Here is a 72,089-nt window from a genome sequence, read left to right on the forward strand (position 1 = left end):
CGAGGTAAACGGTTAATGGATTCGTGTTCAGGGTGGTTGGGTGCATCAGGGGTGTTATTTTGGTAGCCATCGGAGTCGGGGTGGCCGGGTTTATGGTGGGGGACTCCTAAGGCGGCTAGGGTTTGAGAAGGGGGTTCTGGGGACGAAGATGAACAGTGGGCGAAGGGGGGGTTTGGTTTGGGGCATGGGGTGACGGATTGGGACTTATATACGGGATGGGTGGTTTAATCCTGGCCGCTGGATCAATCAAAATCAATGGCCAGGATTAGGGGAGCTTAACAACACGGTGTCGTTTGGTTAAGTAGGGTGGTCGGTTCGAATCCAGGCAACGGGTCGGGTTCAGGGAATGGGTAAGGGAGATGAGATCCTGGCCGTTGGATTAATGGGTAAGGGAGATGTGATCCTGGCCGTTGGATTGATTTAATCTAACGGCTCCGATTAAAAGGAACAAAATGACGCTGTTTGAGGCGTCAGGAAGCTTGACCAAATTGGACCGGGTATGGGGTTGATTTGGGCCTGGGTTTGGGTCCATCTAGGGTGGCCCACCCCGATTTCCCTTATTTTTCCCCATTTTCCTTCTTTCTTTTAATTATCAAAATCCTAAATAATATTACATACATATTATTTAACACCTATAATAATTAACACACAATATTAAAAAATAAAATCACACAATGACAAGAAATACACATGCATATTTTTTTGTGATTTTCTTTTAACCAAATTATGGTTAATTAATTCGTAAATGCACCACTAATTCCTAAATGCATGCAACATGTAATTTTGTATTTTTTAACTATAGCAAGGCAAGCATTTACGGATAGACAATTATAAAAATGTCACACAAATTCCCAAAATTGTACCCGAAGGTAACTTGTTTTATTTCTTTTTTTTTATTTCTTTTGGAGTAGTTTCCATGAAGCAAAAATCACGTGCTCACAGCTGCCCCTCTTTGACCGAAAACGTAAAGAGCTTTCGTGCAAAGATGAAGTGACCGGATACGAGCGATTTTTGCCCTGTAGGAGCACTCCGTGTGAAGCATATTTTTGAGAAGAAGATTTAACCGAACCTTTGCTTCAAAGGTTTCCTACATATCCCTGGCTAAAGGGGAATCAGGTTAATGTAGTTCGGGAAGTGTTGGTAGCTGGGACTACCATAGGATTGCGATTTGCTGTTATTGCTGCTGCACGCTGTTACTACTGCTTACCGATCTCCTTATTACATCGTGCTTTAAAAGGAAAATCAAGAAGCTAGGCTAGATAACGGATTACAAGATCCCATATATCCTCCATTTGTTCTTGACGCCTTGCTTCCTTGTCGACTTGCGTCTATTCCAGTTCTTCTTTTCTTTCGAGAACTGACGGGGATGATACTGGCCTTTTGCTTCTCTGAATGCCAATTCTCACTGTCTGGCTCTGTCCGCTGGGGATATGGCTTCCTTCATTAAGCTTTTTTGCTATGCTGGGAATAATTTGATGTTCAAAAGCCGCTCCTCTCGATATTTGTCTTATTTTCCTTTCGGCTCATGCTCTTAAATTTGCGCTGGGATCTCTTGTTGCAACCTTCTGTTTTCTGGTGAGTTGCTGGTTTCAAGACCTGAAAATGCAAAGACTGAAAAATATTCCTCTTGTTATACAGGTGGGGTGCCAATCTATCTAAAGCATGAAAATATTCCTCTCATTATACTGGTGGGCGCCTATTCATCTAAGACATAAAAGTATTCCTCTCATTATACAGGTGGGCGCCTATTTAACTAAGACATGAAAATATTCCTCTCATTATACAGGTGGGCGCCTATTTAACTAAGACATAAAAGTATTTCTCTCATTATACAGGTGGGCGCCTATTTAACTAAGACATGAAAATATTTCTCTCATTATACAGGTGGGCGCCTATTTAACTAAGACATGAAAATATTCCTCTCATTATACAGGTGGGCGCCTATTTAACTAAGACACGAAAATATTCCTCTCATTATATAGGTGGGAGCCTATTTAACTAAAACATGAAAATATTCCTCTCATTATACAGGTGGGCGCCTATTTAACTAAGACATGAAAATATTCCTCTCATTATACAGGTGGGCGCCTAAGACATAAAAGTATTCCTCTCATTATACAGGTGGGCGCCTATTTAACTAAGACATGAAAATATTCCTCTCATTATACAGGTGGGCGCCTATTTAACTAAGACATGAAAATATTCGTCTCATTATACAGGTGAGCGCCTATTTAACTAAGACATAAAAGTATTCCTCTCATTATACAAGTGGGCGCCTATTTAACTAAGACACGAAAATATTCCTCTCATTATACAGGTGGGCGCCTATTTAACTAAGACATGAAAATATTCCTCTCATTATACAAGTGGGCGCCTATTACATGAAATTATTCCTCTCATTATACAGGTGGGCGCCTATTTAACTTAAGACATAAAAATATTCCTCTCATTATACAGGTGGGCGCCTATTTAACAAAGACATGAAAATATTCCTCTAATTATACAGGTGGGCGCCTATTTAACTAAGACATGAAAATATTCCTCTCATTATACAGGTGGGCGCCTATTTAACTAAGACATAAAAGTATTCCTCTCATTATACAGGTGGGCGCCTATTTAACTAAGACATGAAAATATTTCTCTCATTATACAGGTGGGCGCCTATTTAAGTAACACATGAAAATATTCCTCTCATTATACAGGTGGGTGCCTAAGACATAAAAGTATTCCTCTCATTATACAGGTGGGCGCCTATTTAACTAAGACATGAAAATATTCCTCTCATTATACAGGTGGGCGCCTATTTAACTAAGACACGAATATATTCCTCTCATTATACAGGTGGGCGCCTATTTAACTAAGACATAAAAATATTTCTCTTATTATACAGGTGGGCGCCTATTTAACTAAGACATGAAAATATTCCTCTCATTATACAAGTGGGCACCTAAGACATAAAAGTATTCCTCTCATTATACAACTGGGCACCTAAGACATAAAAGTATTCCTCTCATTATACAGGTGGGCGCCTATTTAACTAAGACATGAAAATATTTGAATTTGTTTTCTCGTTCATCCGAGAAAATTTTTGACAACGACAGAAAATTTTCTGCCCCGGTTTTGGTGACCTTCCTTGTGGCGTGTCTTTCTGCCATTATCAACCTTTATTTTCCTGTAGAAATCAAAGAAAATTTTGTTAGTTTTAACATGGTGAGTGATCGTGGCACTCCCGCTGGGGGATGATTCTTCCTTTCCTTTTCCCTTGCTCTGTGCTCCCAAAACTGGTTGGGGATGAAGTTGCTTGCTGGGGATGGTATGTCTATGGGGGATGGTATGTCTGCTGGGGATGGTTTTCCATTTATCCCTTCCCCGCTCTTTTGTTTCAAAACATGTTGTGGGAGTCCTCTTCAACTCCAAAACTACTTCCTTAAAAGTTTATTTTCTCCCAGCACTGCAGGGCATAAAATGTTATCACCTGGGGATAATGTTATTGAGGATAGGACTGTTGAGGTTATCTTGCTGCGGATCAATTCTCTCTTCCTCCTTCCTCCTTTCTGCAGTCTCTGACCACCTTGGACCTTGGTCCGTGATCTATCGAAGTTCTGCTGGGGATCTTCTTGGAACTTGGTTCATAAGTCCCTCAACCGTCGTTTTTTGCTTTTCTTCATGTCCCCCTTAACTTTCTAGGCCAGTTTGTCATTTGGTTTTGCAACAAACGCCTTTTGTCTTATTGCCTTGACTTTGGCATGTCCCATTCGCATTTTGCTTTGTACCATTTTGGCCCCTGGTAGTAAACTTCGAAGAATCCTTCTCAAAACAAATTTCTGGAAAAAGTCTTTAGACAAAGAAATGAAAAAAGATAGAAAAGAAGAAAAATCTTTTTGAACAAATGCTAGGGGAGAAGAAAAGGAAAGAACTTATCTTGACGGTATGACTGGTCCCAACGATCATGTCATGCATTACGGATTAATCGACCCAGTCTATTTGTATCTATCAATCTTCCTGATGGTCTCTCTTGCTGGGGATAAATAGGTGCCCACCTCTTCGCAAACGTGGATCCTTTTTGCCAATCTATTTTGTCGCCTTATAGTGCCCTTCGAGGGGTTTTCACTAATAAGACTCTTTCCTTTCTCTCAGCTCCCGTCGCCTTATGGTGCCTGTGAAGGTTTTCACCGATAAGACTCTCTCGTTTTATTTCTCTCATCTTTCGTCGCCTTATGGTGCCTGTGAAGATTTTCACCGATAAGACTCTCTCGTTTTATTTCTCTCATCTTTCGTTGCCTTATGGTGTCTGTGAAGGTTTTCACCGATAAGACTCTCTCATTTTTCAGCGGTGGATTGGAGTGCTACCGATATGACTCTCTCCTCCGGAGATTCTTTTCGGCTATCAATTCATTTCCAATTTATGACCCTCTTCTTTGCTGGGGATCAGCGTATTATTCTCGGATTCCATTTGCCTGACTTGGCACCTCTCGGATATTGATCGGGAGGCCTTTTTGGACATCGATGTTGGTTTTATGTAGGGTTAAAAGAAAGGATGTCAAACATTTAACATAACTTTGATGGGTGAAATGTTACAACTCTTGGAATCAAACCTTTTTGAAACTTTAAAAACATAACTCCTGCCCCAGTTTTCTTGCTTGGGGAATTTTTATATTTACACTATGTTGAGCTATGCACACTATGCACACTATGGTGCACTATGACCGAGCAATGAGGTGCCTACGTATCCTCTTTGAGGAATCAGGTCAAACGTAGTTCCTATATTCCCTTGTTTTTCTTATGACCTTTATCTTGTTTTCATTTTTCTTTTCTTCTTTCTTTTTTTCATATATTTTTCATTAGTGACTCCAAAAGAGGGGTGTGAAAGAATAAACAAGGCTCAAAAGGGGAAGCGAAGGTTAAAAGTGTTTGGATAGAAGAAATAATTGTCTCCGTCATTTCATTATCCAATAAGTACCAAGTACAAACAAACGAACCAATAACTATCATAATCAAGAAATTACGCATAATATCTTTTGACTGCATCGGAATTGATAGTCATGTCGACGCATCTTCCTTCGATATTTGTTAGACATAAAGCGTCGTTGGATAACACTCTGGTCACAACATAAGGCCCTTGCCAATTTGGGGCGAACTTGCCTTTTGCTTCGATTTGATGTGGGAGGATCCGTTTCAATACTTGTTGCCCTACTTCAAATTTTTTGGGGCGCACCTTCTTATTGTATGCCCTCGTCATTCTTTTCTGATATAACTGGCCATGACACACTGTTGCTAATCTTTTTTCATCTATTAAGTTCAGCTGCTCCAGTCGAGCTTTGACCCATTTATCGTCGTCAATCCCGGCTTCAGCGACAATTCGGAGGGACGGAATTTCGACCTCTGCAGGTATTACTGCTTCAGATCCGTATACCAACAAATAAGGAGTTGTACCTATGGAAGTCCGAACTGTAGTGTGATAACCCAACAAGGCAAAGGGTAATTTCTCATGCCATTGTCTAGATCCTTCTACCATCTTCCTCAGTATCTTCTTGATGTTCTTATTGGCTGCTTCAACCGCTCCATTCGCCTTGGGACGATACGGGGTGGAATTGCGATGTGTAATCTTAAACTGTTGGCATACCTCTCTCATCAAATCACTGTTAAGATTTGCACCATTATCTGTGATGATCACTTTTGGGACCCCAAATCTGCAGATGATATGGGAGTGAACAAAATCCACCACTGCCTTCTTGGTTACCGACTTGAAAGTTTTAGCTTCCACCCACTTGGTGAAGTAGTCGATGGTCACCAAAATGAACCTATGGCCGTTGGTCGCTGCCGGCTTAATAGGACCAATGACATCCATGCCCCATGCGACAAATGGCCATGGTACTGACATTGTATGCAATTCTGTCGGCGGAGAACGAATCAGATCTCCGTGTATCTGACATTGATGGCACTTCCTCACAAAATTGATACAATCATGCTCCATAGTGAGCCAATAGTACCCTGCCCGAAGAATCTTCTTTGCCAATACATATCCGCTCATATGTGGCCCACAGACTCCAGCATGCACCTCTACCATAACTGTCGTGGCTTGACCGGCGTCTATACATCTTAGCAATCCCAAGTCTGGGGTTCTTCTGTACAACACTCCTCCACTGAGGAAGAAACCATTTTCCAAACACCGAATGGCTCTTTTTTGGTCTCCGGTGGCCTGCTCCGGATATATCCCCATCTTGAGGTACTCCTTTATGTCATAAAACCATGGCTCGCCATCCACTTCCTCTTCTACCATGCTGCAATAAGCATGCTGATCACGAACCTAAATGTGCAATGGGTCAACATACATTCTGTCGGGGTGGTGTAACATTGATGCTAAGGTGACCAATGCATCGGCAACCTCATTATGAACTCTCGGGATGTGTCTGAATTCCACTGATCGAAATTGCTTGCTCAGATCGTGCAAACATTGTCGATATGGTATGAGTTTCAAATCCCGTGTTTCCCACTCACCCTAAATCTGATGCACCAGGAGGTCTGAGTCTCCCAAGACCAAAATATCCTGGACATCCATGTCTGCAGCTAGTCGCAAACCCAAAATGCATGCTTCATACTCGGCCAAATTGTTGGTACAATAGAAACATAGTTGAGGTGTAACAAGATAGTGACGCCCTGTTTCCGAAATGAGTACCGCTCCTATTCCAACCCCCTTCGCGTTTGCAGCTCCATCAAAGAAAAGCTTCCAGCTTGGTTCCTTGGGTAATTCCAGCTCACCTGTATGTATTACTTCCTCGTCTGGAAAATACGTCCTCAAAGGCTCGTATTCTTCATCAACGGGACTCTCAGCCAAGTGGTCGGCCAGCGCTTGGGCTTTCATGGCCGTCCTCGTCACATAGACGATATCAAACTCTGTGAGCAAAATTTGCCATTTTGCTAACCTCCCTGTAGGCATAGGTTTCTGGAAAATGTACTTTAATGGATCCAAACGGGATATGAGATAAGTAGTATATGAGGATAAATAGTGCTTCAACTTCTGAGCCACCCAAGTTAGGGCGCAACATGTCTTCTCGAGTTGAGTGTATTTGACCTCATATACTGTAAACTTCTTGCTAAGATAATAAATGGCCTGCTCCCTCCTTCCTGTAATGTCGTGTTGCCCCAACACGCAGCCAAACAAATTCTCCAGGACCGTCAGATAAAGAATTAATGGTCTCCCCGGCTCAGGTGGAACCAACACAGGTGGATTTGATAGATACCCTTTGATTTGGTTGAAGGCTTCTTGACACTCCGCCGTCCAGTCTACCGCATCATCTTTCTTCAGCAGCCGAAATATGGGTTCACAAGTCGCCGTGAGTTGAGCGATGAACCTGCTGATATAATTTAGTCTTCCCAATATAATCATTACCTCCGTTTTGTTCTTTGGCAGTGGCAAATCTTGGATGGATTTGATCTTGGATGGGTCCAACTCAATACCCCGTCGACTGACGATGAATCCTAACAGCTTTCCTGATGGAACCCCGAAGGCGCATTTTGCCGGGTTGAGCTTCATATTATACCTTCGCAGTCTTTGAAAGAACCTCCTTAGATCTGCTACATGATCTTCCTGACGCCAAGACTTTATGATCACATCATCTACGTACACTTCAATTTCTTTGTGTATCATGTCATGAAACACAGTAGTCATTGCTCTCACGTACGTTGCCCCAGCATTCTTCAATCCGAATGGCATTACCCGGTAGCAGTAAGTTCCCCATGGTGTAATGAAAGCCGTCTTTTCCGCATCTTCTTTGTCCATTAAGATCTGATGATATCCTGCATAGCAGTCCACAAAGGATCCGATCTCGCGCCCAGCGCAATTATCGATCAGGATATGGATGTTGGACAATGGAAAATTATCATTAGGACTTGCCTTGTTGAGATTGCGGTAGTCGACACATACCCTGATTTTCCCATCCTTCTTCAGCACTGGTACCACATTGGCCAACCAATCGGGATATCGAGTAACCCGAATAACTTTTGCCTGCAGCTGCTTGGTCACTTCTTCTTTGATCTTCACACTCATATCCGTCTTAAACTTCCTCAGTTTTTGCTTGACCGGAGGGTATGCCGGGTCAGTTGGCAATTTGTGAACCACTAGATCGGTGCTTAATCCCGACATATCATCATATGACCACGCAAAAACATCTTTGAACTCAATGAGGGTTTTGATTAATTCCTCCCTGACGTTTGGCTCAATGTGGATGCTGATTTTGGTTTCTCTAACATTATCTGCATCCCCTAGATTCACAGCCTCGGTGTCATTCAAATTAGGCTTGGTTTCTCTTCAAATTGGCACAGTTCTCGGTTTATTTCTTCGAAGGCTTCATCCTCGTCATATTCAGACTCATCGTCGTAACCGATTTCTTGTACAATTAAGTCGGAGTAAGATTGATTTATTAGACTAGGTCGAAGATCCATTGTGCATGCCATGTCATTAGAACCAGTAAAAAGAGAACTGTTCAGAAAGAGAAAAGAACAAAACAAAATTAAAATGCGACAAGAAAAGAGAATTTCATTAAAAATGCGGGATAACAGGGTTCACACTTTACAAAATAAACTGAGATTTGGATTACACCCTGAAATAATCCGAAAAACAAGAAAGAAAAATCAAAGCCTACTACCAGGACTCCCACCGGGTAGGAAGAGGAGTAACCGTCCAATTATTGGTTTTGGCCTCAGGCCCCACAAACTGTATGCCTGCTCTGCTAGAACCCTATCCAACTTCTATCACATTGACATCAGTAAACAGCCTTTCGAAGCTCTGATTCAAATCCCCGTCCATCCCAATCAATGGTCTGAGAATTTTCGGGACCGGTGACCCCTTGGCACTTGCTCTAATAAAGGATTTGGAGAGACGCGGAATTGGTTTGGGAAGAACCCAAACCCTCTTCTTCATTTTTCGTGCTCGTTTTACATCTGCCGCAGTCGGTTTGAACCCCAATCCAAAGGTTTCTAAATTCTTGGGCAAGGAGACAGGTTGAACAATCCCTTGAAGCTCAGCCCCCAGGCCTTTTCCTGGCACAAATCTATTACCCAGCATCTCTGAAACCATCATGATGGTTGCGGAAGCTACCCTGGGGTGTGGAATGCTTTCACCCTCGGGAATCTTGTTTGCTGACACTGCATCGAAAATCTGGTAAACCCAGGGACCTTTGTCATCACTAGTTTCTATGAAGGGCACAATGGCGCCTCCCATGGTGCACGCAGTGTCCTTCCCATGCAGCACGACATCTTGTCTGTCCCATTCGAACTTGACCATTTGATGCAAGGTGGATGGCACCGCTTTGGCCGCGTGGATCCACGGTCATCCCAACAAAAGGTTATAAGATACCTCGGCATCCAATACCCGGAATTCCATGGTAAACTGGACCGGGCCGATGGTCAACTCGAGTATAATATCCCCCACGGTGTCAGTTCCACTTCCATCAAATCCTCGGACACAAATTCTGTTCTTGCAGATTCTACCACGGTCAATCTTCAACTGGTTCAGGGTGGATAACGGACAAATATTGGCACTTGAGCCGTTATCCACCAACGGCCGGGTAACTGCCGAATCTTCTCATTTGACAGTCAAGTAGAGAGCTTTATTATGTTTTGTGCCCTCCACTGGCAGATCATCATCAGAGAACGTTACCCTGTTTACCTCAAAATTTTTGTTGCCAATTGTTTCAAAGTGGTTTACTGAAATTTCATTGGGCACATGAGCTTCATTCAGTATCTTCATCAAGGCCCGACGATGTTCATCCGAATGGATCAATAGTGATAACAACGAGATCTGGGCCAGTGTTTTCTTCAATTGTTCGACCACGGAGTAATCCTACACTTTCATTTTTTTCAAGAATTCCTCAGCCTCTTCTTCTGACACGGGTTTCTTTGTTGCGGTTGGGTTGGGTCTTCTCAACTCCACTAGAGCAAAACATCGTCCTGATCGAGTTAGTCTCTGTGCCTCACAACTATCGTCCTCCACTTGCTTTCCCTTGTACATTACCACTGCCTTTTCATACTTCCAAGGCACGACCTTGCTATCAATCACTGGCAATTGGACTACCGGCTTTATGGTGACCAGTTCCCTGCAGACCCCTTTTAACACAACTACGGGTGTGGATGATATCCCCGATACTACCAATTGGGTTGGCTCTGGTTTCTTTGTTGTGGGGGACGGATTCTTCCCTAATATCACCAATGGCTTGACATCTTCCTCCTTCAACTGTACCCCTGGTTTCCCACCGGTCGATTCTTCTTTCGGAGCGGCCTGGATCATTATCACAGTCTGTGAGGGCTTCCTCGGCTCTCCTCCTTTATACACCAACTCGATCATGTGAGCTTCACGGTGCACTGGCAATGGGTTGTGGTTGATGTTGGGTGCATCCGGCGTCTGGACCTTGATCTTGTTGGCATCAATAAGATCTTGTATTGCATGCCTCAACCTCCAACATTTTTTGGTATCATGTCCTAATATTCCTGAGCAGTACTCGCAACTTATCGATCGGTCCAAATTTTGGGGTAGGGGTTTTGGATCTCTAGGCTCGATAGGACTCACCAAACTTAGCTGCCTCAATTTGTGGAACACGGCGGTATAGGTCTCTCCCAACTCAGTAAAAGCTCTATGCCTCTGTAGCCTGTCATTTCTAGCAGCTTGACTTCCTCGAAAGCCCGCTCCTGGAGGGTTCTTGTATGCTCTTGGTGGAGGATAGGCATTTTGTGGTGGAGGGTATGTGTTCTGTGGAGGTGGATATGCATTTTGGGGAGCCGGCGCGCGCCATTGCGGGCGAACCGGAGGCGGAGTGTATGTTTGGGCTTGGTGCACGGAGAAGTGTGGTTCTTGAGGTGGATAGTAGTGTTGTGGCAGGCTGTATGGATAATTTGGCCTGTGGGGTCTGGGTTAGTTGTAGTATGGTTTGACGAACCTGGACCAACTTCCTGCCTCAACCGTGGTGACTTCTTCTTTCTTCTTCCTTCCCAGTGCACCTCCTGTGCCGCTCTGAATAGCCTGGGTCGTTGCCTTGAGTGCTGAGTAATTCAGGATTTTATCTGACCTCAGCCCCTCCTCTATCATAACCCCTATCTTTACTACTTCATTGAAGGATTTTCCAACCGTCGTCAACTAGTGACCAAAGTAAGTTGGATCCAGCGTTTGCAGGAAGTAGTCCACCATTTCTCCCTCTCTCATAGGAGGATCAACCCTGGCTGCCTGCTCTCTCCAGCGGAAACCAAACTCATGAAAGCTTTCCCCAGGCTTTTTTCCGGTCCTCAATAATGTGAGACGGTCAGGGACTATCTCGAGATTGTATTGAAAGTGACCTGCGAAAGCCTGCGCTAGATCATCCCAAGTGTACCATCTGCTGGGATCTTGCCTGGTATACCATTCCAATGCCGATCCACTCAAGCTTTGACCAAAATAAGCTATCAGTAGCTCATCTTTGCCGCCAGTGCCTCTCATTTTGCTGCAAAACCCCGTAAATGTGCCATAGGATCATCGTGCCCTTCATATAAGTCAAACTTGGGCATTTTGAAACCTGCCGGGAGTTGGACGTCCGGGAAAGGGCATAGATCCTTGTAGGCCACGCTGACCTGGTTGCCCAATCCATGCAGGCTCCTGAAGGATTGCTCCAGGCTTTTGCACTTCCTCATTACCTCATCCTGCTCTGGCACCTTAACCGGCTTTTCAATCTCTGCCGGGACCTCCAAGTGTGGATTATAGGTATGGGGTTCCGGTGCATTAAATGTGGGTTAAGGGGGATAGTACTGCGCATCGTGAGCCTGAAACAACGGCTCACTAGTCGATCTTTGCAGTGTGGCTGGTGTGGGTCCCATAAAAGTGGGAACATTTGGTGTTGGGAGATGCTGATGGGGTGGTGGAGCTTGGGAATCATAGGGGCTTCTCTCCTGATAATAGCAGTGATTCGGGAGGCTTGTTGAAGGGCCAGAGTGAGGGTATTCCGGCATATGCCCTAGTGTAAGAGCAGCGGGTGGTTCAGGGCTCTTTTGTACTTTAGCCAAGGCTAACTGCATCGCATTCATCTCCAATCCCATTCTCTCTATCTTCTCCATTGCCTCTTTCAGCAACTGGCTTACTGGCCTTTCTTCTTCGGCACTATTTTCTGAAGTAGTCATGATTATCGGTACAGGTCCCTTGGATCTGGTTTGATAAGGATGTGCTGCCAGAACGTTTTAACAACTAACTGTCTGGTATTTGGGAAAAACAACAAACTTGTTAGCGTTAGAGTTTAACAAATTCGGTAATAGCACGTTGGGGATGCAATTTTCCTAAGCAGTTAACCATTTCTAACATGTTTTTGCTTCAAACGCACCGGCTTGCTTTGTTTGTGCCTTTAAAGTGTTTTGCGAAACCCCCGTTTTTCTCTCCATTATTCTTTTTTTTTCTTCTTTTGCTCTCTCTTTCCTTTTATTTCTTTCTTCTTTTTCTTTCTTTTTCCTTTCTTTCCTTCTTCTTTTCTTTTCTTTCTTTTTAATGGCGGTCGAATCTTACGTGGATTGCCTACGTATCACGTCCCCGCGTGAATCAGACCGGGCGTAGTTCTGCTAAAGTAAAGACGCAAAATTCTTTTGGAATCATTCAATTCATCACCAAAATTTGCTATTACAAACTACTTATCTTAAACAAAGAACAACAATAGTAAAGATTCCAAAATTCTTAACCTGACTCGATAAAAGAAACAAAAAACAACACATGGGAAGATAACGGACCTATAAAGTCAACAAACAAGACTCGAACTAGGGATACATTAAGGATTTCAACTTAGGTGCTCGCGAGGCATCGTTCGGCCTTTCCGCGGGCTTTGGTGTGAGACCTCTTTGTAAGCTTTTCAACTCATTCATGATCCGGTGAATGTAGCCCATGACGGAGGCGAGTAAGGTATCACGAGGCATCTGCTCACATGCCAAGCATCTCCTGTAAATGTAGTGCCCAATCTCGTCAATCCTATCTCGGATGTTGTCCCTTTCCCTGAATAATTGCTCTATTCACCGGTTTTTCAGTCCCAGTGCTTGAGCATTGTCGGCGAGTCGATCCTGGAACCTTTCCATTTGTTTTTCCATTCTGGTCATCACATCATAACAGTGCCTTCTGTCAGCTTGGGCATCTCGGGCTTGTTTGAAGATCCTCTCCTGAAGGGTGGAGTTCGTTTTCCTTAATATCCTGATGCTCATTTCAGAATCCCTTATGACTTGTTGCAGATGCTTCCTCCGGGCCATTGTACCTTTTGCCCATCTGACCCTCATTCTTGCTATGCAAGCTTCAGATCTCTCCAAGTCCTCTCGGCTTTTGCTGACCTGACTCCTCAGCTCTGTTATCAACCTCTCATTGGACCGATTTTTCTGTTGGTCACCGGCATTCTTTCTGTCTTGGCGGATTCGGGCTCTCAGGGCCTTGTTTTCTTGAGTCAACTTGCTTTTCTCCCCTGTATCAGCATCAATTTGCAAGCTGCTTTGATATTTAAGCCCCTCAATTTGCTGTTTTAGTTTGCCAATCTCGACCCGATATTCTTTCTCTTTGGCTAGCCAACCCCATTGTGCTTGCGACGATTCTGCAAAGTCTTGGACGTGAGCTTTCTTAGTTGGTCTTTGGTCCTCAAGCTCTCTTCTATACCATGTGAGGTATTTTGGCGACACTTCGCCCTTGGCCCGATCTTGTACACAAGTATCTACTTTCAGGGTTTGACATTCATTCCAAATTCTCCGAACGACTGCTTTAGGGAACTGCCCACCGGGCCCGATTTCGACCACCTGGCTACTGAGATCCTCTTCCTTTGGGACTATTTGACATCGCTCCAATTGCCTCAATACTCTGTACGGCGCATAGGGCTGGATACTTTGGAGACCCATCAACAACAAATGAGATTCGACGGCTGACATGTGTATGATCTCATCTATGGGTAGCCACCCAAATGCCCATTCTATCTGGTTTGCTGAGACGAAACGCAGTAGAGTGACCCATTCAGTGACCCCTTCTGGCAGGCTGAACCCATCGATCCTGGTGGAAAACTCTTCTATACAAGTCTTTTGTGATGACCCATATTTCAGAAACTGAGGGCGATGACATAGGTGCTCTATCATCCACATTTGCAGTAGTATATTGCATCCCTCAAAGAAACCTCCTCCGGTTTTGCAAACGGTGAGAGCGCGAAAGATGTCTGCTATTATCATCGGTGCCAGAGTGTTGTTGTCTTGTTTGAGCAAAGTGCTGACGAGCCCAGCGATTTGTATGTTAATTTTCCCATCCTTTCTAGGGAATACCAGAAAACCCAGAAAGGCTACCATAAAAGCAATACACCTATGTCTTTCCCATTTCAGCCGGCTTTCCCCGCTACAGATCTTACTCTCGGGATTGTTGAACCCTCCAAGATGACCGTACCTGTCGTACAGGAATGCCAAACTACAAAACCCTTCTGACAACTCTGGGTTGTGTACAGTTCTGCGGATCTTCACGGTGTCTAGGAATCTGTGTACGGTCACGGTCCTTGGTGCAATAATATACTATCCTCTCATAGGGATTTTAGGACGTCCGATGTACCCTGCTAGTTCCTCTAGCGTTGGTGTGAGCTCAAAGTCTGAGAAATAAAATACATTGTGTGCTGGGTCCCAAAATGAAATTAAAGCCCTTATAATGTCCCCTCGCGGATCGACGTCCAGTAATCCAACCAAGTCTCCTAAGTATGTCTTGACTGTATCCCGCTCTGATTCTTCCAAGTCGTTCCACCACATGCGTAAGCCCAACGGGACTCTGTTTATAATGGCCCCAGATGAACTCTTACTCGTGCTCATTCTGAACATTTATTAAGGTGATTTAGACAAAAGCAAAAATCTTTATTTTGACTCCAAAACTATTTTTCCTGTTTTCCTTAATTTCGGGAAAGGAAAGACTGATTTTCCAAATACGGCCTTTCAGCTCTTCAGGGATGAAGATTTTAAGGCTGTGGGGTTTTAACCGGCCAAAAGGTAAGAAAATGGCCAAAGGCAGCCGTCTGTGCAAAGACAGCCTTCCGGCGTCCCTTTTGGGAACATTCGGCTATTTTCGCAAAAAAATGGCATCACCTAACTCTTTTATGAAAGTAGCAATATTTTGTCATCATTTTTTTTCTTTTTTTTTTCAAAAAAAAAATAGGAAGTTGGACCCGATAGGGGTTGCCTACATATCTCACATCCGGTGAGAATCAAACCGACGTAGTTCGGGTAAGGAAAATTAATTAAATCACGAATCCAATTTTCTTTCTTTAAAAAAAATCAAAATTCTAGCAGAGTTCTCACTTTATTTGGACATTGGTTTTTCTTAAATGAGCAGCTCTCACTTTTTTTCAAAATTCCCGTTTTCACCCACCGGTCAACATGCAAATTCGAAGCAAATTAAATGCGCCAACAAACAAGATGCAGCAGGATGGTCTTTTTGTTCCAGGTTGCTTTTCCTAGACGGGCCCAACCCCTGTGTTGAGCCCCCTAAGTCAAATGCAACGTGATGCAAATAAACGTTTCCTACTAGGGATCCGGCATGAAGTCATGTTTTACTAAGTTTCAAAACTGGGTTTTGTTCTAGACCTGGCTTACCCGAGCGGACAACTCGAGTCGAGGAGGGGGCTACGTACCGGGGACCCGCGGGATCGTCCGGCTTTGTAACTTATCCGAGCCTCTTTCTACTTGGGCATGACACTAACAGAATAGGGAGTCTCAAACCAGTGAGCAGCATCCCCGAAGGTAAGAAGAGAAGGGTTCGGCACAGTTTATATATACAGTCAAATAATATCAAAGCGGTAACACATATCATCGGCATATGAAACACATATCTCATGATAATATCAGATGATAAACAAAGCCAAAAACAACATTTATTCTAAGCTCTAATTTCTAACCCTGAACCGGTGGTTCTGGTAGTTGTCCCCAGCAGAGTCGCCAGAGCTGTCACACCTCCTTTTTCCGCCCCCGCAGGGGTGAAGGAGTTTTTCCAATTAAAGGACAATCGAAACGGAATTTATTCATTTATTCAGAGTCGCTACTTGGGAGATTTAGGGTGTCCCAAGTCACCAATTTAATCCCGGATCGAGGAAAAGAATGACTTTGTATTACAGTCCGCGAACCAGAAATCTGGATAAGAAATTCTGTTAACTCGGGAGAAGGTGTTAGGCATTCCCGAGTTCCGTGGTTCTAGCACGGTCGCTCAACTGTCATGTTCGGCTTGATTATCTGATTTTATATAAATATGAACTTATGTGCAGATTTTAACTCTTTACCGCTTTCACTATTATTTATTATTATTTTATAGGGAATTGCAACGTTGTGAAATTGTATCTCGAACCGCGTCACAGTCAATGTACCTGTGGTCGTCGACACCCTTTGACTCCGTTGAGATTTGGATTTGGGTCACATAAATGTGCACCCGAGTTTAAGAAAATTAAATTATTAAAGGCGTGCCTAAAACGACTAGCGTATCATTTACTTTGGGTAGGGCCGTGAAATCTTGCTAAACGGTCCATCCCGAAGTCTAAGCAATTTTAAGCAAATATTTACTGAGGGCCCCGCGATTTTGTATTTTTATTCGGCGAGGCTCATCTCATTCTTATTTTTTAAAGGAATTTGCAACGTCATGGACATGCATCTCAAACCACGTCACAATCAATGTACCCGTGATTAGAGTCACATTTCGATTCCGCTGAGATTTGGATTTGGGTCACATAAATATGCACCCGAATTTAAGAAAGTAAGATTAATTAAGACGCGTCCTAAAGAACTAGTGTGTTGTTATTTTGGGTAAGGCCGTGGAGTTCGCTAAGCGGCCTATCCCGAGTTCTATGTACTTAACACATACATTTGTGAGGGCCCCGCAGTCTGTGCGTTTTATCTGGCGAGGCTCGTCTCATTTTTATTTAAAAGGTCGTCCTATAGTGGCTATGTTTTCTATTGAGTTTGTCTCTAATAATGAAAGAAGAAGAACGGTTCAACTTTATTTACATGCTTACAAGTTAGTTATAGTCGGGTTCCTAATATGATTTGCAAAATCTGAACATGAACGCGTATATGGGCAGTCGTTTAGATATTACGGGCCCAGGCCCAATGTGCATAACGTTAAACTCGGCCTGGGCCACCCTTATTCCAATTGGGCCTATTCAACTTATTTGATATATGTTTGACATTTATAAAAGGGAGGGGCTGAAATGTAATGTACTGCTTGCCTTAATCAAGCCATATTCCTACCAATCTTAAAACATGCCATTTGTTTAAAGAAGGAACTATTGGGTACCTAACATGCTTCTTGACAAAACAATAATGAACTAATCGAACATGGCTACTACAACATTAATCCCTTTTAATTATAAGCAACACATAGAGTTTTCCAACTAAATGATATGTATAAAAGTTCAGTTACATCACAGCTAACTACATAGTTCTATTAGGGAAAGTAAATTGTCATGCAGACAACCTATTTTCAATACATTTCTAAAGCAAATTCGAAATAACTTCAACCCTTCCAATTTTTCTTTGTATTCATGCTTCAAATTTCAGCTTACATTGACAGTGTATCAGTCGTGTACCTGGTATAGGAAAGCAAACGAAGAAGGGGAATGATCAGTGGAAAGCAGTAGTACACACACAGCAACAGCAGCAACAGAAAAGCAGCAACACAAAGACAGCAATCAGCAGCAACAACCCAGCAGTCAGATTTTGGTTATTAACAGCAGGCCTAGTAAAGCAAAATCCAATAATGCCTAGTAGAGAAACCAACAACAGATTTAAACTAAACAGAAATCCAGTGAACTTTCAGAAAACCCAAAATACCCAGCTGAAACAGTGTTGTACCAGCAGGGAAACCAGGAAAATCTAAGTTGAAAAATCAGCAGTGTCCCCAACAAATACAGGCTAAGCAGAGAAGGAAAATAGATGCAGAAAAGCAGTAACTTCTGATTGTTATGTTCAGAAATTCAGCACTCTCTTAACTCTCTATTAAACTGAAATTAGGCTGACCTCTTCAAGGTTTGAAAGTCCAGCCTTGTTTTTTGCTTTTCTTTTATCTCTCAAACACTAAAAAAAACTGTCCAACCCCCTTAAGACTATCCAGCCTCTAAACTTAACTCTCTAGCCAAAAACTCTAGCCAAAAAAAAAAACTCTAGCCCCTTAAACTCTAAAAATCAGCCTATTTATAAGCCAAAAATGGCAAGCCCCCAGGCTGCCTTGATCCCCTCAGCCTTTTTCTGCCCATACCCCTTTAATACCCATGCCTAAGTGTCTTTTATTGACCCTCACTATATTGTTCCCCATGCTTGTCCTATTTGTTTTAACCAAGAGTCATGGGTGTATTTTAATATTCACTTAATTCTCATGCTTGTTGTTTTGTTCCCCATTGTCATTAAAATAAGTTTAATAAATGACCCCTAGGTAGACCCCAGCTTTAACAGCCTGTTAACATGTTACTAAACTCCCAAAATTACGCCTTAACCCTTGCATATTACTGTATTACTCTAACCCTTAATAGTCAGTATATAGGCCCCTCTGAATTTAGCTAATAATCACTGACTACTAGCTAATCAGCTTAACCTAACACTGATTTCAGGTTGATTTGTTAAATTTCTACAGTTATATTCAGTTCCTAAACTAAGTTCAACTCAAAATCAGATCACAAACAGGGGTGCTAATCAAATGGCAGGAGTTGGTCATATTGGGGGCCAATCCTGACCAACTCAGAGCCAAACAATGCAAAAGACAACAGCCCACAGGCTAAGCTCGAAGCAGTGATGAATAATGAACAGGCTTCTATGAAAAATCATGAGGTTAATGCCTGAATGAGTGGTCTAATTCACAGATAAAACTGAATATATTCCAAAGGTTCATTATATGCTAGCATACAGATTTAGATGAGCTACTGTCCTGGAAAACATACATGGAGGGTATTAATGAGCTACTGTCATGTTTTCCTCTAATTTCAAACAAATTAATTGACGACGCTTATTTAAACGACTGTACAAGCTATAATATACAGCAGGCAATCAAATAAAACACCAAAACAAGCTAAACACTATCTCAGGGTTCACAGAATTGACAGAAAAATCAGAAACAAACCAAACCAAACATGAAAAACAGATAGAATCTATAGGAGAACAAAAGAAAAAGGGAAAAATTACCTCAGGGATTTGAAATCAAAACTGACCCAAGCTCGAACTCGGACTCGACCATTTTTGGGGTCGAATGGACTTTAATCAAAATGTTCTCAACTGAGAACACCTCGGTTAAAGTCTATTAGACCCCGATTCTTTTGTTGATTTGGACAGACCCCCATAGATCTGAGTTCTAGGGTTCTTGGGGCTCGAATTAGGGCTCGAGCCTTTCTGGTTAGATTCGAACAGAACCAAGGTCATTCAAGGGGTGAGGAAGGTCAGGAGGTGTTGTGGTATGAGTTTGGGGTCGGTGGGTGTAGATATGGTTTTGCTCGAATCTTCGATTGAAGATTCGAGAAGCTGCAGGATGATTCGAGGTAAATGGTTAATGGATTCGTGTTCAAGGTGGTTGGGTGCATCAGAGGTGTTATTTTGGTAGCCATCGGAGTCGGGATGGCCGGGTTTATGGTGGGGGAATCCTAAGGCGGCTAGGGTTTAAGAGGGGGGGTTCTGGGGACGAAGATGAATAGTGGGCGAAGGGGGGATTTGGTTTGGGGTGTGGGGTGACGGATTGGGACTTATATATGGGATGGGTGGTTTAATCCTGGCCGCTGGATCAATCAATATCGATGGCCAGGATTAGGGGAGCTTAACAACACGGTGTCGTTTGGTTAAGTAGGGGGGTCGGTTCGAATCCAGGCAACGGGTCGGGTTCAGGGAATGGGTAGGGGAGATGAGATCATAGCCGTTGGATTGATTTAATCCAACGGCTCCGATTAAAAGGAACAAAACGACGCCGTTTGAGGCGTCAGGAAGCTTGACCAAATTGGACCGGGTATGGGGTTGATTTGGGCCTGGGTTTGGGTCCATCTAGGGTGGCCCAACCCCGATTTCCCTTATTTTTACCCATTTTCCTTCTTTCTTTTAATTATCAAAATTAAACAAAATCCTAAATAAAATTACATACATATTATTTAACACCTATAATAATTAACATACAATATTAAAAAATAAAATCACACAATGACAAGAAATACACGTGCATATTTTTTTGTGATTTTCTTTTAACCAAATTATGGTTAATTAATTCGTAAATGCACCACTAATTCCTAAATGTATGCAACATGTATTTTTGTATTTTTTAACTATAGCAAAGCGAGCATTTACGGATAGACAATTATGAAAATGTCACACAAATTCCCAAAATTGTACTCGAAGGTAACTTGTTTTATTTCTTTTTTTTCGATTTCTTTTGGAGTAGTTTCCGTGAAGCAAAAATCACGTGCTCAAAATCTGTCCTTTCAACCTTAAGACCTCTTTTTTCAACTCAGATTCTGACTCAAAAATCTCCTTAGACAGATCAATAACACCTATGTTCAAGTCTTTGCTAGACATGGCTACCTTGCTCTTTGACCTTGTGTTGTATGGATGAGTTACCTTAAGAACCACAAACCAACCACCATTCTCCTCAAATGAAGATAACAAAAGGGAACAAAATGAGGTCATCACATTAGCGTTAGGGCATTTAACAGCTAAAAATATCACATTGCATGCAATGCCCCTAGCAATAATTAACGGTTCAAGAATGACTTCGAGGGTCACAAGGTCACTTGGCATCATCCCAATTTATTCATTTTCAATCTTCTCTTTTCTTTCTTTTCTAGCACTTCTTGGATTGCTCATTTTCCTTCCTCTTTTTCTTCTAATTATCACTCTTTTCTTTCCTCTCATTTCCCACATCCCATAATTTCACCTCTCTTTTTTCGTTTTTTTCTTCTTTTCTATTATTTTAATTTTTAAAAATGATTTGATCGAATCCTATGTAGGTTGTCTACGTATCATGTTCCACAAGAATCAGACCAAGCGTAGTTCTAGAAAAGTAATAGATCAAATAAACTAAAAAAATAAAAACCTTTTTGGATTATTCATTACAACTTTTTTTATTATCAAATATAAAATAGAAAATATGATAACGAGAGACTCAACTCAACTATACTACGACAAACTCCGACACCAACTAAAAGAATCATTACTACTGGACATGACTAGAAAATACAAGATAACATAAAAAAGAACAGACTCAAAACATAAAAAAATCTCCTTAAGCAACTCCTGAATGCAACGGTCCTGACCAGATGGTCCTGGGGTGTCTGTCATGCTCAAACTCCGGTAAATAGATCCACACCTGTATAAGAAAACTAAAATCAAATAGAGTTAAGGATTTAGAACACTATGTGAGATAATAACACTCCCTATTGGACACATGCAAGACATGATTGTGCAAAATACCTTACATGTCCAAAAGGCGGCTAGAAGTGCAAACTCAACAAAGGTGACCTCTAAAACATGGAAAAATTACTTTGCAGAAATGACTAATTTTGTAGAAATGGACTATGTGGCCAGAAAATAGCTAAGCATTGCAAATTCAACAGAATGGGTCTTAAACAGAGAGGACGCCTTATTGTGGACATAGGACTCTAAGACATGGGTTAATTGAACCACTTTTGCGAAAATAGCCCTATTTTGCAAAACGGCCTATATGGCCAAAAGCAGTAGACATGCAAATTCGATAAGGATGGACCTTAAAGTAAGGAGACAAATAATTGTGGATTCAAGACTCTCCAAACACAGTTCAACAAGCCACTTTGCAAAAATAACCCTATTTTGCGGAACGGCCGATGTGGCGAAAAGTGGCTAGAGATGCAAGATTTGGCTACGACCCTCGAATCCAAGAACCTAAGACTCACTAAGAATACCGGACCCTATGTAGGTTGCGTACGTATCCCGCCCCGAAAGACAAGAATCAAGTATGCGTAGTTTAGGAAGATTGGATACGGGCGAAAAATAAAAAAAATAACTAATTTAGAGAAAATATATTTTTTGTCTTTTTTTTGTTTTGAAACATGTAAACTCTTTTTGATTTTTCTTTTTCCTCTTTTTTTATTTTATTTTTATTTTTTTGGAAAATGATGGGAAAGTGCAAAATCTTTTTTGGATTTTTCATGTTTTTTTTGTCTTTTTTTTAAAAAAAATATGAAAGAAAAACATAACTGGACCCTACTTGTTTTATCTTTTACACTTCACCCTCTTTTTTCTCATTTATCCTCAAACCTCATTGGTCTGCCAAATGACCCCTTTTACACTTGAAAATTATAACATGTAACACATAGGATGTATCAGGATGGTCTTTTATTTTTGGGTACACCTATCCTTGACGGACCCAACCCTTGTGTTGAGTCCCCAAAGTCAAATGCACATGATGGAATCAAGCGTTCCTCCTAGGGATACGGCATGAGGCTATTTTATTCTAGGTTTAAAACCTGGGTGTATTGTTCAAGACCTGGCTTTCCCGAGCGGATAACTCGAGTCGGGGGGGGGGGGGGGGGACGTACCGATAATCAAAAGATCATCCGGCTTTGCAACTTCCTCGTTCTAAAATTAGGATATGACACTAATAGAAAAGAAGTCACGCCAGCATACACTTCCCAGAAGATTAGAAGAGAGGGGTTTCGCAGCAGTTTATACATAGTTCAAATAATATCAAAGCGGTAAAAAGCAACATTTAGCACATTAAGCTCAAACACGTAAAAATCAGATAATAAATAAAAGCCAACTATAACAGTTATTCTAAGCTCGAATTTTGAACTTTGAACCAGAGATTCTGGGTTCTTATCCTCAACAGAGTCGCCAGAGTTGTCACACCTCCTTTTTCTACCCAGAAAGGGGTATAGGGGAGTTTCTCCAATTAAAGTGACAATAATCAAAACGGGATTATTTATTCAAATTCAGAGTCGCCACTTGGGATAATTTAGGGTATCCCAAGTCACCGATTTAAAATCCCGAATCGAGGAAGTTTGACTCTTATTTATGGTCTGCGAAGACATAAATTCGGGTAAGAAATTCAGTTAACCTGAGAGAAGGTGTTAGGCATTCCCGGATTTCGTGGTTTTAGCACGATCGCTCAACTATTATTAATTGGCCTAATTATCTGATTAATTACATATTTTATACCTATTGTGAATTTTTAACCTTTGACCGCTTTTAATTATTTATGAAATTATTCTGGAACAAGTTACGATTGTCGTACACTTGTTTGTTTGGTACACATTGTAAACCGCATCACGGGAATCGTACCCGCGATCTACAACATGTTTATTTTTATTAAAGTTCGAAGTTGTGGCCGGGTCATATAAAATGTGCAACCGGATTTGAAAATTATGTATCACAACTACGTCACGGGAACCGTACCCGTAGCTATGATAATTTTATTATAGCTCGCCTAAAGAAAACAACGAAAGTTCATGTTTAATAACGGCCTAAGCATGCTCCTAACAATTCATTATTTGGAAGAGATGAAATTATATAACATCTATTCAATATTCAAATATTCTTTAACTTTACTAACACCAAAAGCAACAATTTCTCTTCTACAATTAAGCTAAGTCTAAACTTTAATTTTCCTTTGGCTATATTGTTCAACAACATATAATTCATGTAAATCTTAACCAACTGATATGAACAAAATCAACCAAACATAATTCATGTAAATCTTAACTAACTAATATGAACAAAACCAACCAAACAGAAGTCATGAAAGAATCATACGCCATACATAACATTTCAAGCCTAGAAGAAAACAAAAAGAACAAAGAGTTAAAAGAATCGGACCTCAATATAGCCGGAACATAAATCTAACAGAAACTCAAACGGAACCACGAATAACTCTGAAATGCCTACACCTCCATCGGATTCGAAACCAATTCCAACACTTAAAGAAAAATTCATTTTAAGACCCAGGATCTAAACAAAAAAAAAATAGATTTTTCCCTCTCAAACTTGGTTTTTCTCTTCTTCCCTTTTTGTTGTTGACTGTATGTGTGTACAATGTGTTTTGATGCATGTGTGCGTGTCTAGTGAAAAATGGAGAATCTGGCTGCTGGCTTTGGTAAAGTCACTGGCGAGGGCTACTTGTTGTTGAGACGGGGGAGAAAGAGATGGGAACGAGGGGGAGAGGATAGTGTCGCCGATGGTCGTTTGCGTGTTGTGTGTAAGGAGAAGGGAAAGAGGTGTGAGGGTGTTGGTGCAATTATTTCTGGGTGGTTTTCCGGCTTGGACGTCGGCTTTTGTGAGACGACGACGGGGATGGCTGGTTTGCGTCCGTTTGGTCGTTGGTTGGTGTAGTTTTGTCCGTTGAGTTTGCGGCGAGGTGAAGAAGTTCTAGGGTTCAGGGTGTTTGGCCGGGATTGCTGGAGGCGATGGTGGGTTGTTGGCTGGCGGCGACGGCGCAACTGCTTCTTCTCTTAGGTCTAGGGTTTTTAGGTGTCTAAAGTTGAAGAAGATGATATGGGTTCCTAGGGTTTCTAGGTTATGTTTAATGTCTAAGCTGATGGGGGGGTCCTCTTTGGTCAAAAATGGCTCCTCCCTCTTAAGGGTCTTAGGCGTTAATTTTAGGTTAAGGGGAATATGGAGTTAGGAATTATGGGCTTCAGAATTATGGGCTAAGTCTGAATTGGGGCAAATTTTGGCCAAATTTACCTTTTAAAAGTGGCCCTTTAATTCTACTAGACTAAAAAAATTAATTTCTAAAATAATAACTATAAAATTATAAAATCATTCCTAATTAATTAAAGTAAAATTAAAAATTAAAAGTGAAACTATTTTTTATTTTTTAAAATTTTTATGGAAGGTATATAAACTAAAAGTAACTAGATAAACTATAAATTAGCTAAATAAAAGAAAATATTTTGTAATTTTTATTTTTATGACAAAATAAAGTAAAAGAGTCAAAATTAGTTAAAGTAGAGATATTAGACCTAAACTAAAAATTTAACACTTAAATGTATAAAATTTTGGGAAGGGTCAAAAATCACATGTCTACAGTCATGGTGAGATAGAGAAGTCTCCCAACCAACCTTTGATAAGCACTAGGATCATCAAGAACTTTATCATCTTCAATTCCAAAATGAGTGTCAAACTCCAATGTTGTAAGCTTCTTGTTCACCTCCAAAGGTGCCCTGACTGGCTTTGAACCTGAGAGTCTCATGTCTGATATGAGTTCTAATTAATATTTTCTTTAATGCATCAGAATTCCCTCTTTGCTTCTAGCAAATTCAATCCCTAGAAAAAACTTCAGCTCTCCCAAGTCCTTGATTTTAAAGACTTGTTGTAAGTACTCCTTAGTCTCTTGTATTAAGATAGCATCATCTCCTATGATTAGTAGGTCATCAACATAAACTAAGACCACCACTATTTTCCCTTGAACTTTTTTGGTAAATAAGGAATAGTCTAAGTAACTCTGACATAACCCAGAAGCTATCAATGCAGATGTTAACTTGATGTTCTACTGTTGAGAAGCTTGCTTGAGCCCATACATTGAATTGAGTAGTCGACAAACTTGATGATGTCCTTCACAAACAGATCCTTAAGGCATCTCCATATACATTTCTTAAGTTAAATCACCTTGCAAAAAAGCATTATAGACATCCATTTGATGAATCTCCCAATTATTCGTTGTTGCTAATGAGACAATAGTCCTCACTATTACCATCTTGACAACAGGTGAGAATGTTTTTTGATAATCCAGTCCCTCTCTTTGGCTATACTCTTTGGCATCTAACCTTGTTTTAAACCTTTCCACTTCACTTGTAGATTTATATTTAATCTTGTATACCCATCGATAACCAATAACCCTCTTTCCTGGTGGCAAAGGCATCATTGTCCATGTATTATTGTCTTGCAATGCCTTGATCTCTGTCTGCATTGCTTCTATCGATCTGTCATCCTTGATTGCTTCTGCATAATTCTTAGGCTCAACTTCTGCAGAGAATTTGGTGATAAAACTTCGATACTTGGGAGGACAAGGAGTCATAACTAATGACATCTGAGATTGGGTATAAACAAGCATGTGCTCCTGACTGTTTATCAGTCCTCATATAGTCTTTAAGCCAAATAGGTGGCTTAGTTGTTCTCCCTGATCTTGTTTCAGTCAATGTTGTTGTTTGATGTTCTTCTACTGCTCCTGTGTGTTCAATTAAGTCTGTCACAACTTCATAGGAGCCATGAGAATCATGGTTCTCTCGATCAATATCTGTTGATGCACTTGGAATTTGCTGTGAAGTAGAATCTGCAACATTTTGATTATGCAGAATGGTTCTACTTGCAATATCTAACTCATCCACCACACAAAACCTTTTCAAGTTTGCAATGTCAGGACTTTGAAAATTTTGCTTTTCATGAGTATCCTGAAAAAGAAATATGCTCTCATGAAATATAACATCTCTACTAATAAAACACACTTTGTTAGATAGATCAAATAGTTTGTATCCTTTCTGATGAACTCCATATCCTAGTAACACTAATTTCACTGCTCTTGGACCAAACTTGTCCTGCTTAGGCAAAACAGTTGCATAACAAAGGCAGCCTATCACCCTCATGTGAGCCAAAGAAGGTGGCCTGCTGTACAATGCTTCAAAAGGTGATCTACCTTTCAAAATAGTAGATGGTACCCTGTTTATTATATATGTTGCTACTTCAACACATGCGCCCCAGAATCGAATTAGCAAATTAGACTAGAACCTTATTGCTCTTGCTATTTCTAGGATGTGCCTATGTTTCCTTTCCACCACTCCATTCTGCTGAGGAGTTTAAGGACATGAACTCTGATGCAAAATCCCATGACATGTAAACAATTCCTTGCAAGACATGTTAAAAAACGTAGATCCATTATCTGACCTGAAGAGTTTAATCATCTTTCCAAATTGGTTAAAGATCATTGCAATAAATGTTTTGAGTAACTCAGATATATCTGATTTTACTCTCATTAAGAAAATCCATATCCACCTTGTGTGATCATCTACCAATGTCAAAAAGTAATTCATTCCATTATAGGTTGGGACCTTATAAGGGCCCCATACATCCATGTGCATCAAATCAAAAAGTTCATTGACATAATAGTGCTAACAGAGAATGGTAATCTTGTTTGTCTAGACAATGGGCACATATCACGATGTTGTAATTGAAAAACATCTTTATTTCAAATACTAGAAATCTTTCTAATAACTGTCATGGGTACATGGCCTAATCTCCTATGCCAAATCTCAGGTTCTTTCATCCGTTCTACTATCATAGCCTTTGCTCCATTTATTCTAGCTTCCTTATGGTGTGTTCTCAGTATGTACAACTTCCCTACTACCAGTCGCCTTCACTTTCCCAGTACAAAGATCCTAAAATATGAAGTGTTCAGGAAAAAATATTGCACAGCAATTCAATTCCTTGGTCAATTTAGACGCTAACAATAGAGTGAACTTAAAACTTGGTACACAAAGCACATCCTTAAGGGTATCACCTCCTCCCAAATAACTGTTTCCTATCTTGGTTACTTTAGCAGACTCTCCTGTGGGCATTTGTACATTTTCAGCACTTCCTACTTTACCATCATCCCACAGCAAACGTTCATTTCCTTTCATGTGATTTGTAGCTCCTGTGTCCACTATCTAATATATTGTATTATCTTTAACAAGAAAATACTTATCTTGGTTACTTTAGCAGACTCTCCTGTGGGCATTTGTACATTTTCAGCACTTCCTACTTTACCATCATCCCACAGCAAACGTTCATTTCCTTTCATGTGATTTGTAGCTCCTGTGTCCACTATCTAATATATTGTATTATCTTTAACAAGAAAATACTTACCTGCCAAGTTTGCACTTGTTTTAGATGTAAAAGCCTTGCTAAGCATATTGTATTGTTCCTGTGTGATCATTGGAGCAGCAATGTTAGTAGAATTGATGTTTCCTTGATTGGTTGCACTAGTCTCAGACTGCATAGAATGTCCATCCACTACGTTAGCTCTGGCCTTGGACTTAAAACCTGCAGGATATCTAATCAGCTTGTAGCAGTTCTCCTTAAGATGACCCTTCTTGTTGCAGTAGCCACAATGCATCAGCTTGAAACATCCATCTCTTGTGTGACACTTTCCATGACAATAGTCACATTTTATACCCTAGCTTCTCTTCTGCTTAGGCACATTATTTCTGGCTGTGAATAGTGTAGTTGCTTCCATTGTTTCAGTTGTGACATAGTTACTTTCTGCCACAAGTTTTTGGCTTTCATCCTGAACAATCAAGGCATACGCTTGATTCACATTAATCACTTTAGATTTCATTTAAATTTGACTCCTTGACTAACTATAACCTCCATTCAGTCCCATTAAAAACTGTAATAGGCGTTGATACTGTAAATGCACTACAAAATCCTTTGATTTCTCACAGTCACATGAAGGAGGTGGCATCATTGAATCATATTCATCCCATAAATCCTTCAACCTCGAATAATACACTGATACAGATGATGTTCCCTGTGTCAAAGTAGAGATCTCCTTGTGAAGAGAATATAAACATGATCGATACACTTTATTGAACCTCTCCTGTAATTCTTTCCAAGCCAGGAGTGCATTAGAACGAAACAGAATTCCACTTAGCAATTCTTTGCTCACGTTTCCAGCGAGCCGTGAAACTACTATTGCATTATACCTATCCTACTGATGTCCTAAAGCTGGTCCAAAAGTAGCCCTAGCGATTGTGCCATCAATAAAACCTAGCTTATTTCTTCCTAGGAGTGCAACTCTCATTGCTCGATCCCACAAAGTGTAATTTTCCATTCCTATGAGATGAATACCAACTGATAAGGATCCAGGGCATCATAAGGATGAAGATATAGGGGATGATTGTGATCAATCACCACCAGAGCTGGAACAGAGGTTCCTGAATCAGATCCATCCTCAATCGCCATGGTTAAACAATAATAAACTCAGTCAATTTGTAGACGAAGAGAAGAATCGCTAATCAAAAACAAAATTTATCAATTGAATCTAGGGCTTGCAACAACTCAGATCAGAAATTATTTTCTTACAGAATTGTCAATGAATCTCTCGATTGTCTTCAACCCGCGAAGAACAATCCTTAGATCTTACTGATGAAGCCTCGTTCTGATACCATGAAGAAACTCACTAAGATTCTGATCGACATTGAAGCAGAGCCAACACAGATGAGAGAAGAAGAACACATGCAAAGTTTGGGGAAAATTTTCTGTTCATTATCAATGGAACAACAGTACAAATGAGCTAACTACACCTATATATATATACAATGCTAGCCGGTGCCAGCTGTCTAACTAACCTCCACTACCAACATAATTAACTAATAACTAATTATACTTCACTAACTAATATAGCTAAGACAGATTAGGTCGTTAGTGCACAGTTAGGCAATTAGCTAATTCCTTCACTACGTGTACCCTCGTACTAGCTAGTGTAAGAAAATGGATGGATTGGGTGGTTGCGCTTGGGGGTTGCTTGGGGGAGTGTGCATGAGTTCCACTAGGTGGATGGTGCATGCAACAAACGTGGATACACAAAACAAGAACATGAACTAAATTATCAGATATCTCATAGCTTTTTATAATATTATATTACCATAATAATACGGTAGGAAAATGCTAGAAAGAGATCATGATGAGTGTATCAAGCTATCCTGCTCTGTGGATCTGAGCTATCTTAAGCTAGCAATTTATTAAAAAGGTCCATTTGATAATTACTTACTCCCACTTGATAAGGAGACTCATTAACTAGTGACTACAGATCATCAACAAGGGACGGATATATATATATATAGGCGGATTCAGGATTTTGAAGTTTATGAGTTTCTATCGTAATTTCAAATTATATGCAATAATAACTGGGTTCACATTTAGATATTTATAAAATATTTAGTGAATTTTTTAATATAAATACATAGTGTACCCAAGAACTTTTATTGTTTTCTATTATTGACTTGCTTACCAAAAATTTTGTATGCGCCACTGTCATCAATAAATACAAGAAGAGAAAATAAAAAAGAAATAACTCCAATAATAATACCGATCTATAAATCTAAATCTATCTTACATATTGTATAGTATTTATGATCGTTTGAAGAGATTATAAAGAAATGTATTGCTAATGTTTTGAGCAGATTTTGAGTTGAATAGAAAAATACATTAAAGTCCATGCACGGTGAATCCACTACCAATCCTTAATTTCGTTGTTAATTAATTAGGCTGGAGGAAAGTGAAACGAAAGTGAGAGTCAAAAGGTGGTGCAGTAAAAAGCAGTAAGGATGAGGGTAGGCAAATAATTAACGCAACTTGGACTACTACTCGTTGATTAAGCGGTGATCGGCCGGGTCAACCCTAACTTTGTATATTTGCTTTGTCGGTACAATATATACTTAAAGACGTGATAGGAAAATTTGTTCTAGCAAATCATTTAAAAGATAAATACAAATATAATTAATACACAGTAATAATTATGTGAAATTAATAATTTAAAAATAAGATTAGTACTTAGCATTTTCTAACATATTAAATTGCATTTAGAGTGTAAAAATTCTCATTACATTGTCAGTTTTTTTTAAATTCAGAGTCGAGAAAGAAGAACCAACTGAGCTACTTAGATTTTCTATTACATTATCAATTAGATATAACTAATTAATTAAACCTTTTACTTATAAACTTAATAACAAAAGAGAATTTGGAAGAAGTTGCGAAGATAGATTCCCCTCGTACTCATTAATTTTTCTGGTTTTGGAATTAGTTCCTTTGTTATGTAAATGTCAATTAACCAATTAGAATGAAGATATAATTCTAGAAAAGTAAAGAATAAAATATTCTTCATCTTCCTTTACTAAAGTAGCATCCTATCATCGCTTTTGCTTTTTGTGGGGCAACAGAACTAAGGCAAGTGCTCGTCACGCTGAAAACTTCTGTGACAAATAATAGCATAACCTAAGTAAGCTCATTCTTTAGTACACAACACACGCTTTGTAAACGTAGTTACTTTCAGTTATGCGTGACATCCATAAAAAAAAATAGACAGAAAGAAAAAGAAAAACCAAATGATAAGAAATTCATCGCACTCAACAATGTCTACGTACATTACGAAAAAAAGTTAAAGTGTGTTATGAATAGTTTGTACATTGGATATTACATTGGATGCTATATTGGATGCTCATGTTGTGAATAACTTAAAGATTAAATTTCTTATTTTATGTACATCATCTTTACTTTTTATGCCTATAAAAGGCCATGTAATTGCAATGGAGAAATACACCAAAGTGAAAGAAGAAAACACTTCTCCATTCTTTCTATCTCTTCTTATTTACATTTTACTGCATTACTTTTATTTTATTACACGTTATCATCATGAAGCTCTAATTTTATTCTTAACTCCCGCTAAGTTGAGCCATATTTTATTAAGGTATGTATCATTATAATCATCTTATTTATGGCAGTACATATCATATGCTCACTGTTTGCAGATTACTTGTGCGCTCGGGCATCTTAAATACTTTAAGTACATTGCAGTGATTAAATAACTATTTCCTTCCGTGCTCAACTCTTAGAGGACCTCAAAGTCATCAAACTAGCTATGCACTAATGTCATGGACTCCCTGGATCAAACATATCTTTAAGGCATTTTGAAGAACTGTGAGAAATGAATTGACAAGCAATAATTTTTTAATTACTTTATATTTATTGGAACATATAAATAATGTTAATCACGTTCAATTCTATTAACACATATATATCAATAATATAAAGTGAAATGAAACAAGTATGTAATTTCTACTTTATGGCAAGAATAAAATGAAATAGTAGATTGTTAACATGATATAGCTCTATTTTCATTTCTTTTACCTTAATCGTTTTGTTTTCATTAATTGTTTATTATTATAATTATTTCTCTAACTTATTCATCTTTTATGATAGTTTTCACTATGTCAAATTTATCAAAACTTGAATTTGTGGCACTTGACATCACCGGAAGGAACTATTTATCATGGGTTCTTGATGCTGAAATTCACCTTGACGCTAAAGGTCTTGGAAATACTATTATACAAGGAAATGAAGCATCAAATCACGATAAAGCGAAGGCCATGATTTTCCTTCGTCATCATCTACATGAAGGGTTAAAAACTGAATATTCAACCGTAAAAGATCCACTTGAATTATGGATTAATTTGAGGGATCGATATGACCACATAAAACTTACGGTATTACCGAAAGCTCGGTATGAGTGGATACATTTAAGGTTGCAAGACTTTAAAACCGTAAGTGAGTATAATTCTGTTATCTTTAAAGTAAGTTCTCTATTAAAATTATGTGGAGACACTATCACAGATGAGAACTTATTGGAAAAAACATTTTCTACTTTTCGCGCTTCAAATATGGTGCTACAACAACAATACCGTGAAAAGGGTTTTAAGAAATATTCTGAGTTAATCACATGCCTACTTGTGGCTGAGCAGAATACTACTCTATTAATGAAAAATCATGAAGCTCGTCCTACCGGGTCAGCTCCATTTCCTGAAGTGAATGTTATAGCAACATATGATAAGTTTGAAAGAAAATAAAATAATTACCGTGGTCGTGGACATGGTCGTAAACGTGGACGTGGCAGGGGGCGAAACAATTATCGTCATTATGGTGGAAATAAATTGGAGAACAATAAGGGTTCTCAAATTAATCATTCAAAAGGTAAAGCTAGTATGTGTCACTGATGTGGTATGAGAGGTCATTGGGCACGCATTTGTCGTACGCCAGAACATTTTATCAAACTTTATCAAGCCTCCCTCAAGAAAAAAGAAAATAATGTGGAGGCACACTTGACCTTTCAAAATAATGATGATGAAGCAGGTCCCTCAAATAAATATGATTCTAAGGCACATCTTGCATATAAAGATGATGATTTTGAAGGCCTAATAAATATTACTCATTTAGAAGTTGGAGACTTCTTTGAGGATATTGACTGAAGAACTAATCATCTTACTGGGGAATGAAGCTATAAGAGTTGTTATTTTTATGTTTGCAACTAGTTTATTTTTCTTGAGTGTATTTTCCTAATGCATCATGTATTGCTAGTTTCTACATTCCTAATGTATTTCTTAATGTTTTTTTTCCGCTTGTCTTTCATATTTCTTATGATGTATTATTTTTTTTTTATGAAGAATATGAAAATTCCTCAGTCTTTAGTTGGACTCAAAATTAATAAAGATGATATATGTCTTCTGGATAGTGCTACAACACACACTATTTTAAAAGATAAGAGATATTTCTCTTATTTGGTAATGAAAGAAGCGAATGTTAATACAATATCCGGTAGTACAAGATTAATTGAAGGTTCTGGAAGAGCCAATTTATTACTATCAGGAGGAACAAATTTGGCTATTGATGAAGCACTATATTGTAGTAAATCTCAAAGAAACTTATTAAGTTTCAAAGATATTCGCCAAAATGGCTATCATATTGAGACTACAAATGATGAAAAGATTGAATATCTTTATATTACTACAATAATGTCCGATAAGAAATATGTGCTTGAAATGTTACCTGCTCTTTCCTCCGGCTTATACTACACAAGTATTAGCAGGATTGAAACACATGCCATAGTAAACGAGAAGTTTACTAATCAAGATAATTTTATTATTTGGCATGACCAGTTGGGCCATCCTGGTTCTAATATGATGCGTAAAATAATTGAGAATTCACATGGACATGCAATGAAGAATCAGAAGATTCTTCAATTTAAGGAATTCTCTTGTGCTGCATGTTCTCAAGGAAAATTAATTATTAAAACATCAACTATTAAAGTTAGGATGGAATCCCCTGCATTTCTGGAACGTATACAGGGTGATATATGTGATCCCATTCACCCTCCATGTGGACCATTCTAATATTATATGGTTTTGGTAGATGCATCTACAAGATGGTCACATGTGTGTTTACTATCAACTCGCATTTGACATTTGCAAGATTGTTGGCTCAAATAATAAAGCTAAGAGCACAATTTCCAGATTATGCAATTAAGACAATTCGTCTTGATAATGCTGGTGAGTTTACATCCCAAGCCTTTAATGATTATTGTATTTCAACTGGGATAACAATTGAGCATCCGGTTGCTCATGTTCATACACAAAATGGTCTAGCAGAATCATTGATCAAACGCCTCTAATTAATTGCTAGACCAATGCTTATGAGAACAAAACTTCCCATTTCAGTATGGGGTCATGTTATTTTGCACGCAGCAGCACTTGTGCGGATAAGGCCCACAAGTTATCATAAAGTCTCCCCATTGCAATTGGCTTTTGATCAGGAGCAAAATATTTCCCATCTTAGAATCTTTGGTTGTGCGATATATGTTCCAATTGCTCCACCACAACGCACAAAGATGGGTCCTCAAAGAAGGTTGGGGATATATGTTGGATATGAATCTCCTTCTATTATAAAATATCTAGAGCCTATGACTGGAGATTTATTTACGGCAAGATTTTCTGATTGTCATTTTGATGAATCAGTATATCCAACATTAGGGGGAGAAAATAAGCAGCTGAAAAAGAAGATAGATTGGAATGCATTATCACTGTCTCATTTAGATCCTCGAACAAATCAATATGAACAAGAGGTTCAAAAGATTATTCATTTATAAAATATTGCAAATCAATTGTCAGATGCATTCACTGACCTACCAAGGGTGACTAAGTCACATATTCCAGCTGCTAATGCTCCAATTCGAGTTGATATCTCTGCAGGATAATTAATTAAAGCAAATGAGTCTAAGCCATGCTTGAAACGTGGTAGACCAATCGGTTCTAAAGATAAAAATTCTCGAAGAAGAAAAGGAGTAAGTGATCAAAGTGAACATAACACAGAGGTAGTGGCTCAAGAAGAGCCCCAAGACGTAACAAATGATAAGACCTTAGGAGAGGTCCAGGTACCTGAAAATAATGAAAATGAAGAGATATCAATAAGTTATGTCTCAACCGGGAAAAGATGGAACCAAAATAATATTGTTATCGATAACATTTTTGCTTATAATGTTGCTGTTGAAATAATGCAACAAGATGAGGATCTTGAACCAAAATCTGTCAATGAATGTAGACAGAGAAATGATTGGCCAAAATGGAAAGACGCTATCCAGGCAGAGTTAACTTCACTTGGAAAACGTGAAGTCTTCGGACCCATAGTTCGAACACCTGAAGGCATAAAGCCAGTAGGGTATAAATGGTTTTTGTGCGAAAACGAAATGATAAAAATGAAGTCGTTAGATATAAAACGCGACTTGTGGCACAAGGGTTTTCCCAAAGGCCTGGAATTGATTATATGGAGACATATTCTCATGTAGTGGATGCTATCACCTTCAAGTATCTCATAAATATGGCAGTGCAAGAAAAACTTGATATGCATCTAATGGATGTTGTTACAGCCTATTTGTATGGATCATTAGACAACGAAATTTTTATGAAAGTACCTGAGGGATTTAAAGTGCCAGAAGCATATAAAAGTTTTCGAGAAAATTGTTCAATAAAGCTTCAGAAATTTTTATACGGATTGAAACAATCAGGTCGTATGTGGTACAATCGCCTGAGTGAATACCTGTTGAAAGAAGGGTACAAGAATGATCCAATTTGTCCTTGTGTCTTTATAAAAAGGTTTGGATCTGAATTTGTTATAATTGTAAGCACGTGATTTTTGCCCAATATGAGAATTACTCCCAAAAAATTCAAAAATAAAATGATTTTTTCTTTGATGTGCAATTTTTTGATATTTTGTGATATTTTGAATAATTATTTATATTTGTCTGTGCATGTTTATTTGCTAAATTAATAAAAAAAATACAAATATATGTCGCATTTTGCATGTAGGATTTAATTCTACAATTGATAATAATTAAATTTGTTTTACAAAAATATAAAAATTACAAAAATAGGCATTGTGTGCATTTTTAGCATTTAATGTCCAAATATACAATTTTATGCTTAATTAATACTTAATTGTGCGTTAATTATTATTGGGAGTTAATTTGCGCTTTTATAACTTAATTTAGTTCTTAATAATAGTTTAAGTATTTTTATAATTTAGTTTTAGAAAAATAAAAGAAGAAAAGAGAGCGAAAATATAATAAAGTCGGAATTGGGCATTTTCTTCAATTTCAAGCCACAGGCCCAAAAAATGGCCCAATCTTCCCTACGACCCAGTCCATTTCGAACTGGGTCAACCCGGTCCATAACCTAACACCCTATTATCTTGCATTTCAAAAAATAAAACAAAGAAAAACAAAAAAAAAATAGTAAACCCTAAAAAATGCCTAAGCATCCGCCCCTCCCCCATTTCTCCTTCTTCTTCCCCAAACTCAAAAACACCTCCCATGGCTTCCCTTTACCTTCTTCTTCGTCCACACAAACACCCTCGCGTCCAAATGACCTCCCCCGTCACCCCCCGTCATCCATTAAAACCACACAACCACCTTCAAGCTCGAACTCGACAACCATGGTCGCTATTACTGCGTCTTCATCATCAACGACCAGTCCGTCGACTCCCTTTCACCATCATCGTTTCCACTGCAGAACCAGTCCTCAACTTCACGTCCCAACAGTCCAGCCATGGATGCTGCTCGCGCTACTGCTACTGTTTCATCTTCTTTGTTTCGTCGACTTCGAATTGGGAGGTCGAAGATCCGAGCTCCAGCCATGGATGCTGCTCGCGCTACTGCTCCTGTTTCGGCGTCAAGCTGCGTCTGCTTCAGACGCTTCACGGCTCGCGCTACTGCTACTGTTTCATCTTCTTTGTTTCGTCGACTTCGAATTGGGTGGTCGAAGATTCGAGCTCCAGCCATGGATGCTGCTCGCGCTACTGCTCCTGTTTCGGTGTCAAGCTGCGTCTGCTTCAGACGCTTCATGGCTCGCGCTACTGTTACTGTTTCATCTTCTTTGTTTCGTTGACTCCAAATTAGGTGGTCGAGCTCCCGAGCTCCAGCCATGGACGCAACGGCATTTCACTGCTGCGTATTGTCATTGACAACTCCATGAGTCATGTTTGTTGCTCACCATCGTATTCTTGTTGACGACGCAAGGCAGTCCGGTTAAAGTCTGGCAAAGTTCGAAGGTTTATCGTCGAATCGAAATCCTTCGTCAAAATCCGAAATGACATGAGTTGTTTGGTCGAAGTTTGTCGAAACAGTCCGTACATATTTCGTGTCGATCCGGTTAGTAGATTTTGAGTTTTATTTTTTCCGTGTTTCGTTTTGATATTTCTCGAATCTAAAATCGGTAGATATTTGATTTTTGGTTTTGTTCATGTTCATATATTTTGTTGAATTAATTTTCAGATTTCAAATGGAAATTTAATTAGTGGTTTTTCATATTTATTTCATGTTTGTTTTATGGTTTAGGTAAGAATTTGTTAGTTTGATTGTTTGTTAGATTCAAATTGAAATTTAATTGATTATTTCTTCAATTTGTTTCATGTTGTTATATATTTTCCAGAAATTATTAATGTCGGTTTAATCATTTAATTTGTCATGTTTGTTGTTTTAAAATAGACTCATTCATGTTCATACTTTGTTTGATTTTTCACAGATTGAAATTTGTATAGTTTGATTTCTTGTTTATCACTTATGATTATTTTTAAAATTTGTCTCATAATCTTGTTTAAGTTTAATATAAGAATTGTTTGTTGTAATATTGTTAGAGTTGATTTTAAGTTCAATATGATTGAATTTAGAAATCTTCATACTTTGTTTGTTGTTGGTGTTGAATCCGAAAATAGGATTGTTTGTTGCTAAAATATTGTTCAATCAAATTTTAGTTGTTCTTGGTTGTTTAATTTGTGTTCATGTGATTTGTTGTTGAAATGTTGTTAAAATCATGTTCATATGATATTGTTGTTATGATGTTCATCCGTGTTCATATTGTTGTTTGAACATTGTTAGAAATTGATCATATTGTCTATATTTTGGTTAAGTTTGATTAATTGATGTGTTATAGCTGATGGGTAGTTTGGTAAATTTGTAATACGTTTAGGGGTAGTTTGGTAATTTCAGTAAGGTCGGAAGGGGTAGTTTAGGAATTGTACATTTTGTAATTGTTTATTTGAAGCATGGGGGACAAATTGAAATGGGGTGGGTTGTGATATGATTATTTAATATAAAGGGGGGACAAGATTTAATTTAAAGGGGAATCTTGCATTATTTTATGTTAGGCATGGGGGACAAAATATAATGGGGTGGTGTGATATATTTATTTAATGTAATGGGGATGAGTGGGAAGATAATGGGTTTGGTAGAGAAAAGGGATTGATTTTAATTGATTAAAGGGTGGGGATTATATATAGAGGTCTGAAAGGATAGAGAGGGGATAGAGAGAAAAAAAAAGAGAGATTGAAAAAAAAAAACTGAACATTTATTCCGAAAAAAAAAACATTGAAACTCTCAAGAAAAGAAAAACATACAAAGAAAAAAAAAGTTGAAAATTAGAAGAGAAAGTAGTACACACCTGATAAATATTCTGGTATACAGGTGTAGAAATTAAGGGTTGAAGATTAACTAGCCTTTCAAAAATCTGAAAATTTCCCTTGGTTTTTGTCCGTTATTTTCGGCATTCCTGGATTTTATTTTGAATTTTTCAAAGCTGTCACTGGGATTTTCGTTGACTGGTTATTGCTGGTTATTGTTGCTGTTGCTGTGTTACGTATTACGTTGCTGACTTTCTTCTTCTTATATTGACAATATCAGGTACACAACTGTAATTTTGGCATTTTGTAAGCTGAAATGAAGAATGGAGTGTTAAATTTTTAATTTAGTTTAATTTAATTTTTTGTATTGTATTTAGGTTATTCATGTATTATTATTCTGTAAATCACTGTCATTGGCATAACTAGGCATATTATAGCGACATATTAAATAACGCCTTAACCAGATTATTAGGAAATATATTTAAGCATGTTTATTAATTAAAACTGTTTAATAAAAAAAAAAAAAGAAATAACGTAAAAATGGCGTTATTGAATCAGTTTGGCAAAAATTAACTAAATTCCTTATTCATAAGGTTTTTCGTCAACGATAAGTTAATCGGAATCATGTAGTCAATTTCAGTTAAAACATGAATTAGTTTGCGAACAAGTATTAGGACATGATGTGAATTAAAACAAAGTTAGTTAAGGTTAAATTGTTTAAATTTTTTAGAAATATGGTTTAGTAATCAAGTTTTTTTTTCTTTCAATTTTCAGTATTTGTAAATAATTAGTTTCAATAAGCTTAAGTCTTACTAACAATTTGAATTTTAATCCAACTATGGGATAATTTTTTATTTTATTTTTTATTTTATTTTTCGACAATTCCATGTTGTATTTATGATTATAATTTTATTACTTTCTGTTAATATTTGTTTTTCTCTTCTATTTAATATGTTATTTTCAAGAATGTAGATATTGATTTTATATTTATAGATAAACTTGGTAATAATAAAAAGGTAGTCATTAAGGGATATTCTTAAAATAAGGAAGGATTTCGCTAAAAATAAATAGATGTAAATAATACAAATTTACAGGATTCTCCAATCTCATTTATTTATTTAATTATTTAAAAAAAATTACTTAGAATTTGGGATGGATTGTTTAGTGAATTTCACTTCCTTCCCCAAAGATAATGACGCGCTAGACTCTTTAGGCGCGATTTAATTAATTTTACCTTCTTAAACTCGGATGCGCATTTCATGCAACCCAAATCTAAATCCTAAAACATTAAATAAAATATGTTTCGGATTGTGGGTGCATTTCATGTGACACAGTCCAAAGATATGTTTTAAGCGATGTTCACATTCCTAAAAAATAATGATAATAAAGCGGTAAAAGATAAAATTTGCACATGGTTCATAATTGTATTAAAAATCAGATAAATAAGCCGAATATAACAGTTGAGCGACCGTGCTAGAACCACGGAACTCGGGAATGCCTAACACCTTCTCCCGGGTTAACAGAATTCCTTATCCGGATTTCTGATACGCAGACTGTAATATAGAGTCATTCTTTTCCTCGATTCGGGATTAAAATTGGTGACTTGGGACACCCTAAATCTCCCAAGTGGCGACTCTGAAATAATTAAACCAATCCCGTTTCGACTGTCCTTTAATTAGAAAAAACTCCTTGTACCCTCGCCCTCGCGGGGTTGGAAAAAGGAGGTGTGACAGCTCTGGCGACTCTGCTGGGGATAACAACCCAGAACCAGTGGTTCAGGGTTAGAAATTCGAGCTCATATAAATTGTCATATTTGGTTTTATCTGATTTTTACATGTTTGAGCCTAATGTGCTAAATGCTGCTTTTACCGCTTTGATATTACGTGAACTGTGTATAAAGCTGTGCCGAAACCCATCTCCTCTCTGAGTCTTCTAAATCATGAAGAAGGGTGCACTTCGTGTGACTTCTTTTCTGTATAGTGTCTAAATTCCCTATTTAGAACGAGGTTGGATAAGTTGCAAAGCCGGTGAAACTTCTGTATTCCCGGTACGCTGCCTCCCCCTCGGCTCGAGCTGTCCGCTCGGGTAAGCCAGGTCTAGAACAAACACCCAAGTTCTGAACCTAGAATAACTCAGCCACATGCCGGATCCCTAGTAGGAACGTTTGTTTGCATCACGTGCATCTGACTTTGGAGGCTCAACACAGGGGTTGGGTCTGTCTAGGACATGTGCACCAAAAATGAAAATGACCATCCTGATGCATCTTATTTGTTTTATGTGCATTTATTTGCTCGGTCTTGCATGTTGACCGGCTTCTGAGTCTCGAGAGTGTAAAGAATAAATTAAAATAAAAATAGCAAGTGGAAAGTTAGATGATTAATTTAGAAAAATCAGTGTCCAACTACTGTCGAAATACTGCCGAATTTTTTTTTTTTTTAAAAAACATATATATTTTTACTTTTAGAATTGTTTGTTTGCCTAGAAAGCAGAAAGTGTGTAGGAATAAGTCTTTTATTTTAATTTGCTTTATTTTCAAAAAAAAATGAAAAAGGAAAACAGTTTTTTTGCTATAAAAGAAAAAGGAAAAAATTTGTTTGCTTTCAAAAATTAGTTAGTTTATAGCCTAAACTACGCGGGTCTGATTCTCACCGGATGTGAGATCAGAGGCAAACCTCTTTGGTTTCGGCTCACCGTATTCAAAAAAAAAAATCCAAAAATATTTAACATTACTCACTTCTTTAGAAAGTTTTTCTTTTAGACCTCAATTTTTTTTAAAAAAAAAATATATATATTTAGTTTTTCTTTTAGACCTCAAATTTTTTAAAAAAAAAAAAAATATATATATATATATTTCCTTTTAATCTCAAAATCCCAATTATTTGTTTAAAAGATATTCAAAATAAAATTCAAAAATATTTTTTTTCTGTAGTATTTCTTTCATAAATTCAGAATATTAGTTCAAAAATATTTCCTTTCTCCTTAAAAGTTTTTTCAAAAAAAAAAAAAATTAAAATCCAAAAAATATTTCTTTAGAATATAGATAGTTTTTAAGTCAAATAAAAGTTTTTCCTTCTTTAATCACTATAATAAATGTGCAGGATGAGCACAAGTCAAAATGAACCATTCTCAGTGTGTAGCGAGGTCCCTTTGCAACTCCACATGTGGTGGAATGATATGGGAAAGGATAGTATAAAGATAGTGGAAAGAGTTTTGGGAGGTTTTGTCGATCTGTTGAAAATCAAGCCAAGGACAGATATCATCGAGGCTCTAATACCGTTCTGGGACCCAACCCGCAACGTGTTCCGTTTTGCTGACTTTGAACTTTCACCTACACTAGAGGAAGTCGCCGGATATGCGGGGTTGAATGGGAAACTAAGAGGGCAGTATTTACTTTCACCAAGACCAGTATCTCCGCACGCGTTCTTGGATTTGCTAAGCATTAGTCGGAAGGTGCAGAATGATGATTTGTCGAAGGGATGTTGTACTCTCCAATTCTTGTATCAACTGTACGGAATTCCTCAGGGTTTGGAAGAACCAAACCTCGGATTAATTCACACTGGGAACAGAATCAAGTGGGAAGCAAGACGTACTTTGGCATTTATCACAGCATTTCTGGGAGTTGTGGTCTGTCCCCGCAAAGATAAAAAAATAGAGATAGGCCTTGTAGGGATGGCCGATATTGCAATCAAAAGAACCGACAGTACTGTGGTTCCTTTGATTTTGTCCGAAATCTACCGAGCTTTAACTATATGCCGAGAAGGAGGCAAGTTCTTTCAGGGATGCAATCTGTTACTCCAGCTGTGGATGCAAGAACACCTCCATCACCGAGTGGGATACATGAACCACGGGTTGACTAAGAGAAACTGCATTAGCGGCTTTGAGAAACGAATGACAGGCGTCATATTTCCCGAAGGCGTCGAAGCATGGCTTGCACAATTGAGGTCAACAACAGCCGACCAAGTTGAATGGGCATTTGGGTGGTTGAATGATACTGAGGTAATATACATGGCGGCCGAGGAATGTCATGTTCTTTTGATGGGACTTCGTAGCATCCAGCCATATGCTCCTCATCGGGTACTGCGCCAACTAGGAAGATTTCAGGTAATTCCCACTAATGAGGATCTAAGCAAGCACGCCATTGAGTTGAGTCCAGGAGTCGTGTTCCCCGAAGGAAAAATTAGAAAGCTGTGGCACGAATGTAGATTCCTTGAACCCAAGACTATGGTTCGAGAGCTGGCTAAGGGTGAGGTAGACCCAAAATACGATGTTTGGTTCGGGAAAAGGTTCCAGATTTGTCAGAGGCCTGCCAAAAGAGCTCACGTCCAACAATTTACGGATGATTCGCAGGAACAGTGGGGCTGGTTAGTGAGAGAGGAAGGCTATCGGGTTGAAATCGGGAAGCTGAAGCGACAAATTGAAAGGCTTCTGTTTGAAAACAACGTTCAAATAGCCTCAGAGCAGGGTGAGAAGAACAAATTAGCCAAAGAAAACCAGGCACTGAAAGCCCGAATTCGCCAAGTCAGTAAGAGTGATAGCGACCGACAGAAACGTCGCTCAGATGAAAGGTTGATAGCGGAATTGAGAAATCAAGTCAGCCAAAGCCGAGAAGACTTGGAGAGATCCCAGGCTTGTATAACAAGAATGCGGGTCAGGTGGGCCACAGTTACAACATCACGGAGAGAGCACCTATGGCAAGTAAAAAGGGACTACGAAATGAGTGTTGCGACATTGAGAGAGATAAACTCCATTCTCAATAATCGGGTCCTCAAACAAGCCCAGGATGCTAGAACAGATAGAGAACGCTGCTATGAGTCGATAGCCCAGATGGAAGAACAAATGGAGAGGTTCCAAGAGCAGCTCATTGACAATACTCGAATATTGGGACTAAAGAATCAACGGATAGAACAGCTGTGCATAGAGAGGGATAGAATCAGGGGTAGGATCAATGATATAGGGCGCTATATCACCACGAAGTGCCTAACATGTGAAGAGATGCCTCGTGATATCCTTTTTGCCTCAATCATGGGTTATGTCCATCAGATTATGGAGGAACTAAAAAGCTTGCAAAGAAGCCTGGATCCCAAGCCCGCGGAAAGGCCGAATGATGCCTCGCGGGCACCAAAATTCAAAGCTTTAATGTATCCCTAGTTCAATCTTGCACTTGTTTGTTTTTCGAGTCTGTTGTCTACCCATATGTTTTTTTCCTTTTCTTCAAACAATTCTCAATATATATATATATATATATATATATATATATATATATATATATATATATATATATATATATATATAAAGTCTGTATTTTTTGTTTTTTTGTGATGGCTTGTAATAGCATTATTTTGAGTAAAAAAAAAGTAAATTTGGTCTTATGGCACGAACTACGCTTGGTCTGATTCGTGCGGGGTCACGATACGTAGGCAATCTCTATAGGATTCGACCGTAATTATAAAAAAAAAAGAAAAAAGAAAAAAAAAGAAGAATATATATTTGTCAGAGCAAAAATAAGCCAGGATGATGCATGCGGTCAGAGCAAAAGCATGTTAGAAATGATTAACTGCCTAGGAGCATTGCATCCCCCTAACGTGCAATTACAATATCTGTTAAGACTCTAACACTGACAAGTTTGTTGTTTTTCCAATCAATATCAGTTAGTTGTTAGAGCGTACTGGCACCGTACCATTATCAAACAAGATCAAAAGGTCCTATACCAGAAAGCATGACTGGGTCAGACAACAGCGTTGAGTCAGAAAAAACGGCCAATCAGATGTTGAAGGAAGCCCTGGAGAAAATGGAAAAAATGAGGCTAGAAATGAATGAAATGCAGATAGCCTTAGCTAGAGCCCAGAAGGGACAAGAACTACCCGTTACTCCTACCCTCCAACCAACACACACGCCGGAATACTCCTCTCCCGGTCCTTCAACAAGTTTCCCAAGCCATCACTATTATCAGGGAAGAGAGGCTTATGATTCCCAAGCTCCACCACCCACTCAAAACCCTCCTCCACCAAATGTTCTCGTCTTTGTGGCACCTCCCCCAGCCCCATTGCACAGATAATCTAGTGAGCCACTGTTTCAGGCTCACGATACACAATATTACCCCCTGAACTCACATTCAAAGCACCCGAGCCACATACCTATAATCCCCACTTTGAGGTCCCGGCGGAGATTGAAAAGCCGGCTAAGAGCCTAGAGCAGGACGAGGTGATGCGGAAATTTAAAAGCCTGGAGCAATCCTTCAGGAACATACACGGGTTAGGTAACTAGGTCAGCGTGGCTTACAAGGATCTATGCCTTTTCCCTGACGTTCAATTACCAGCAGGGTTCAAGATGCCCAAGTTCGATTTATACGAAGGGCATGGTGATCCTATGGCACATCTATGGGGTTTTTGTAGCAAAATGAGGGGAGCAGGGGGCAAAGATGAACTATTAATAGCTTAATTTGGCCAGAGTTTGAGCGGGTCGGCATTAGAGTGGTATACAAGACAAGATCCGAGCAGGTGGTACACCTGGGATGACTTGACACAGGCTTTCGCAGGACATTTCCAATATAACCTTGAGATAGTCCCAGACCATCTCACATTGCTAAAGCTCGAGAAGAAACCCGGAGAGAGCTTCCGGGAATTTGGGTTCCGATGGAGAGAACAGGCAGCCAGAGTTGATCCCCCAATGAGAGAAGGAGAAATGGTGGATTACTTCTTACAAACTCTCGAGCCAACTTACTTTGGTCACTTGGTGACGTCAGTTGGCAAATCATTTAATGAAGTTGTGAAAATGGGAGGTATGATAGAAGAGGGACTTAAGTCCAATAAGATCCTGAGTTATTCGGCAATTAAGGCAACAACTCAGGCCATTCAGAGCGGCATGGGAGGTGCGCTAGGGAAGAAAAGGAGAGAGGAGGTCACGACATTAGAGGCCGACAATTGGTCCAGATCTAGAGGTCCTTCCCCTCATTACCAACCCAGACCCCATCGTCTAAACTACCCACATATTCCAAATTACCCTCCACAACCCTACTACCAACCACAAGAACAACATTTCACCGTCCATCAAGCCCAGACATACACCCAACCTCCGGTTCGCCCACAATGGCGCGCGCCGGTTCCCCACAATACATACCCACCTCCACATAACACATACCCACCACCACAAAACACCTATCCACCACCAAGAGCCTACAGGAACCCTCCAGGGATGGATTTTAGGGGAAATCCGGCCGCCAGAAATGAAAGATTGCAGAGGCAAAGAACTTTTACTGAGTTGGGGGAAACTTATATTGCCTTGTTCCACAAATTGAGGCAGTTGGGTTTATTAAATCCTGTTGAGCCTAGATTACCAAATCCCTTACCCCAAAATATGGATCACTCGGTAAGATGTGAATATTGTTCGGGAGCTCCCGGACATGATACCGAGAAATGTTGGAGGCTGAAACATGCAATACAAGATCTTATTGATACCAACAAGATCGAGGTACAGGCACCGGAGGCACCCAACATTAACCAGAACCCATTGCCAAAGCACCCTGAAGCCCACATGATCGAGCTTGTGCACGAAGGAGGGGAGCCGAAGAAACCCTCACAGACAGTGATGATGATCCGTGCCACTCCGAAAGAAAAATCGATCAATGAGGAAGCAGAGGTACAGTTGAAGGGGAAGATGTCAAGCCAGTGGTGATATTGGGGAAGAATCCATCTGCCGCTACAAGGAAACCAGAACCAGCCAAGTTGGTAATAACGGGAGCATCATCTGCACCCGTGGTTGTTGTGAAAGGGGTCTGCAGGGAACCGGTCATCATAAAACCAGTAGTCCAAACACCAGTGATTGATAGCAAGGCTGTGCCTTGGAAGTATGAGAAGGCAGTGGTGATGTACAAGGGACAACAAGTGGAGGAGAATAGTTGTGAGGCGCAGGGACTGACTCGATCAGGACGGTGTTTTGCTCCGGCGGAGTTGAGAAGGCCCAATCCAGCTGCAACAAAGAAACCTGTGTCAGAAGAAGAAGCTGAGGATTTCTTAAAGAAGATGAAAGTGCAGGATTACTCCGTGGTCGAACAGTTGAAGAAAACACCGGCCCAGATCTCACTGCTATCATTATTAATCCATTCGGATGAACATCGTCGGGCCCTAATGAAGATACTGAATGAAGCTCATGTGCCCAATGAGATTTGTGTAAATCACCTGGAAACAATTGCCAACAAAATTTTCGAGGTGAACAGGGTAACATTTTCAGATGATGATCTGCCAGTGGAGGGCACGGAGCATAATAAAGCTCTCTACCTAACTGTCAAATGTGAAGATTCGGCAGTTACTCGGGCATTGGTGGATAACGGCTCAAGTGCCAATATTTTTCCATTATCCACCCTGAATCAATTGAAGATCGACCACGGAAGAATCCACAAGAATAGCATTTGCGTCCGAGGATTTGACGGAAATGGAACAGCCACCGTGGGGGATATTGTACTTGAGTTGACCATCGGTCCAGTCCAGTTTACCATGGAATTCCAGGTATTAGATGCTACGGTATCTTATAACCTTCTGTTGGGACGACCGTGGATCCATGCAGCCAAAGCAGTGCCATCCACCTTGCATCAGATGGTCAAGTTCGAGTGGGATAGACAAGAGGTCGTGTTGCACGGCGAGGACACTGCGTGCACCGTAGGAGGCGCCATTGTACCCTTCATAGAGACCAATGATGACAAAGGTCCCTGGGTCTACCAGATTTTTGATGCAGTGTCGGCAAACAAGATCCCCGAGGGTGAAATCATTCAGCATCCTAGGATAGCTTCCGCAACGGTTATGATGGTTTCAGAAATGCTGGGTAATGGGTTTATGCCAGGAAAAGGCTTGGGAGCTGAATTTCAGGGAATTGTTCAACCTGTTTCTTTGCCCAAGAATTTGGAGACCTTTGGGTTGGGGTTCAAACCGACTGCGGCAGATGTAAAACGAGCGCGGAAAATGAAGAAGAAAGTTTGGTTTCTTCCCAAACCTGTGCCACGTCTCTCAAGATCTTTTGTTAGAGCAAGCGCCAAGGGGTCACCGGTCCCGAAAGTTCTCGGGCCATTGATTGGGATTGACGGGGATCTGAATCAGAGCTTCGAAAGATTGTTCACTGATGTCAATATGGTAGAAGTCGGAGAGGGTTCCAGCGGAACAGACATACAGTTTATGGGGCCTGAGGCCAAAACCAACAATTGGACGGTTACTCCTCTTCCTACTCGGGGAGAGTCCTGGTAGTAGGCTTTGATTTTTGCTTTCTTATTTTTCGGATTATTCAGGGTGTAATCCAAATCTTATTTTGTCTTGTAAAAGTGTGAACCCTGTTACCCCGCATTTTAATAAAATTCTTTTCTTGTCTCATTTTAATTTTGTTTTATTCTTTTCTCTTTCTGAACAGTTCTCTTTTTACTGGTTCTAATGACATGGCATGCACGACGGATCTTCGACCTAGTCTAATAAATCAATCTGACTCTGATTTAATGATACAAGAGATCGATTATGACGATGAGTCTGAATATGATGAGGATAAAGCCTTCGAAGAAATAAATCGAGAACTATGCCAATTTGAAGAGAAACCCAAGCCTAATCTGAATGACACCGAGGCTGTAAATCTAGGGGATGCGGATAATGTCCGAGAAACCAAAATCAGCATCCACATTGAGCCTGGCATCAGGGAAGAATTAATCAAAGCACTCATTGAGTTTAAAGATGTTTTTGCATGGTCGTATGACGACATGCCGGGTTTAAGCACCAAGCTAGTGGTTCACAAATTGCCCATTGACCCGGCATGCCTTCCCGTCAAGCAGAAACTGAAGAAGTTCAAGACAGATATGAGTGTGAAGATTAAAGAAGAAGTAACCAAGCAGCTGCAAGCAAAGGTTATTCGGGTCTCTCGATATCCTGATTAGTTGGCTAATGTGGTGCCAGTACCAAAGAAAGATGGGAAGATCAGGGTATGCGTCGACTACCGTAATCTGAACAGGGCAAGCCCAAAGGATAACTTTCCATTGCCCAATATCCATATCTTGATCGACAATTGCGCCGGGCGAGAAATCGGCTCCTTTGTGGATTGCTACGCTGGGTATCATCAGATTTTGATGGATGAAGAAGATGCAGAGAAAACAGCTTTCATTACGCCATGGGGGACTTATTGTTATCGGGTAATGCCATTCGGTTTGAAGAACGCTGGGGCAACGTACATGAGAGCAATGACTACTGTGTTCCATGATATGATACACAAAGAGATCGAAGTGTACGTAGATGATGTGATCATCAAATCCAAGCGTCAGGAAGACCACGTAGCAGACCTTAGGAAGTTTTTCCAAAGACTTCGAAGGTACGACATTAAGCTCAACCCAGCCAAATGTGCATTTGGTGTTCCATCTGGAAAGCTGTTAGGATTTATCGTCAGTCGGCGAGGCATTGAGTTGGATCCGTCAAAGATCAAATCCATCCAGGAATTGCCGCCACCGAGGAACAAAACAGAAGTAATGAGTCTGTTGGGAAGGTTGAACTATATCAGCAGATTCATCGCTCAGCTCACAACAACTTGTGAACCCATCTTTCGATTGCTGAGGAAAGATGCCGCGATAGAATGGACGGCAGAATGTCAGGAGGCATTTGACCAGATCAAAGGTTATTTATCCAATCCACCTGTATTGGTTCCACCTGAGTCGGGGAGGCCATTAATCCTTTATCTAACGGTCCTGGATCATTCGTTTGGTTGCGTGTTGGGTCAACACGACATCACAGGAAGAAAAGAGCAAGCCATCTATTATCTCAGCAAGAAGTTTACAGTCTATGAGAATAAGTACACTCAACTTGAGAAGACATGTTGTGCTCTAACTTGGGTAGCACAGAAGTTTAAGCATTATCTATCGTCACATACTACTTACCTTATTTCACGTCTGGATCCATTAAAGTATATTTTCCAGAAGCCTATGCCCACAGGAAGATTGGCAAAATGGCAGATATTACTCACAGAGTTCAACATTGTCTATGTGACGAGGACGGCCATGAAAGCTCAAGCATTGGCCGATCACTTGGCTGAGAATCCTATTGATGAAGAATACGAGCCTTTGAGGACGTATTTTCCTGATGAAGAAGTGATACATATAGAGGAGTTAGAACTGAATGAGGAACTAGGGTGGAAGCTTTTCTTTGACGGGGCTGCTAATGCAAAAGGAGTTGGAGTAGGAGCAGTACTTATTTCAGAAACAGGACATCACTATCCTGTTACAGCTCATCTACGTTTCTATTGTACCAACAACATGGCTGAATATGAGGCATGTATCTTGGGCCTACGATTGGCTGCAGACATGGATGTTCAGGACGTCTTGGTCTTGGGAGACTCGGACCTCCTAGTACATCAGATCCAGGGTGAATGGGAAACACGGGATTTGAAGCTTATACCATATCGACAATGTTTGCACTATCTGAGCAAGCGATTTCGATCAGTGGAGTTCAGACACATCCCGAGAGTTCACAATGAGGTTGCCGATGCTTTGGCCACTTTAGCATCGATGTTGCACCATCCAGACAAAATCCATGTTGACCCATTGTATATTCAGGTTCGTAATCAGCATGCCTACTGCAACATAATAGAAGAAGAAATGGATGGCGAGCCATGGTTTTATGATATCAAGGAATACCTCAGGATGGGAATATACCCGGAGCAGGCAACAGGAGATCAAAAGAGAGCCATTCGACGACTGGCAAATGGATTTTTCCTCAGTGGAGGAATGTTGTACAAAAGAACCCCAGATCTGGGATTGCTGAGATGTATTGATGCAGGTCAAGCCACGATAGTGATGACAGAGGTACATGCTGGAGTCTGTGGGCCCCATATGAGCGGATATGTGTTGGCAAAGAAGATTCTGCGAGCGGGATATTATTGGCTCACTATGGAGCATGATTGTATCAGTTTCGTACGAAAATGCCATCAGTGTCAGATACACGGAGATCTGATTCATTCTCCACCAACGGAATTGCACACAATGTCCGCACCATGGCCATTTGTGGCATGGGGCATGGATGTCATTGGGCCTATCGAGCCGGCAGCTTCGAACGGTCACAGGTTCATTCTGGTAGCCATCGATTATTTCACTAAGTGGGTTGAAGCCAAAACTTTCAAGTCTGTAACCAAGAAGGCAGTGGTGGATTTCGTCCATTCCCATATCATTTGTAGATTTGGGATCCCAAAAATAATAATCACGGACAATGGTGCTAATCTTAACAGCAACTTGATGAGAGAAGTATGTGAACAGTTTAAGATTACACACCGTAATTCCACCCCGTATCGGCCCAAGGCGAATGGAGCAGTTGAGGCAGCCAACAAAAATATAAAGAAGATATTGAGGAAAATGATTGAAGGATCCAGACAATGGCATGAAAAGCTACCATTTGCGTTGTTAGGATACCGCACTACTGTTCGTACTTCAATAGGTGCGACTCCTTATTTGTTGGTATACGGAACCGAAGCAGTAATACCAGCAGAAGTTGAAATTCCTTCCCTTCGAATTATCGCTGAGGCCGGGATTGACGATGATGAATGGGTCAAAGCCCGACTAGAGCAGCTGAGTTTAATGGATGAAAAAAGATTGGCAGCAGTATGTCATGGCCAGTTATATCAGAAGAGAATGGCAAGAGCATACAATAAGAAGGTGCGCCCCAGGAAATTTGAAGTAGGGCAACAAGTATTGAAACGGATCCTCCCACATCAGATTGAGGCAAAAGGAAAGTTCGCCCCGAATTGGCAAGGGCCGTATATTGTGACCAGAGTATTATCCAACGGCGCTTTGCGTCTGACAGATGTTGAAGGAAGATGCGTCGACATGGCTATCAATTCTGATGCAGTCAAAAGATATTATGTGTAATTTCTTTTGTTGTTTATTTGTTTGTTTGTACTTAGTGCTTATCGGATAATGAAATGACGGAGGCAATTCTTTCTTCTATTCAAACACTTTTAACCTTTGCTTTACCCCTTTGAGCCATACTTATCTTTTTATACCCCTCTCTTGGAATCATTAATGAACAAATGTATGGAAAAAAAAAACTTTTTGAAGGTCGCAAGAAAACAAAGGAGCCAGTGAACTACGTTCGACCTGATTCCTCAAAGAGGATACGTAGGCGCCTCACGGCTCGGTCATAAGATAAAAAAAAAATCAAAAGAAAAATCCCCAAGTAAGAAAACTGGGGCAGAAATTATGTTTCTAAATTTTGAAAAAAAAAGAGTTTGATTCCAAGAGTTGTAATACTTTACCCATCAAAGTTATTTTGAATTTTATATCCTTTTCTTCTAAAACCTATATTGATATCCAAAAAAAAAAAGACCTCCCGATCAGTATCCGAGAGGTGTTAAGATAGGCAAATGAAAACCAAGAATAAAACGTCGGTCCCTGACTGAATGAGGATCATGAATTGAAAGAATTGATAGCCAAAAGAATTCCCGGCAGAGAAAAATCTTATCGACAACACTCCAATCCCAAGCTGAGAAAATAAGATGAGAGAGTCTTATCAGCGAAAACCTTCACAGGCGCCATAAGGCGACGTAAGCTGAGAAATACAAAATGAGAGAGTCTTATCGGTGAAAACCTTCACAGGCACCATAAGGCGACGGGAGTTGTGAGAAATGAGAGAGCCTTGTTAGTGAAGACCCCGCGAAGGGCACTATGAGGCGACAAGATAGATTGACGGAAAAGATCCGCATTTTGAGAATAATTGGGCACCTATTTATCCCCAGCAAGTGAAGACATCAGAAAGTTTGATCGACACAAATAGACTGGGTTGATTAATCCGGAATGCACAACATGATCATTGGAATCTATTGTATCACCCAGATAAGTTCATTTTTTTTTCTTTTCCATCATTTGTTCAGAAAGATTTTCTCATTTTTCTATCTTTTCATTTCTTTGTTTAAAAGAATTTTTCTAGAAATTTATGTTTTAAGAAAGGTCTTTCAGAGCTTACTACCAGTTGCCAAAATGGTACAACATAAAATGTGAAAAGGGCAATCCAGAGACAAGGCAATAAGACAAAAGACGTTGATTGCCAGGCCGGATAATACTGTCCTAAAATGGCAAGGAAAGTACGGGGAAGAGCCGGAAAAAAAAAAACATGTTGAGGAAATTGTAAGCCAAGTTCCAAGACGATCCCCAAAGTACTCCGACCGAATATCGACCAAGCTCCGAGGTGGTCGGACAACACAGAAGGGGAAGGGATGAAAGGAAAATCCATCTTCGGCAAAATAACCTCCAGAAATTTTTGAGATACAAAATGGTGAAGGGATAAATGGAAAAACCATCCCCAGCAGAATGTTATCCCCAGCAAATAACATCATCCCCAACAAGTTTTGAGAACGCCGAACAGGAATAAGGGAAAGGGAACAATCATCCCCATCAGGAGTGACATGACCACTCGCCATATTTCAAAAAAAAAAAAAACTAACTAAATTTTCTTTGATTTGAACAGGAAAATAAAGTGTTGATGATGGCCTAAAGATACGCCATAAGAAAGATCGCCAGAATTGGGGCAGAAAATTTTCTGCCACAAATGGAAATTTTCTCGGAGAATCGAGGAAACAAATTCAAACTATTCTTTACCAATTAGGCGCCCACCAGTATAATGCGGGAATACATTTTGTCTTTTCATTTCTGTTCTAGGTCACCCACCAGTATAATGCGGGAATATATTTTGTCTTTTCATTTCTGTTCTAGGTCACCCACCAGTATAATGCGGGTATACACTTATCTTTTCATTTCATGCTCTAGGTCGCCCACCAGTATAATGCGGGTATGCATTTATGTTTTCATTTCATGTCTAGGTCGCCCACCAGTATAATGCGGGTATGCATTTATGTTTTCATTTCATGTTCTAGGTCGCCCACCAGTATAATGCGGGAATACTTTTCAGTTCTAGGTCGCCCACCAGTAAAATGCGGGAATACATTTAAGTTCTAGGTCGCCCACCAGTATAATGCGAGAATACTTTTAAGTTCTAGGTCGCCCACCAGTATAATGCGGGAATACTTTTCAGTTCTAGGTCGCCCACCAGTATAATGCGGGAATACATTTCTGTCTTTTCATTTCTGTTCTAGGTCACCCACCAGTATAATGCGGGTATACATTTTCATTTCATGTCTAGGTCGCCCACCAGTATAATGCGGGTATGCATTTATGTTTTCATTTCATGTTCTAGGTCGCCCACCAGTAAAATGCGGGAATACATTTAAGTTCTAGGTCGCCCACCAGTATAATGCGGGAATACATTTCAGTTCTAGGTCGCCCACCAGTATAATGCGGGCATACATTTCATTTTTCCATTTCCAGGTCGCCCACCAGTATAATGCGGGTATACATTTTCATTTCATGTCCAGGCACCCACCTGTATAACGAGAGGAATACTTTTCAGTCTTATACTGCAGATTTTGAAGTCAGTAACCCCACCGGAAGGCAGAAGGTTATAACAAGAATCCCCAGCAGGAAACAATAAAAATCCCAACACCGGAAGGCAGAAGGTGGCAACAAGAAGTCCCAGAGCAAATTCAAGTGCATGAGTCAAAAGAAAGAAAAGACGCGTCTTGATGAATCTGATGAAGATAATCGTGTCCCAAGAGGAACCGCCAAAAAGCTTAATGAAGAAAGCCATGTCCCCAGCGGACCGAACAAAATGACGAAAACTGGTATTAAAAATAAAATAAAATCAAGGGCCAGAAGTCTTGGTAAAAAGGCACCAGAGGAAACACAAACCGACAAAAAGCAAGGCAACCGGAGCAAGGGAAAAACAGATAAGATTCTGTAATTTCTAGCTTAGTCTAGCTTCTTATTTTTTAAGCATGGTGTAATAAGGAGGTCAGCAAACAGTAAAAGTAGCATGCAACAGCAGTAACATTGCAGTCCCATGGTAGTCCCAGCTACCAAGACTTCCCGAACTACATTGACCTGATTCCTGTTTAGCCCAGGATATGTAGGAAACCTTTGAAGCAAAGGTTCGGTCAAATCTTTTTCAAAAAATGCTTCACACGGAGTACTCGGATGGACAAAAATCACTCGCTTTATCTTTGCACGAAAACCCTTCGTGTCTTCGGGCAAAGAGGGGCAGCTGTAAGCACGTGATTTTTGCCCAATATGAGAATTACTCCCAAAAAATTCAAAAATAAAATGATTTTTTCTTGGATGTGCAATTTTTTGATATTTTGTGATATTTTGAATAATTATTTGTATTTGTCTGTGCATGTTTATTTGCTAAATTAATAAAAAAATACAAAAATATGTCGCATTTTGCATGTAGGATTTAATTATACAATTGATAATAATTAAATTTGTTTTACAAAAATATAAAAATTACAAAAATAGGCATCGTGTGCATTTTTAGCATTTAATGTCCAAATATACAATTTTATGCTTAATTAATACTTAATTGTGCGTTAATTATTATTGGGAGTTAATTTGCGCTTTTATAACTTAATTTAGTTCTTAATAATAGTTTAAGTATTTTTATAATTTAGTTTTAGAAAAATAAAAGAAGAAAAGAGAGCGAAAATATAAATAAAGTCGGAATTGGGCCTTTTCTTCAATTTCAAGCCACAGGCCCAAAAAATGGCCCAATCTTCCCTACGACCCAGTCCATTTCGAACTGGGTCAACCCGGTCCATAACCCAACACCCTATTATCTTGCATTTCAAAAAATAAAACAAAGAAAAACAAAAAAAAAATAGTAAGAAAACCCTAAAAACCTAAACTAGCCTACCCGCCCCCTCCATCTTCATCTTCCCCAACACTCTCAAAAAACCCAACGTCCATGGCTGCTTCCCTCACCAAGCTTCCCTCGCGTCCAAACGACCCCCCCCCCCCCCCGTCATCCATTAAAACCACACAACCACCTTCAAGCTCGAACTCGACAACCATGGTCGCTATTACTGCGTCTTCATCATCAACGACCAGTCCGTCGACTCCCTTTCACCATCATCGTTTCCACTGCAGAACCAGTCCTCAACTTCACGTCCCAACAGTCCAGCCATGGATGCTGCTCGCGCTACTGCTACTGTTTCATCTTCTTTGTTTCGTCGACTTCGAATTGGGTGGTCGAAGATCCGAGCTCCAGCCATGGATGCTGCTCGCGCTACTGCTCCTGTTTCGGCGTCAAGCTGCGTCTGCTTCAGACGCTTCACGGCTCGCGCTACTGCTACTGTTTCATCTTCTTTGTTTCGTCGACTTCGAATTGGGTGGTCGAAGATTCGAGCTCCAGCCATGGATGCTGCTCGCGCTACTGCTCCTGTTTCGGCGTCAAGCTGCGTCTGCTTCAGACGCTTCATGGCTCGCGCTACTGATACTGTTTCATCTTCTTTGTTTCGTCGACTCCAAATTAGGTGGTCGAGCTCCCGAGCTCCAGCCATGGATGCAGCGGCGTTTCACTACTGCGTATTGTCATTGACAACTCCATGAGTCATGTTTGTTGCTCACCATCGTATTCTTGTTGACGACGCAAGGCAGTCCGGTTAAAGTCTAGCAAAGTTTGAAGGTTTATCGTCGAATCGAAATCCTTCGTCAAAATCCGAAATGACATGAGTTGTTTGGTCGAAGTTTGTCGAAACAGTCCGTACATATTTCGTGTCGATCCGGTTAGTAGATTTTGAGTTTTATTTTTTCCGTGTTTCGTTTTGATATTTCTCGAATCTAAAATCGGTAGATATTTGATTTTTGGTTTTGTTCATGTTCATATGTTTTGTTGAATTAATTTTCAGATTTCAAATGGAAATTTAATTAGTGGTTTTTCATGTTTATTTCATGTTTGTTTTATGGTTTAGGTAAGAATTTGTTAGTTTGATTGTTTGTTAGATTCAAATTGAAATTTAATTGATTATTTCTTCAATTTGTTTCATGTTGTTATATATTTTCCAGAAATTATTAATGTTGGTTTCATTTAATTTGTCATGTTTGTTGTTTTAAAATAGACTCATTCATGTTCATACTTTGTTTGATTTTTCACAGATTGAAATTTGTATAGTTTGATTTCTTGTTTATCACTTATGATTATTTTTAAAATTTGTCTCATAATCTTGTTTAAGTTTAATATAAGAATTGTTTGTTGTAATGTTGTTAGAGTTGATTTTAAGTTCAATATGATTGAATTTAGAAATCTTCATACTTTGTTTGTTGTTGGTGTTGAATCCGAAAATAGGATTGTTTGTTGCTAAAATATTGTTCAATCAAATTTTAGTTGTTCTTGGTTGTTTAATTTGTGTTCATGTGATTTGTTGTTGAAATGTTGTTAAAATCATGTTCATATGATATTGTTGTTATGATGTTCATCCGTGTTCATATTGTTGTTTGAACATTGTTAGAAATTGATCATATTGTCTATATTTTGGTTAAGTTTGATTAATTGATGTGTTATAGCTGATGGGTAGTTTGGTAAATTTGTAATACGTTCAGGGGTAGTTTGGTAATTTCAGTAAGGTCGGAAGGGGTAGTTTAGGAATTGTACATTTTGTAATTTTTTATTTGAAGCATAGGGGACAAATTGAAATGGGGTGGGTTGTGATATGATTATTTAATATAAAGGGGGGACAAGATTTAATTTAAAGGGGAATCTTGCATTATTTTATGTTAGGCATGGGGGACAAAATATAATGGGGTGGTGTGATATATTTATTTAATGTAATGGGGATGAGTGGGAAGATAATGGGTTTGGTAGAGAAAGGGATTGATTTTAATTGATTAAAGGGTGGGGATTATATATAGAGGTCTGAAAGGATAGAGAGGGGATAGAGAAAAAAAAAGAGAGATTAAAAAAAAAAGAGCTGAACATTTATTCCGAAAAAAAACATTGAAACTCTCAAGAAAAGAAAAACATACAAAGAAAAAATAAAAAAAAGTTGAAAATTAGAAGAGAAAGTAGTACACACCTGATAAATATTCTGGTATACAGGTGTAGAAATTAAGGGTTGAAGATTAACTAGCCTTTCAAAAATCTGAAAATTTCCCTTGGTTTCTGTCCATTATTTTCGGCATTCTTGGATTTTATTTTGAATTTTTCAAAGCTGTCACTGGGATTTTCGTTGACTGGTTATTGCTGGTTATTGTTGCTGTTGTTGTGTTACGTATTACGTTGCTGACTTTCTTCTTCTTATATTGACAATATCAGGTACACAACTGTAATTTTGGCATTTTGTAAGCTGAAATGAAGAATGGAGTGTTAAATTTTTAATTTAGTTTAATTTAATTTTTTGTATTGTATTTAGGTTATTCATGTATTATTATTCTGTAAATCACTGTCATTGGCATAACTAGGCATATTATAGCGACATATTAAATAACGCCTTAACCAGATTATTAGGAAATATATTTAAGCCTGTTTATTAATTAAAACTGTTTAATAAAAAAAAAAGAAATAACGTAAAAATGGCGTTATTGAATCAGTTTGGCAAAAATTAACTAAATTCCTTATTCATAAAGTTTTTCGTCAACGATAAGTTAATCGGAATCATGTAGTCAATTTCAGTTAAAACATGAATTAGTTTGCGAACAAGTATTAGGACATGATGTGAATTAAAACAAAGTTAGTTAAGGTTAAATTGTTTAAATTTTTTAGAAATATGGTTTAGTAATCAAGTTTTTTTTTCTTTCAATTTTCAGTATTTGTAAATAATTAGTTTCAATAAGCTTAAGTCTTACTAACAATTTGAATTTTAATCCAACTATGGGATAATTTTTTATTTTATTTTTTATTTTATTTTTCGACAATTCCATGTTGTATTTATGATTATAATTTTATTACTTTCTGTTAATATTTGTTTTTCTCTTCTATTTAATATGTTATTTTCAAGAATGTAGATATTGATTTTATATTTATAGATAAACTTGGTAATAATAAAAAGGTAGTCATTAAGGGATATTCTTAAAATAAGGAAGGATTTCGCTAAAAATAAATAGATGTAAATAATACAAATTTACAGGATTCTCCAATCTCATTTATTTATTTAATTATTTAAAAAAAATTACTTAGAATTTGGGATGGATTGTTTAGTGAATTTCACTTCCTTCCCCAAAGATAATGACGCGCTAGACTCTTTAGGCGCGATTTAATTAATTTTACCTTCTTAAACTCGGATGCGCATTTCATGCAACCCAAATCTAAATCCTAAAATATTAAATAAAATATGTTTCGGATTGTGGGTGCATTTCATGTGACACAGTCCAAAGATATGTTTTAAGCGATGTTCACATTCCTAAAAAATAATGATAATAAAGCGGTAAAAGATAAAATTTGCACATGGTTCATAATTGTATTAAAAATCAGATAAATAAGCCAAATATAACAGTTGAGCGACCGTGCTAGAACCACGGAACTCGGGAATGCCTAACACCTTCTCCCGGGTTAACAGAATTCCTTATCCGGATTTCTGATACGCAGACTGTAATATAGAGTCATTCTTTTCCTCGATTCGGGATTAAAATTGGTGACTTGGGACACCCTAAATCTCCCAAGTGGCGACTCTGAAATAATTAAACCAATCTCGTTTCGACTGTCCTTTAATTAGAAAAAACTCCTTGTACCCTCGCGGGGGCGGAAAAAGGAGGTGTGACAATAATCGCCGTGTATGTTGATGATTTAAATATCATTGGAACTCCTAGGGAGCTTCCAAAAACAGTAGACTGTTTGAAGAAAGAATTTGAAATGAAAGATCTTGGAAAGACAAAATTTTGTCTTGGTCTACAAATTGAGTATATGAAAGATGGAATATTTGTCCATCAATCAACATACACCAAAAAGATTTTAAAGCGATTATATATGGATAAAGCACATCCATTGAGTACCTCAATGGTTGTGAGATCACTTGATATAAAGAAAGATTCATTCCGACCTCATGAAAATGATGAAGAGCTTCTTGGTGCCGAAGTGCCATATCTTAGTGCAATTGGGGCATTAATGTATCTTGCCAATAATTCCCGACCAGATATAGCTTTCTCAGTAAGCTTATTGGCAAGACTTAGTACTTCGCCAACACAAAGATACTGGAATGGTATTAAACATATATTCAGATACCTCCAAGGGACCATTGATATGGGTTTATTTTATTCAAATGAATCCAAATCATCATTGATTGGTTATGCAGATACAGGATATTTGTCTGATCCACACAAAGGTCGATCTCAGACAGGCTATTTATTTAAAAGTGGAGGTACAACCATATCATGGCGCTCGACAAAACAAACTATGGTTGCTACTTCTTCAAATCATGAAGAGATAATAGTCATTCACGAAGCAAGTCGAGAATGCGTTTGGTTAAGATCTATAACTCAACACATTCAACAAACATGTGGTCTTTCTTCGAAAGAGAATATTCCAACAATATTGTATGAAGACAATGCTGCATGCATAGCTCAATTGAAAGGAGGATATATCAAATGAGATAGAACAATACACATTTCACCGAAATTCTTTTTCACTCATGATCTTCAGAGGAATGGTGAAATAGATGTACAACAAGTTCGTTCAAGTGATAATTTGGCTGATCTGTTCACTAAGGCGTTACCAACCTCAATATTTGAAAAACTGATATATAAGATTGGAATGCGTCGTCCTCGAGACATTAAGTGATTTTTCATCAGGGGGAGTAACTACACGCTGCACTCTTTTCCTTAACCAATGTTTTGTCCCACTAGGTTTTTCTGGTAAGGTTTTTAATGAGGCAGCAAACAATGCATATTATAAATAACTATGTATATCCCAATATTTTTTTGTAAGTTTTTAATGAGGCACATTATCTTACATGGACATCAAAGGGGGAGTGTTATGAATAGTTTGTACATTGGATACAACTTTGGATACTACATTGGATGCTACATTGGATGCCCATGTTGTGAATAACTTAAAGATTAAATTTTCTACTTTATGTCCATCATCTTTACTTTTTATGCCTATAAAAGGCCATGTAATTGCAATGGAGAAATACACCAAAGTGAAAAAAGAAAATACTTCTCCCTTCTTTTTATCTCTTCTTATTTACATTTTACTGCATTACTTTTATTTTATTACAAAGTGCTTCTTTTGATGCGTAAAGCCTCTAGAGATCAATAATTCAAAAGGTCGGGGACAAGAAAAACTCATGTTCAGCTCTAATTAGAAAATAAACAACCAAACTTTAACTAGTATACACCTTACGTTTCCTATATATGTCTAGTCCAATTGTGCACCGGCAAATAGGTATAACTTATTTTTGATGGTCACTTTGTTCAGCGTTCTACAATCAATGCAAAACCTTAAACTGTCATTTTGCTTCTTCTGAAAAAAATTGATGCTCCGAACGTTTAGAATTTTTGATAAACTCTACCATAGTAGGAGATGGTACTTCGAGCAAGTTCATGTTATATATGGATGAGACAGCGAGTTGAACGTGAGGGCTTGAAGACAACTTTAGAAGAGTGCTTGATAGAGACCTTAACGCTAGGGATAAAGCCTTTCTTTCATAACCAAATGAGACCGTCTACGGGGAATATCCAAGAGTACTTATGGGTACATAATTATCTGATGGTACTTTTTATTGATCACAAATCGCTTGTTATCGCACTGTACTTCTTTTGTAAGATCGGAGAGCTGATGCGAAAAATTAAATGATGAAGTGGGAATTGAAATGTCAGATTGAATCGTCGAAGCAGCACTAAGACGACGAGATATGAATCTAGAAATAAGGTCTTCCCCCTTACCTTAATCAGACTGCCATGAAGCTTACCTCAGAAATTAAGAAAATGAAAGAAAGAAAAGCGGAAAAAGGGATACCTCATAGACCATGATATGACAAAGCAACTAACTAAGATATCTCATAATCCTCTTATTTGTTGGGTGTGTGAATAAAGTCTCACATGGCCAAAGTAGAAGAGAAAAATAAGCTGTGTATAAGGAGTTGGATACTCTTAATGGTATAGAAGCCTTTTGGGAAAAACCATGCGGGCTTAGCCCAATACGGACAATATCACACTATGTTAAAAGTATTTTTAGGCCGTTTTATCCTGACAACTAGTATCAGAGCCAATAATTTAGTAGGACTAGTATGGAGATGGCGGAGTGATGGCTTCGAGCCCGGCTTAGTGTCGTTGCCCGTCTATGGGTTGATTTACTAACTTTACCCGTAGCTTTAAAGACGCATACATAATCTCTCCTATGCGCTTCGGTGGTCATTAATACTCGGATGATGTGGGTGGCACATAGTTAATTTCCAAATTAGCCCATAAATGGTGATAAGTCATGTGGAGCTTGGCTCAAGGGGAAAAATTTTGTTTGGTGAGTGTGAACAAAGTCCCACATAAAAAGTAGAAAAGAAAAATAGGTTATTTATAAGGAGTTGCATACCCGACCTTTTTGAAAAAAATCATGCGAATATAGACGAAAACGAACACTTTTGTCATGGCAGAGAACATGAGCAAACAACTATTAAGATATTATGTTTACAAAATTAATTACTTTGTCCTCAACGTTGTTCGTTCATTTTTGTCTAAGCGAGTAAGCAAATAAACCAGAATTCATGACAATTTATTGTTTAAGGTGATGAGACTAATTCAATCATTCCAAGTCCAAAATAGAGCAACATGGCACATGTAGATAATGGGTGTCAGTATTCGCTAACCACAAATCACAAATAGTTAAGTCCTTCAACTTATTAAGGATGACACTAATAAATCGAGGGACAACTGCATGTTTGACACAACCAAATATCGTTAATTAGATAGATAAATTGATTATTTGATTTTGTAGCTCTTTACAAATTTATCTTTAACTTTATATTTTTTTATAAGAGATTTTTATATTTACGCATAAGAAATTTGAGAAATAATATATAAAATATTTTTGTAGGGTCATTTTCTTATATTTAAATTATAAGCGAGCATAGAAGACAATTCCCTTAGATAAATCCCTTATTTTGATTGACCGAAAACAAAGAAGGAACTTGTCCTACATAACAAATTTCTTAAAGACTTGAAAACATCTCTTTGAAATTGTCAACTGAATGGAGTCAGAACTTCTACCATTCGTGTGTGGCGTATATAATTATTACGTCCCTATGCCTTTATTGAGAAGTATATTAAGAAAACTTATATTTAATTGAACTCACAAAATCAAGTTAAATTTAGATGGTGTGATAAGCTTTTAGTCATGGATTTTGTAGTCTTAGGTTGTGCTAGGTACGAAGGAAAATGTGTTTTCTAGAAAATATTTTCATGGCAAATGAGTGGTTTAATTTTATCACTTATTTTTCCTTGTTTGGTTAGTGAGTGGAAAATTCTTTCCGAAAAATATTTTTTAGTTTTTGGTTAAAGAATAGAAAATATTTTTTTATGCTACTCTCCTCATAATTATTCTTCTAAAAATTCACACAAATCCAAAGGAACTAATGTGCTGCTTTACTTTTTACGCAAATCAACATTAAAATTTATGTTTCATAACTATAAAGAAAATACTATTTTTTTTGGTTGAAAAAGAAAATACTCTTTCTCCAACATGAAAATAAAGTAATCATTTTATTGAAATAAAAGAAAATACTCATTTTGTTGAAATAAAAAAATATTTTTTCTACATTATAAAAAGAAATTACTTTTTTGTTGAAATGAAAGAAAATACTTTTTCTACGTCATGAGAAGAAAATACTCATTTTATTGAAATAAAAGAAAATACTTTTTCTACATCATGAAAGAGAATACTTTTTTTTGTTAAAATGAAAAAAATAATTTTTATATCATGAACAGAAAATACTCATTTGTTGAAATGAAAAAAAAAAATCTATCTATAACATGAAAAGAAAGTATTATTAATAATATTTTTATTTAGGGTGGGGACGGAGCGGGGGTAGGGTGGGGTGGGTAGGTGGGTGGGTGTGTGGGGTGGGTTGGTGGAAATGGAGAATAGGGCGGGGAAGATTGAAAAAGAGTTTTGGAAAATGTTTTCCCTTCTCTTGGTAGAGAAAACATTTTCCTCGAATTGGAGGAAAATATTTTCCAAAATATTTAAGCCAATCAAACGTGGGAAAATTGAAAAATATTTTCCTTCGTACCAAATACACCCTTAGTTTTCACTCAATATAATTTAAGAATTTTTTTATGTCTCTGTTTTTGGAGACTTATCGTTTTTTTTCCCCATGTTTCTATTTTTGCGTTTTTAAGGCTTTATTCCATGGTTTGTTGTTGTTTCTGTTAGTCATGGATCAATAGAATATTGTACTCTTAATTGAGTTATGGTCTTCTCATTTCTAGTTTTATATATTTTGATCCCCTTTGAGTAGAACTCCTAATTATTTCAAGAAAACATTCAATTGTAGAAATATACCTCTAGGAATACCTATACACCGAATTCAATTTTTTTCTTATACTAAATATATGATTTATGTAAATGCATTCATGACATTCCAACAAAAATTCTTTCAGTATGTATAGAATACCAATTATTAATTATTAGTACATGTTATGTGTAATATAAGTATAAGTGTATAACAAAAAATTACAATTACAAATTGAGACTGGTATCATTCATATGAATAATTATGCATGAGCCTCCCATTAATTCAAAATCTAGACAAGCCAATTCAATTCACTGCAGCGCAAACATGAATATTCTTTGTGGTAGACTTTAGTTGACTAGATACTTGGCGATGCACATGCAAATTTCACTTTTAACGTACCAATTAAAATACTATTTTCCTCCACAATACATTCAAACTGATTATAGGCTTTCAAGTGCGCTGCCAAACATTTGGGTCACTTTAAACCCCAGGGATTAAATAGCAAGAACTAACCTAACCTAACCTAACCCCTAATGGCTAATTTATCTTTCCTTTGGAGGTTTGGACAAGCTGAAGCTAATTATTAAAATTATCGACCTGATAAGTGGAGGATCATCGACAAGAAAAAGTCAAAATTTCATTGTTTAAGTTTTTGAATATTTTCAGTTCTAGTTGCATCCCAAAAGTCAAAAGGGAATTTCAGGATTTCAGTTCTATATGCATATGTGAAAACTAGGGTTGGTATTATAGTTAATTAAGAATTTAAATCACATGGTGTTAAACTTGCTGTCTCTCCTTCGAGGGAGTATAGCATAATTTCCTATAGCTTCCAATACAGAGGTTTAATTTATGGGTAGAAATTAAATGATAATCAACATATTTGATCAACCTAGCTACTAATTGTTGAATGAGACTAAACAAGCATGACGTTTGTGAACAAATCGTGTGAGTCAGCTGTGGAATATAACTAGACAGATTTGAGAGAAGAGAGAAAATGAGTTGAGCTCTGCATTTCAAAAAAATGAAGAAGAGAAAGTTGTACTGTTACATTGGCTAACTAACTACATATAGACACATCACATTTCTAACTAACTACCCAACTTCCCCGTGCGCGCGCGCACACACACGCATATATATATGCTATTTAACAGATTGTATAACAATATTCTACTCTTATACACTAACACTAACATCACATATAATGCCCATTTCATAACTTCCCCTCAAGCTAGTGGGTGCAAAGACATTGAGCACTCCCAGCTTGCCAACTAGATACTCATGTTGTGGCCTTCCTAATCCCTTAGTTAGAATATCTATTAGTTGCTCCTTTGAAGGAATGTATTGATTCTTCACCAGGCCTTCCTGTATCTTTTGTCTAATAAAATGACAGTCGATCTCTGTATGTTTTATTTTTTCGTGAAACACTGGACTTGCCGCTATTTGCATTGCAGCCCTGCTATCACTATGTACATGTACTGGAAGTTTCACTTATGTTCCCAATTCCTTTAGCAATCTTGTTAGCCAAACAACTTCTGAGACTGCACTTGCCATGCTTTTATATTCAGCTTCAGCTGAGCTTTTAGAAACTGTGTTTTGCTTTTATTGACTTCCATGAAACTGGAGACTCTCAAAGCTTGATTAGGTACCCTGACACTGACTTTCTAGTGTTAGGACATGAGGCCCGATCAGCATCACAAAAAACATTGATCTCACTTGAATTTTGACTGCTCAATAAGATCCCTAGTCCTGGTTCCCTTTTAATATATTTCACCACTCTTATAGTTGCATCCCAATGAGACTTCTTTGGTTGCTGCATGAATTGGCTAAGAGTTTGTACTGAGAATGCAATGTCTGGTCTGGACATAGTTAGATACAATAGCTTTCTAATCAGCTTCTGATATTGGCCTACATCTTCTAACATTTGGTCCTCTGTTATACCATTAGCTGGTCCAATTCTGGAACTGCCAGTTTGACATTTGTTTCTAATGCGGTCCAGGCTGGTTTTGCTCCACTTAATCCCAAATCTGAAATTATTTCCAATGCATACTTTCTTTGATTGATCAGAATACCTTTGTTGGATTTGCTGAACTCCATGCCAAGAAAAAACTTCAGTTCACGTAAGTCTTTGATCTTGAAGGCCTGCTGTAAGAAAGCTTTGGTGGTTTAAATCAGCTGCAAGTTGTTTCCTGTAACCAACATATCATCAACATATATTAGTATTACCACTATATCTTCTCCTTTCTTCTTGATGAATAATGAATTGTCTAAGTTGCTTTGCTTGAACTCAACATGTAACAATGCCTCTATCAGTTTTAGGTTCCATTGTTTGCTTGCTTGTTTCAGACCATAGAGAGATTTTACAACTCGACACACCAATCCAGTCTCCCACTGACTTGTAAAATCATGTGGTAGGTGCATGTAAACTTCATCATGTAGGTCACCTTGCAGAATACATTGTAGACATTTAGTTGTTGGACTGGCCAATTATACATAGCTACCAATGAAAGTACAGTTCTCACTGTGGTAATTTTCACTACATGGGAGAAGGTCTCATTGTAATCAAGACCCCCTCTATGATTGTAGCCTTTGATTACTAACCTTGCTTTGAATCTCTCCACATCATCATTGGCCTTAAGCTTGACTTTGTAAACTCATTTACAACCTATTGATGTCTTCCCTTGAGGCAGGGGAACTAGTTCCCAAGTGTTGTTGGCTTGCAGGGCTTGAATTTCAGTTTCTATAGCCTCTACCCATCTTGGATCCTTAGAAGCTTCCTGAAAGGTTCTAGGCTCAACAACCGAAGAGAATACACCCAAGTATGCCTGATAAGAAGGAGAAAGATTATCATATGTGACATAATTGTGGATGGGGTATAAAGTAGTGTTTCCTGACTTCCTTGTGGTCATATAATCTGTCAACTAGACTGGTTCTTTAGATTCCCTCTGTGATTTTCTTAGGGTATTAGGATGTGTTTGTGCTATATGATGATCAGGAAGGGATGTAATAGTCTCTAATGTGGTGGCCTCTGAGTCATGGATTATGGGAGAGATGCTTCCAATGGTAGTGTTATGTTGATCTTCAGAAGGCAAATCTTGTGCAATGCCATTTGAAGTCTGTAAATTCTCAACATGTTGGAGAATATCTTCTGCATTACCATCTGGTACATGTAGATGCTAAATAGTTGTATCAATAGGATCATATGTATTTCTACCTTCAAAACTAAAAACATCATTGGCAGTACTGCGAATACAAGGTTTGACTTGGTTCCTAAGATCATCAGCTGTAACCTGAAAAGAAAATACGGACTCCTTGAACACCACATCTCTATTGACAAAGAATTTGTGCCTATACAAATTATATAGGATGTACCCTTTAGTGACACCAGAATACCCCATAAAAACAGCACTAATAGCTCTACTGGAAAACTTATCAGTCCTAGGTAATGCACTTGCAAAACAAAGGCATCCTAGTGTTTTCAAATAAAAAATGGAGGCTTCCTATCAAAGAACAATTCATATGGTGACTTACCATCGAGTGTCTGTGATGGTAGCCTGTTAATAACATATGCTATAGTCAAAACACAATGTCCCCAGAACTCCATAGGGATATGACCTTGAAATTTGAAAGCTCTTGCAACTTCAAGTAAGTGTCTGTGTTTTTTCTCAACCACACCATTTTGTTGTGGTGTATAGACACATATTTTCTGGTGAACTATCCCCACAGATGTGCACAAGTCCTGCATAGCTGAATTGACAAACTCTCCACCATTGTCAGACCTAATTGTCGATACTATTCCATTGAACTGTGTTTGTATCAGCTTACGAAATGACTTAAAAACAATCATGACATCACTTTTAAATTGCAAGAGAAAGATCCAAGTCACAAGAGAGTAATCACCTACAATTGTGAGAAAGGACTTATTGCCATCAAATGTTGGTACACTGCAAGATTCCAATACATCTAAATGCAACAGTTGAAAATTTTAGTAGTTCTAGTACTGCTTAATGGAAAAGGCTGTCTCACATGTCTAGCCATTGGACATATATCACAAATATCTATTACAGATCTGCAATCCTCCAATTTATATCCCAGAAGTTCCTTCAAAGATCCTCCAGATGCATGTCCTAATCTTTTGTGCCACAGAGATATGTCCTCATTTGTTGTCTGTACTTAACCCTTTGACTATTGGCACATTTTTGTCAGTGTCTAAGGAAGCCATTGGGATTAATAGGTAGAGTCCATCTTTCTCTTTACCAATCCCCCTCACTTTTCCATTTGAGAGGTCCTGGAACAGGCAAAAATCAGGATAGAAAGAGACAAAATAATGTAAGTCCCTTGTTATCTTTGATACTGAAAGAAGATTATATGCAAACTCAGGAACATACAATATATCTTGAATTTCCCCATTTCTGTGATCTTACAGTTCCCAATTTGTGACACAATTGTACATTCTCCATTAGAAAAATGAACTCTTTTATCTCTAGTAGGACTAACATTCTTAACATTTGTTAACATTCCTAAATCAACTACCATATGGTTGGTTGCTCCTATATCAACTATCCAATTTCCTTTTGCTATCTTTGCTACAAAGGAGTAAGTTGTACCTGCCATGTTTTCCGTTACATCCTTTGGAGTGTCTTTGTTGAGCAACTTCATAATATGATCATATTGACCTGCTGTGAGTTGAGGTGCTCTGCCCCAGTTTTCTTCCTTTATTGTTGTTGGTATTTCTCCTCTTCTATCATCAACACCTGCAAAATTAGGATTAAGATTCTTAACCTGAACATTATATGCAGTGTTTGTATTCCCTTTCTTCTTGTTTTTGAAGTCTTGAGGATAACCAATTATCTTGTAGCATCCCTCTTTTGCATGACCCTTCATGTGACAAAAATCACATTGCACATTCTAGTTTCTCTTTGGTTTTTGATAGTTCTGGTAATTTCCTTCTTTACCAGCTAACAAAGCAGCTAAGTCAATTCCTTCACCTATAGTAGAAGTATTAGCCACTAATCTTTGACTTTCCCTTTCAATAAGTTTTACATATGCCTTGTTGATACTTGGCGTTGGACTGGTCATAAGAATTTGACTACGAGCCTGTTCATAGTTGTCATTTAGGCCCATTAGAAACTTCAGTACCTTCTGTTTTTCCATGAACTTGATGAAATTCTTTGATCAAGCACAGTCACATTGAGGAGGAACCATGCTAGCAAATTCATCCCACAGATTTTTGAGCTTAGAAAAATAAATTGAGACACTGTCTGTTCCTTGAGTTATTGTTGTTATGGCCTTTTGCAGTTGATAGACTCGTGATGTGTTCACCTTATCAAATCGTTCTTTCAGATCTTCCCATACTTTTCTCGCATCCCTCGCATATAGTATGCCAGTAATCAATTCCCTTGATACTGAGCTCATAATCCACCCTAGGACAATAGCATTGCATCTATCCTACTGATGACCTAGTTCTGCATCAAAATCCCCTTTTTCAGAGTATCGTCGATTAAACCTAGTTTGTTCTTTCTTAACAGATGGATCTCCATCGCACGACTCCAGGTGGAATAGTTTTCTGAACCAGTCAACTGAATTGAGATGATCAGAGCTTTGGTGGTGTCCGATGGGTGAAGAAACAGAGGGTGATTGTGTCAATATCTGTCTTTTTCGCCATTATTAATTCTTACTCTCAAACCGCAATTCGAAGGTTGAGATTACTGCGAATTCACCGGGATCTACAGATTCAATTCGCAATCACGATTGAGCTCTGATACTATGAACAAATCATGCGAATCAACTACGGAATCCCTAAATAGACAGAATTAAGAGAAGGGAGAAAATGAGTTGAGCTCTACATTTCAGAAAAATGAAGAAGAGAAAGTTGTACTGTTACATTGGCTAACTAACTACATATAGGCATATCACATTTCTAATTAACTACCCAACTCCCACGTGTACAGACACACACACACACACGCACACACACACACACACACACACACACATATATATATGTTATTTAACAAATTGTAATAATAATAATAATATTCTACTCCTATACACTAACACTAATGTCTCATGTAATGCCCATTTCATCAGTTTGAGCTTACGATGCAAAAACGGCTAATGGAATTAAAATTCTGTCAATTGTACTCCCTTCGTTCACTTTTACTTGGCATGTATACTAAAAATAGATTTTCAATTTTACTTGTCACTTTACGCATATCAAGAGAAGACAAAAAAAATTGTTATACCCACAATATTTATTACTTATTTCAAATTATATTTTCAAATCCAATAAAATATGAATCAATTAATATGGATATCATGGTAAATTATGCACTTCATTTATTATTTTTTAAAGGACGTAAAAAGTCAAAACGTATAAAGTAAAAGTGAACGGAGGGAGTACATTTTAAATAAATTAAAACTCCAAAGTTACATTGGAATATCCCACAACTACGAAATTCTACTATAGTTAAGTTAGTGCATATTTAATTATTTACTCATTAAGAATTTTATTTTTGAAATGATAAAAAACTTGATTTGATGTTTCACTCTTTTAAATAAAAGTTTACTGATAAAAGATGTTCAATATCAAACAAATTGATAATTTTGTTAACTATCATATCCTAGTTTGAATTGAAAATTGATAAGTAATTACTTATTTTTTTTTTAGTTTAATAACAAACTTTGACTATCAAAATATATACGTAAAAGTGCACGTATAGATGGTTCATATTCAATTATGTACTATGAATATTGGATGCAAAATATATAATATCATATTTGTAAGTGAAAATATATGATTTTGAATTTCCAAATATTAGAACTCCTTTATCTAGATCAAACAAGAGATTTTTTTTTTAGTTAAAATCAACAACAACAACAACAACAACAATAACAACCCAGTGTAATTCCACAAGTGGGGTCTGGGGAGGGTAATATGTACGCAGACCTTACCTTTACCCGAGAGGCAGAGAGGCTGTTTCCAGGAGACCCTCGGCTCAAAGAGGCAACAAGAGACACTATATTAGTACTATCAATAGACTCATAATAAAACAACATAAAATACCATTAAATACATAACATAACATAAATACCATAAAAACAAAGTAACAGCAATATAAGAGATATAGGAAATACGAGAAAGATGTAAGGTATTAATACACAGCAGATAAAGCCCATCATCAGTAGTTGATCAATAGCATCTTAAGACTAACTCCTAACTGGCTAGTCTCACTCTAGTACGCTGTAAAAAAGACATCACAATTTCCCTAACCTACAACCTTAATGCTCGATCTCCACAATTCCCTGTTTAGGGTCATGTCCTCAGTAACCCTAAGTCGCATCATATCCTGCCTGATCACCTCTCCCCAATACTTCTTAGGTCTCCCTCTACCTCTCTTCGTACCCACCACCGCCAGTCGTTCACACCTTCTCACCGGTGCATCAGTGTTCCTCCTCTGAATGTGCCCAAACCATCTGAGTCTTGCTTCTCGCGTCTTGTCCTTCATGGGGACCACACCCACCTTCTCTCGAATATCTTCATTTCTAATCTTATCCTTCCTTGTATGCCCGCACATCCACCTCAACATCCTCATCTCTGCAACTTTCATCCTCTGGATGTGTGAGATCTTCACCGGCCAACACTCGGTCTCATACAACATAGCAGGCCTAACCACTGCCCTATAAAATTTACCTTTCAGTAACAGTGGCACTTTCTTGTCACACAGGACTCCCGACGCTAACCTCCATTTCATCCACCCCACCCCTATACGGTGTGTGACATCCTCGTCGATCTCCCCGGACCCCTGAATAAACGACCCCAGGTACTTGAAACTACCCCTCTTAGGGATGACTTGAGAATCAAGCCTCACTTCCACTCCCGCTTCCGTCGGCTCTGCCCCAAATTTGCACTCAAGGTATTCCGTCTTCGTCCTGCTCAACCTGAAACCTTTGGACTCAAGGGTATGTCTCCAAACCTCTAACCTCTCGCTGACACCGCGTCGTGTCTCGTCGATTAGGACTATGTCATCAGCAAATAGCATGCACCATGGCACCTCCCCTTGAATATGATGCGTTATAGCATCCATCACCAGGGCAAATAGGAAAGGGCTGAACGCAGACCCTTGGTGCAACCCCGTAATAACCGGAAAATAATCGGAATCGCCTCCTGCTGTCCTAACCCGAGTCTTAGCTCCATCATACATGTCCTTAATCGCCCTAATGTAGGCAACCGGGACCCCTTTAGCCTCTAAGCATCTCCATAAGACCTCCCTAGGAACCCTGTCGTACGCTTTCTCTAGATCGATAAACACCATGTGGAGATCCTTCTTCTTATCCCTGTATTGTTCCACCATCCTCCTAATAAGGTGGATAGCTTCTGTGGT

At 38.7% G+C, this 72,089-nt stretch overlaps 2 pseudogenes; both read right to left on the bottom strand.

Annotated features, from left to right (window-relative positions):
• Nucleotides 1-25,931: 25,931 nt before the first annotated feature.
• On the bottom strand, nucleotides 25,932-28,063 carry LOC142165294 (uncharacterized; annotated as a pseudogene).
• Nucleotides 28,064-65,335: 37,272 nt separating this feature from the next.
• On the bottom strand, nucleotides 65,336-68,859 carry LOC142165296 (uncharacterized; annotated as a pseudogene).
• Between the last annotated feature and the right edge of the window lie 3,230 nt (nucleotides 68,860-72,089).

This window comes from Nicotiana tabacum, chromosome 10, assembly GCF_000715075.1.
Source record: "Nicotiana tabacum cultivar K326 chromosome 10, ASM71507v2, whole genome shotgun sequence".
Lineage (NCBI taxonomy): Eukaryota > Viridiplantae > Streptophyta > Magnoliopsida > Solanales > Solanaceae > Nicotiana > Nicotiana tabacum.